This window comes from Mchenga conophoros, linkage group LG4 (assembly GCF_057382185.1).
Source record: "Mchenga conophoros isolate Kocher_MC1m ecotype Shallow Benthic linkage group LG4, M_conophoros_male_GT1.1, whole genome shotgun sequence".
NCBI lineage: Eukaryota > Metazoa > Chordata > Actinopteri > Cichliformes > Cichlidae > Mchenga > Mchenga conophoros.
This window is the reverse complement of record NC_140529.1, coordinates 31,155,849-31,226,262: the sequence shown is the minus strand read 5'-3', so window position 1 is coordinate 31,226,262 and position 70,414 is coordinate 31,155,849. Positions and strand designations below refer to the sequence as shown.

At 40.0% G+C, this 70,414-nt stretch overlaps 5 protein-coding genes and 1 long non-coding RNA gene across 8 annotated transcripts; 3 read left to right on the top strand and 3 right to left on the bottom strand.

Annotated features, from left to right (window-relative positions):
- The first annotated feature begins 13,626 nt into the window (after positions 1-13,626).
- LOC146576475 (uncharacterized) lies at positions 13,627-15,918 on the top strand. The gene is made up of 3 exons (XM_085271768.1): positions 13,627-13,819; positions 14,103-14,211; positions 15,214-15,918. Exons 2-3 carry the CDS (start codon positions 14,108-14,110, stop codon positions 15,641-15,643), a joined length of 534 nt encoding a protein of 177 aa, XP_085127894.1. The 5' UTR covers positions 13,627-13,819; positions 14,103-14,107; the 3' UTR covers positions 15,644-15,918.
- Positions 15,919-16,512: 594 nt separating this feature from the next.
- apnl (actinoporin-like protein) lies at positions 16,513-18,191 on the top strand. Its single transcript, XM_085271767.1, has 3 exons — positions 16,513-16,608; positions 17,079-17,209; positions 17,313-18,191. Exons 2-3 carry the CDS (start codon positions 17,106-17,108, stop codon positions 17,767-17,769), a joined length of 561 nt encoding a protein of 186 aa, XP_085127893.1. The 5' UTR covers positions 16,513-16,608; positions 17,079-17,105; the 3' UTR covers positions 17,770-18,191.
- Positions 18,192-26,066: 7,875 nt separating this feature from the next.
- ramp2 (receptor (G protein-coupled) activity modifying protein 2) lies at positions 26,067-30,653 on the bottom strand. 2 transcript variants are annotated; one of them, XM_085271765.1, is made up of 6 exons: positions 30,511-30,653; positions 29,854-29,916; positions 29,732-29,764; positions 27,914-27,931; positions 27,617-27,746; positions 26,067-27,528 (listed from the first exon to the last, which is right to left on the bottom strand). In XM_085271765.1, the coding sequence occupies exons 1-6, from the start codon at positions 30,569-30,571 to the stop codon at positions 27,279-27,281; spliced, it is 555 nt and encodes a 184-aa protein (XP_085127891.1). In that variant the 5' UTR covers positions 30,572-30,653; the 3' UTR covers positions 26,067-27,278. The 2 variants fall into 2 exon arrangements, with proteins under 2 accessions (XP_085127891.1, XP_085127892.1); XM_085271766.1 differs by lacking the exons at positions 29,732-29,764; positions 29,854-29,916; positions 30,511-30,653 and adding an exon at positions 28,163-29,163.
- Positions 30,654-33,299: 2,646 nt separating this feature from the next.
- On the top strand, positions 33,300-45,401 carry ezh1 (enhancer of zeste 1 polycomb repressive complex 2 subunit). Of its 2 annotated transcripts, none has more exons than XM_085271764.1 (20): positions 33,300-33,517; positions 34,649-34,824; positions 35,097-35,222; positions 35,901-36,023; positions 36,458-36,575; positions 37,061-37,291; positions 37,863-37,965; positions 38,255-38,418; positions 38,604-38,695; positions 38,808-38,961; positions 39,964-40,148; positions 41,480-41,571; positions 41,699-41,727; positions 41,832-41,957; positions 43,051-43,229; positions 43,317-43,412; positions 43,507-43,588; positions 43,679-43,759; positions 43,859-43,943; positions 44,029-45,401. In XM_085271764.1, the coding sequence occupies exons 2-20, from the start codon at positions 34,651-34,653 to the stop codon at positions 44,087-44,089; spliced, it is 2,301 nt and encodes a 766-aa protein (XP_085127890.1). In that variant the 5' UTR covers positions 33,300-33,517; positions 34,649-34,650; the 3' UTR covers positions 44,090-45,401. The 2 variants fall into 2 exon arrangements, with proteins under 2 accessions (XP_085127890.1, XP_085127889.1); XM_085271763.1 differs by having other exon boundaries at positions 33,300-33,750.
- A 65-nt stretch (positions 45,402-45,466) lies between these two features.
- Positions 45,467-65,493, bottom strand: cntnap1 (contactin associated protein 1). Its single transcript, XM_085271762.1, has 24 exons — positions 64,558-65,493; positions 60,211-60,312; positions 59,533-59,726; positions 59,100-59,253; positions 58,619-58,822; positions 58,211-58,395; positions 57,965-58,114; positions 57,529-57,790; positions 56,837-56,986; positions 56,565-56,739; positions 56,093-56,199; positions 55,856-55,978; positions 55,278-55,481; positions 55,012-55,168; positions 54,812-54,939; positions 54,534-54,707; positions 54,211-54,429; positions 53,865-54,104; positions 53,552-53,791; positions 53,263-53,390; positions 52,705-52,798; positions 52,354-52,584; positions 52,217-52,261; positions 45,467-48,896 (listed from the first exon to the last, which is right to left on the bottom strand). Exons 1-24 carry the CDS (start codon positions 64,616-64,618, stop codon positions 48,697-48,699), a joined length of 3,927 nt encoding a protein of 1,308 aa, XP_085127888.1. The 5' UTR covers positions 64,619-65,493; the 3' UTR covers positions 45,467-48,696.
- Positions 65,494-66,303: 810 nt separating this feature from the next.
- LOC146576470 (uncharacterized) lies at positions 66,304-70,205 on the bottom strand. Its single transcript, XR_014892251.1, has 4 exons — positions 69,446-70,205; positions 68,940-69,095; positions 68,395-68,487; positions 66,304-68,105 (listed from the first exon to the last, which is right to left on the bottom strand). It is a non-coding gene; the product is annotated as an uncharacterized LOC146576470 (long non-coding RNA).
- Between the last annotated feature and the right edge of the window lie 209 nt (positions 70,206-70,414).

Genomic DNA, 70,414 nt, shown 5'->3' with positions numbered 1-70,414 from the left:
AGCTGGGAATTGGGAGGAGAATTCAGAGGAGGGGTTGTGGGCAGAGTGTGGGAATACAAGGGGAAAAAAAATAAATCCATATCTGTGCCTGGATGCATCTGTCCAGCCTGTCACTCTGAATTCATCGTCAGTCAAAAGCAAAATGTCACACCTTTCATCTGTTCACCCTGAGCTGCGGACTTTTAATTGCTTGGGTTGAACATAGTGAGATCGAAGTGAGGCAGCAGCGGGGATGAGAGCGAGGTTTACCAGGAGCAGGAGGGCCAGGTGAGGGGCGATGGCAGCCAGCAACAAGACAAGAAAGCAATAAAACTGATAAATGATGCCAAGACACACAGATACTGAGACCCACCACCACCACCCGCTCTTCTCTCACAGCAGCCCTTCTCACAAGCACACCTCTCCAGTACCAGCTGCACCTATAACACCACCTACCCACCCTAACACCCACCATCCCTCCGTCTCCTCTAGAGAACTGGACAGCTCTTATTGAACACTCGTCTGTTTACAGATCAACGCTTCCCATCGGGTTTTGGATCAATAGGATTATATTTCTTATAAAGCAGGATGGAACAGAGGAAGGTGGGGGTGGCAGGAAGGACGGCACAGAGTTGTGGGCATATGAGTGAAAGGGAAAGGCTCAAGCTGTCAGAGATACTGCATGGGCACAGCTTGTAGATGCAGTGGCAGAGCCACAATTTGGGGAAATAGTAGGGTTTAGGGGCGAATGGAGGTGGGTAGGGAGGGGGGTTACTGAAGAAAAGCCAATACCTACAGATGGGATAGAGGATGGGGAGCTTATTGATCTCCTGTCTGTCTTTTCTTCAGAAGATCAGTGGCAAACAGAGGCCCTGGTGTTTATCATTTAGTCAATGCAAGGATGAGGACACTCTGCCTGAGGATATGGAAATGGATGGCAAACTTTACAATATGGCATGCATTTGTGATGCAGATGTTTTTCCAAAATGTCTTTGAAAGATAATATGAGTGCACAGGGTGAAGGTCAAGGTGGTTTACTTCTTTTCAGAAACAGCAACAGCATTTAGTATTCATGTTTGTTAAGTAGAAGGAATGTAGCAGAATGCTCAGTAAGGAAAACACATTTGTTTTCACTTTTGTCTTTTGATGTGCTTTTTGTGGGGGGGGGGGGGGGGGGGGGCTTCTCTGAGTGGTTTGTGATTGAAATGAGTATCTGTTTGTGTTGTTCATGGTGTATGTTTCTGTGTGTATGTCTATCAGTATTGAAATCTATTCATGGGTAAGTACATAAAGCATGCTCTCCAGCTAAAACTAAATCAAGCCAAATGTTTAATTTCCAAGAAGACAATTGATACATGGGTCAAATGTAGAGATTTGAATGCCAAAATGAGATGGAAAGAGGTTTTTTGAACAATGAATGATGAATATGGTGAATATATTTACATATTTTGAGTGATCAAATGCTGGAGTTTCAAACGTTTAAGATTAGTCAAGTGCTATTTTGGTAAATGCATTAAATTTGCACGGAGCTTTCGGATGGAAAGTGAGATACAGAGAAACGAAGCTCTTAATTACTGGCAGCTCCCCAGAACCAGTTTAGTTCTTGCCTGGGTTTTAGTCATTTTGATGTATATTGTCTAAACCTGCTTCTGAGCTGTGTTTTCACTTCCTTGTCCCCAAAAGGTGACACAAATGTATTCCTATTCCACACAGTGCTATTGATTTTTCTTAGGTGGGGGAATTAATCCGCGCTGAGCGCAAATCATCTTTGAAGCTGGCATTTATTCCCACTCTCACCTCCTGTGCAACACCCTGGATGTGTTTTATCGCGTGGTAATTTGCGCGGGTTGATGCACTGGCATGCTCTGTCAACTTAAAGCCCTGATCTTCAGTCTTGCCCTCTTGAAAACACACACCAGCCTACATAAACATGCGTACTTACTCTCATGCATGCACAAACGCTAACACACATACAGATTAATGTCAAGGTCTTTCCTATTTAGAATTCTAAAACATTATACATGCAGATTAAAACCACATTTCCTCATGCAACTACTCTGCTGTGGGATGTTCTGTGGGCCTGTCCCTTTTATTTCCTCCCCTCTCTCAAAGTGGCACCAAATGTAATCCTCCTTAATGGATGTGTAATATTTACACTTATACCATAATCACTTAAACATTCATTTACAGGGCCATATTTGGTTGTTCGTGGCCCTGACAGCCTATTCATCAAAAAGTAAATGTGCAGAACCTCGCGCCCCCTGCAGCAATCAATCAATATGCTCTTCTCCCGGCTACCATCAGTGCAGATACGTCTCAGGCCAAAATTAATCACTGTGAAGTTTGCATAATCCCCCTCCAGTTCCCCTCAAGCCATTACCTCACGTTTGAGAACCTTTACCTTTGAAGACCATTTTGATGACTGAAGGGATTAATCAGAATCTCCCATTCTCAAAACGGATGAAATTGTAAGAGTTTAAGCAGTGAATGACATGATATATAAAAAGGGAGCATTTATATTCAGCGATTGAATCTGTAGCTTAACTGATTGTCTGAAGTTTCATTTGAGAAAGTGCGCATGTTTTACATCACAAAGGTCTCAGCCTTCCTCTTTTGAATTATGGAAATTGGGAAATGACTGAAAAGTATTCTGATTTTTATAAATGTTTCTTCATCAGATTGCCTGCTGGTACAAAATATTTGCACAGAAAAACAAGGACAAATAATTTGATGTTTCTGTTTCCTTGTTTTGAATGTCATGAGAATCTTACAAAAGATTGCTTTTTTACCTTCTTTTTTTAATTTTAGGCAGCCTCTACAACAAAAATGTTTGATCTCAAAATGAACGTTAAACTATCACCGTGTGTTGTCGACACAATAAATGTATGACCTTACAACATTTAATTCTGCTCCTACATGAAACAAAGCACTAAATACAAATCTTTTGTTGACGACTGTTTAAAAATCTGACTGCTTCAAAATAGTGTACAAGATGAATAACCCGCAGAAAAACGATTTCATGGATTCTGACCCAGTTTAATCACACAGCTTTAGCCTGATTAGCCAGATGACAAATAGGTGACAGCAGAAATGATATCAGGTTAACACCAACAACAAAATAATTGTATAGTACCATATGACTTTACTTACAAAATGCCAAAAAAGGAAATCTCCTATAACTCAACCTGTATAGTGCAGGGGTATATATACCAAGGCTGTATCCCTTACCCTGTATGTTAATCTCTCCGATTGATGCTATATAATGTAAGATATAATGCTATATCTTACAAAACATAAAGAAATACGGAGACTTCAGGTTAAACCATCTTTAAATTCCTCTGTATTGTCTGTTTGGCAACTCCAAATGCAAAGACATAGAGATGCTGAGAGAGTCTGTAAATATACATGTGCAAAACAATACAAAAAAGAACAATTACACAGTTATTGATGGTCATATTCTCATATATGCCTAATTTACACAATATTGATGTTTAAATGGATATCAAAAATCCATGGATACCATGACACCTCGAAGTGGATACTAAGCATTTATTAATGAACTTGTCAACAGCAGTAATAGTTATAGAAATTATTATCTTTTATAACCGCTTAAGATGTCTTGATAGCTTCTGGATGAGGGTGGTTACATCCTTCAAATGATAATCCACTCCCTATCAATGATAACAGAGGCACTAAAAGTAAAGTGTATTTTAACTATTACTGATAAATATCCGGATCACACAATATTACAAAATTTAATGGTGACTGAGTATGTTATGTTTGTGTCACGATCCTGGGTCTTATGACCCAGTGTTTTGAGTTTTAGTTCATTTTTGATGTTTTAGTTTATGTAAGCCCTTCAGGTTCCTAAGTTCATTTGTTATCATGCTTAAGTGTTTCTAGTTATTATTTCCCCCTCGTGCTTCCACCATGTTAAGTCTCCCCTGCTTTTCATGTATTTCATGTCTGTGGCTTATGTTGTCAAGTTCAGGTTGTCATGTCTATATCTCACTCTGTTTCCTGTTTTATTGTGAAGAGGTCTGGCGTTTCTGTGTTCATCGTGTTCAGTTTTACTCTCCCACTGTGACGTCATTATGTTCATGTGTGCCAGCTGTTTCCCCAGGTGTTGCCACTTCCCCTAATCACCTCCTGTGTATTTAAGTCCTCTGTTTTCAGTGTGTGATTGTCAGGTCGTCTGTTGTCCACGCCATGTTTCCTATGCCATGCTTCCAAGTTTCTTGTCTAGGTTTTTCTTATTGTTTGTTTAGATTTCCCAGTTTAGTCTGCCCTCGCCAGACTGTGACAGAACGACCTGACCAGTCATGGACCCAGCAGATTCAGCTCTCACCGAGTGTCTGGAGGAGATGGCTCGCATCCAAGCGATCCTCGACTGCGTCCTTACAGCGCCCGAGTTGAAGAGCAAGCTTGTGATGGTCAACGTTGCGGAAGCTATTATGGAGAGGGATCCCCGCCTCCTTCAGCTCCCGGGCTCACCTGCTATAGTGGATGCTTTTACAAGGGTAAAAGAGATGCTGCAGGCCCAGGAACTGTCGAGTCAGGAAATGGCTTCCAGCACCCACCAGTCACAACAACCCCACGATCAGTCGTCTTCATTGCTGCCTCCGGAACCTGAGTGTGTTCGTGTCGGTTCGCTGAGATTCGCCGCAGCGTCACCACCTCTCAGCTCACCAGTTTCCACGCCCTCATCACAGTCTCGCCATACTCTTGCCACGGTCCAGTGCGAGGAAGCACTGGACGCCATAGATTTGGACTACGACGAGCGTCAGTCGATATACTGCACTCTATTGGAGGAGGAGCTCCGGTGGAAGCCATGGCTCATTCCGGAGCACGAGCCCTCTTTCCGGGGTTCTCGACTGGCTCTCGGGGGACCTCGGAGTTACCAGGGACTTCCGCCTATTGCACCGCCGTCTTCCACTTTCAAGAAAAAGCGGCGTGCGCGCCATCGACGCTCCACACCACGAACACAAGTGAGTGACTATATCTTGGCTCCTCATGTTTCTTCTCCGGAGATTATTGGAACGGACACTGCCTTTCCGGGTCATGAGCCCGGCTGTGAAGAGACTGTTTGTACAGGAAATGCTAGCCAACAGGCTCAGCTAAGCTGTTGTGGGACTGCTATCCAGGCCGGTTTGGAGCCGGAGACGGAGGTACAGCTGGTGCAGCCAATTTCAGTGTCAGCCGGAGGGCCCGGGGAGCCCGTCCAGCCTCATGCTTCGTCTGCTGGAGGTTCAGGAGAACCCAGCCAGCTTCATGCTTCGTCTGCTGGAGGTTCAGGAGAACCCAGCCAGCCTCACGCTTCGTCTGCTGGAGGTTCAGGAGAACCCAGCCAGCCTCACGCTTCGTCTGCTGGAGGGCCCGAGGAGCCCGTCCAGCCTCACGCCACGCCAGCTGGAGGGCCCGAGGAGCCCGTCCAGCCTCACGCCACGCCAGCTGGAGGGCCCGAGGAGCCCGTCCGGCCACCTTCTGCTTCATCACTTGCAGCTGCCGTATCGCCACCTGCAGCGCCACCACCTGCGGCTCCCGTGCCGCCGCCTGCAGGACCACCACCTGCCGCGCTACCGCTTGCTGCTTCTGCGCCTCAACCTGAGGACGACGCCTCACCTGGTTCTGCCACACCTCAGTCTGAGAACTCATACAAACTCATTTCACCCACTATAGACTGTGTGTTGCTGCAACTTACACAGCCTCCTGCCACGTCAGCTGGGGGGCCCGAGGAGCCCGTCCAGCCACCAGCTGTGGCTGCCTCATTGTCACCTGGTTCTGCCTCTGCTACGCTTGGTCCGGCCTCTGCCTCTGCTACGCTTGGTCCGGCCTCTGCCTCTGCTACGCCTGGTCCGGCCTCTGCTGCTGCCTCGCCTGTTCCGGCCTCTGCTGCTGCCTCGCCTGGTCCTGCTCCTGCTTCGCCCTCACCTGTTCCGGCCTCTGCTGCTGCCTCGCCTGTTCCGGCCTCTGCTGCTGCCTCGCCTGGTCCTGCTCCTGCTTCGCCGTCACCTGGTCCGGCCTCTGCCTCGCCTGGTCCTGCTCCTGCTTCGCTGTCACCTGGTCCAGCCTCGGCTTCTGCTTCTGGTTCGCCTGGTCCGGCTTCGGCCTGTGTTTCGCCTGGTCCGGCTTCATCAGAGTCTTCGTCCTCGCCTGGTCCGGCTTCATCAGAGTCTTCATCCTCGCCTGGTCCGGCTTCATCAGAGTCTTCATCCTCGCCTGTTCCAGCCTCGGGGTCTTCAGCCTCGTCTGGTCCGGCCCATGCCACTGCTTCTGCCAGCCCTGCCTCGCCTGATTCTGCAGCGCCAGCTGGAGGTTCAGCCAAGCCACCCGACAGGTCTCGTCCACGTCGCCGCCGGCCGCCAGCCAAGCCACCCGACAGGTCTCGTCCACGTCGCCGCCGGCCGCCAGCCAAGCCACCCGACAGGTCTCGTCCTCGTCGCCGCCGGCCGCCAGCCAAGCCACCCCACAGGTCTCGTCCTCGTCGCCGCCGGCTGCCAGCCAAGCCACCCGACAGGTCTCGTCCTCGTCGCCGCCGGCCGCCAGCCAAGCCACCCGACAGGTCTCGTCCTCGTCGCCGCCGGCCACCAGCCGAACCGCCCGAGTGTGGCCAGCCATACCTGCTTCGCCACTGCCACCTTCCACATGGTCGGCCCCCTGATTTGCTCCGTCACCACCATTGGACTTGTGGCCGGCCCCCTGAACCTTTGAACTATGAACTTTTATGCTATCGACCTCCAGGACGGCCCCCTGAACTAATTAACTCTGGACTTTTGTGCCGTCACCCTCCAGGTCGGCCCTCAGAAAGTTTTGAGAACTGTCTCCGGAGCGTTAGTGCCTTTCATGGGCTCTTTGCACCCTTTTTGTTGGACTTTTGCTCTGGTTTTGGTCGGTTTCGGTTTCCTATGCCATGCTTCCAAGTTTCTTGTCTAGGTTTTTCTTATTGTTTGTTTAGATTTCCCAGTTTAGTCTGCCCTCGCCAGACTGTGACAGTTTGCCTCAGACCTGGAACAACACTATGATTTAATGCAGCATTTCCCCAAAATAAACACTGCGGTGATTTGCCCTTTTCATTTGGTCCCATCTGGTGCTGTATGTTTACATAGATTTGTAGAATCAGAGTTTGAGCTCTCAAAAAATCTTTAATGTCCTCTCCGGTTTGTGTCTTCAAAAAGATAACGTTATGCAAATTCATGAGAAATAATTACATATCAGTAGAAGATATAAGAAGTATATGTATATGTATTTGAACAGTATATTAATTTGCTCTCTTACATTGCAGACAGTGATGTGGTTTCATATTAGTGCACTTAAAGTGATACATAAATATAAGAAATGTGAGGAGCAAAAAAAAGTGACAGCCCGTGGGCTGAAAGTGATTCATTAAAGAGGAAAACACTTTTTTATACATGTGGTAGCTTAGGGTGGACACTGTTTTATAAAGTGAGTGGTCCTTAAAGTGGCAATAAGCACTTCATCAAGCAAACAGTTATCATCAGTTATAACAGCAGACATAAAGAGATTAAGACAGAACCAAATTGTTCCCTGAAGAGGGAGAAATGTCACTAATGTTACACATCATTAGAGCTGCAAAGTATAGGCTGTGCTGAATAAGGGGATGGAATGTGAATATGCTCATAACTCATAAGACATTAGTGTTTAACTGAAGCAAAACTGGTCTTATTTTGTTACTTTTCAATTACTACATAAAACATTTAAATCTTCTATATGATGAATGATAACAATAAATCGTGGACAATGCTTTGTTTCTCAATGATCAAAGAGCAAGAATGTAAGCACCCTTGCATGTTGCAGTTTTACACCGATGCTCAAATCTACAGTCACACAAATCTAAAATCGGTCTGGCACACCTGCCAGTCCCAGCAGCAGAGGAGCAATTTACAATGATTTTTGTTTTCACACATCCTAAGTGGCCAATTCTGCATCCCAGAACTCAATAATGTTGATATCACATTTGGAAGTGGAAGAGTGATTCTGGGAAGAGGTCAGGACAAAACCAGACATCAAGCAAGTCGTAGCTTTGAGTCTGAAAATGGACATAAAACACACAGTTTTTGGCATTTACTTTACTTTACTTTACTTATTAGACTCTCCTGACACAGGTGACTGAAGAAGTCTGTCCTTCTGCTAATTTTGAGGGTTTCCTCATTGTTCTAATCAGTCATGAAAATTTCTGGCAATTGCACCTGATCAGAAGACTAATATCACATAATACATTAGGAAGCCTGTGGAAGTTTCACATCTGTACACAGAATATTACATTCACAATGTTTTTTTATTAATGATATATTGATGTTGTCATAGAAACAGTTGTTCAACCACATCCCTGCCCCTGTGCATTCATTTTACTGTATACTAAATTCTCATCTTGTTTTAGACTGGCTAGTCCGCACATACCACCCGGCTGAGTTCCTGTCTCGGTTGGCAGACGTCAGATGTCCATCACCTGGGTGATGTTCATCCCTGAGGATTATGTTACAAAATCCTTGAACCTATGGCAACTGATTTTTTTGTCTATATTGCATCTTGCATATACTGACTGTATTGTTGCTGCTGACTGCTTAACACTTCTGACAAAACTATGATTGAGTCAAAACTTAATTTAACCAAGGACCATTTGCTTGAGCTGAGAAAAAAAAACTAAACAAACAAACAAAAAAAACATCAATGGGGAAGTGCCAAGAACTTCAGTTACTTAATTGGCCATTTAAGGTTGGCTACAAAAGCAAATGAACCCTATGGAATTAGCTACTGTGACATCAATATGCCAATGTATCACTGTGTTAGGATACTGCATGTTTGTTACCATATATGGATGAAGGGTGATGTGCTAATTTATCACCTAATGCTAGCGAGCGTGGTTAGCAACCTGTATTCATAAAGTCATATCATCATCATTTGCTAAGTAACTGACTAATAAAACACTAGATTTTAATTCATCAAAAGTGGAGTACAAATTTCTTGGTCTATATCACACAGGAAGTTGTAACATTAGTCAGCTAATCCATTAAACATCTCCCAAAAGGCGCCAACAGCACACACGGTGAAGAGCATCAGTGTAATGGCTCAGAGTAGCACAGATGACTACTAGCAGACGCTGATGGACTCCAGCTGCCTGTGTCAGGACACCTGTCAATTAATGAGGTCACACTGCTAACGCACCTCCAAGTTGATGAGTTATAAAATAAAAATTAACATCACACTAAACATAATTATGATCAAGAGGGAAACTATCAAGCATCACTTTTTTTGTAAACCATTTTTCCTACCATGCTGTTAATATGTATTTTAATACTGTAAAATTAGGCATTGTAACATGTGCTTCTTCTGGAATTAACTCCCTTTTGAATCCTCAAGTGGCCATTAGAGGATCTGCACTTCTGCTAGTCCATGGAGCCTTAATTTTTTTAGCCTCAGAGGTTGCCTTTTGCTCAATCCACATAGACTTGTAAATTGAAATTACTAATTAAAAAATAATAATTAAAAAAATTAAAAACTTAACAGTTCTAATGCAAAATAAATCATCTATTTCTGGATGCTGGAGGTATGAGTGTAACTGTTTTGGCTGGCCTATGTGGCAAAGAGCTTTGCTTTCTCTGTGCCCGTCCAAGAGTTTTATGTTGTTGCATCATCAGTCAGCAGATATGTGCGTCTAAACAATGTACCTTTACAGCTTATGAGGCAACTTGCTAACAAGCTGATAAGTTAGAACGCCACCCTCTCATGCAGACACAGCAACATCTTCTTCATCTTCTTTTAAATGTCATATCTGGTAAGTCTTGCAGTCAGAATCAGCATCTGAATGGACTGTTGTGCCAAACAAATTCAATTTTCCAAGATGAGCTATATAGTCGCTCTATAGGCTCCTCTTGTTTGTATTTTTATTTTAATTCAATTTTCTTGTCTTTATTTATTTATCTATATCTTTTATTATTTACAAGTCCACGTGTAATATGGCAATAGTAAACAAAAAGGGAGAGAAAATAAGTGAAAAGATGCAGAAAACAAGCAGCACTTGACATGGTAACTTCCGGCTCAAACAAACTTAACAGGACAGTGGCCAAAATCCCAGCACTGAGCTTCAGAATTAAGAGTAAAACCCAATGTGTGATATCGCAGCAGCTACAGCTTTGTTTTCTAGTTATGATCCAAACATGTTGTACACAGATGCAGAGCATTTTGAGAAAAAACATATAAACATGGAAATTACAGCAAAACTTGTACACCATTTTCAGCTTGAATGTACCCCTGCTGTCAAAAGACACGAGTCAGTCTTTGTTTGATTTAGTCATACGGAGGTCTAAAATGATTACATTTACATTGCAGTTGAAATGTTCTTGTCATCTCTGGCACACAGATTGTTGCACTTTTGACCCAAATAGAGGGCTGGGGAACAGGAAATTGTTGCAGCTTGTTGCCTCCTTTGTGCCATGCACTTCACTCAGTTTGCCTCATAAACACTAAATAAGTACAAAATGGAGCAGTTATGCGACAGGAACTGATGCTTTTGAATAGACTTTGTACTTACCTCAGTTTACTTGACGTTTTCCAAATACTGCATTGTACACTGGTACAAAAAGGAAGCAAAAGTGGTATAATTAGTGCCACAATACTCAAATATCATTATTATAAGGTATTTACCTTACAACATAAACCACCCTGAGGCAACTGTTGTGATTTGGTTTGATTTGGCGCTATATAAAAAAAAGTTAAATTGAGCTGAATTAGAACTCTAACAGTTCGCCAACCAAAGTTTTTAACAATTCATGATGTCATCTGATGCTTTTTTGTGTTGTTATTTTTTAATTGTGTATTTTATTTTATTCTAATGCATTTTCTTTATTCCAGTGTTCAACACTTTCGTCAGTGGTTTTCTGTTGGCTTAGCTTGGCACCCATTAAAATCACATAAAAAACTGAAAGTCACTTTTTGTTATGATCCCCGCTTTATTTGAGTCCATAAATATTGTGATATTGTTTGTGTGGCTGACCTATTCCTATTTTACTCTTCCAGCTTCCCACTGCAGTTGTTGCTGATTGTAGAGGTGTAGCTACTGTACTACTAAGCTATATAATTTCAACAAGGTGTTGATTGTGGCGCAACCTTTACCGCTGTACATGATTGTGTTTCATAGCTCAGCTATTTTCAGAGCAGTAAAACTTCACTGGTGACAACATGCTGACATAACATTTCACTTTACATTTTAATCAAGGCTGAATGGTAGAAGAGTAAACAAGCGCAGTGATGGACACATAATGTTCAGGAGGACCTATTAAATGCTGTATTTGTTCAGTGTCTGCTGAGATTTTTGGATAATGATGGCTTCTGCTGCTATCTATCATCCTCCAAAATAAATGATTAATAGCGTCAGTCCACTGACAGTCACTTTTCCAACATAAAACAGAGTGAAGAAGGAACGTAAGGGATGGACAAAAACATGTGTGGCGTGAGGCTGAGAGACTGCAGCCGCTATAATCAAATAAGGCTTCGTCTTCAGCGTGCATTTATCTTTGTCATCATAAGACTTTCAAAGGCTCAGCAACTCACGACTACTAATGTTCTGCCTTTTGTCACATCCCCAATTGCCTTTTATTAACCATTCTCCGAAAGATAACTCGGTGTGTTTAAATTTTACAGACCTACTCTGGATGTGATCTAAAATAGGTCATAATACAGGATAAAAGATCTCTGCCTTTAGCCTCAAAAGTGTAGCTAAAAAGAGACAGTACTTAGGGCTGTATATTTACTTATAAGTATTTACTTATAACTGGGATTTTCCTGCACAATCATTTCTAGGATTTACAGAGAATGATGCAAAAAAAGAGAGGGTAAATATCCAGTGAGCAGCAATTCTCTGGGTGAAAATGCCTTGTCAGAGGAGAAAGGCCAGTCTGTTTTTTAATCTGATAGGAAGATAATGCCACACAAATAACCACTCTTTACAACCAAGGTAAGCCGAAGTCTATCTCTGAATGCACAACACACCTAATTTTGGGCAGCAGCACTTCTGTCAGCTAAGAACGGGAAACTGAGGGTACAGTTTGCAAGAGTTCATCAAATTTGGAGAGTGGATGATTGGAAAAAAGTTATCTAGGCTGATGAGTTTCAATCGCTGCTGCAGCATTTGGATGGCAGGGGCAGGGTTTTGTGCAAACAACAAGAATAAGAATAAACGCATGAAAGCCATTATCCCTTATAACAGCCATTCAGACTGGTGGTAGCAGTGTGGAGGATATTTTAAGTCCCAAGTGAGCATTATTTAAATGCCGCAGCCTATCTGAAACCAGTATTGTTGCTGACCATGTCCATTATTTTATTACTAAATATGCCTAAAATACAACAAAGTGTAACAAATGAAGAGGCCAATAAATGCATACTCCTAATAAGTGCATACTCCTTCCTAAAACAACACTCAAGATCAAATGTTTCATCTAAAACATTGAGACTGGCCTGAGGGTGGCAGCAGAGGAGAGGTCACAGAAGAGTGTTTCCCATGTATCGTGGTCATTTAATAATAAATCTGCCATGTGACAATATATTACTTTAATTTGGATGAATTTGAGTTTATTTGTTATTCTAGTGTCCAGTGTGGAAACTTCAAACATGTTACTGTGATTGGTTATATAAACTCATTAATATTGTATTCTCTTAGATTTTTAGAATTGTAAGGTATATAATATGACCACTGTTTCTTTCTTATTTTCTTTTCACTGCTGTTGTCATGGGACATTGAAGGATATGCTAAATATATTAATGTTTGTCAGCGATTTTCTGCCACGGTCACTGGCTAATCATCAGAAAGCAAACATTAACTTGAAGAGTGTGTGTAGTGCAAATGTATTTTTGCAAATGCATGTTTGGTGCCATCTGGTGACTTCAAGCACAGGAGCTGAAGCATTTAAATCAAGGGCCGGGCATCTGATAAATGGAACACAACAGCTGCCATATTACTCGAGCTGCTTGGTGGAGTAATGAACACACCGCCAAACAAACTTATTCTGGAAGATCCCCGTGCCTTGTGAACTTATGGAAAAATATAACACTGTACTGTATTGTGTTGTGTTGTTACATAATGCAGTGTTTTTGCTAGTTACTGTACTGGAAAGAAGGAATTAACTCCTCCTCTATTCCACAGTCTGGATGGGAATTTAGTGAAACGAGCTAAAAAAGTGTGTAAAAACTGCTAATGATGTTTGGAGGTTCCCAAAGGAATGTATCACGAGTCATCACTTGTGAAAACAAGCAGCCAGTTGAGTAATCCCCAGTGACTGTAGCATCAGCCTAAGCAAGACAGAACATGAAAATATTCCACAAGCTTTGAATAGTTTTACTAAATTCATTTTTGGGGATGGAAATGGACTCATAAAAGATGGGGAAGACTAGAAATTCTAAAATACAATTTTTTTCACTAAATCTAGTAAGTATTGACATAGAAAATAACATGTGAGATAAATTTTAAACTGCAGAGGAGTAATTTTGTATGATTTTGCTAAAATATGCTGCATAATAACAACCTTATTGGAAATTTGATGCTAACCATGTAGTAAAAAATTTGCACAGTAATGTTTTTATTCCCCTGAGTAAAAGTAGAGATTACTGCTAAATCTTGTGATCATGTAATATTAGGTGCTTGCTTCTTTGTGAGATATGATTTCTCACAGTGGATGGGGTACTTTTGTTTCACGATGGACACGCCTGTGCTTGTGTTAGCACAAGCACTGTGGAGGTGTAATCACACAAGGGAGACGCTCTCTGCAAGACCTGAGAAAAAGAAGTTGACGCTGCTGTCTGGCACAACGCACATATTTTTCTCTAAAAGGTACCTAATTATGCTTACTTATAATAGGACTCGAACTTATGTCTGTCTTGGTTATCATCTGTAAAAACAACGTTTCTCTTGTTCTCGTATACTTAAGGTATACTCGTTTTCAAACACGCCTACGTCATGTTAAGTTAATTCTTATGAGAATATTATATTTGAGGAGAGATATAAACCAGCTTTTTGGAGGTAATTAATCTTTTCAGCAATTAAATGTGTTGCTGCTAGCTGGTGAACTGTCAGTGGGTATTGTTCTAAGCTTTCAATCCTGCTTCTCTTGCAGTCAAGATGCCAGAAACAGCTGAGGCTGTGTCAGCCACTCTCACCACCAACAGAAACTGCACTATAGAAATAACCAATGTCAGCGGTAGCTACTGCCTCATTAACCCCAAGTAAGTCTGCAAATGTCTTTGTCAGTTTAACACTTGTAAAACTGATTAATTGAGAAAATAAATGGATAGCATTTAGGGCCAGACCTGAATGGCTGAATGTTTACTTCATAAAACATAAATCAATGAATGACATTGCAGGAAAAACATTGTGATGAACAATGGAAACTTCACAACATTATACATTAAGTTCACTAAAATGCTGCTTCTAAGCTCTTAAAAGCAACAACAAGTGACATGTCCTGCAATTCATAATTAGGTTTGGCTGCCTAGTGTTTGTGAATCACTGTTATTAAAAAAAAGAAAAAAGCATAACTAAGTTACATATATGTAATTATTATTTTCTTTTGCATAACAGCCATGTATAATTTGGAGGTCACCACAATCTCCACCTTGTGTTCTTTCTAATAATTCATAAACCTAAATTTCACAAGGAGGGCTCAATGGCACTGCAAGCAAAATGCAGCGCACCATCTATTATAACATTAATAAAATATTAATTTTATATAGCCACCTACTGTATTTCTCAACAATGTAATATGGATTTCCCCCCCTCCGACCACAAAAAGGAGAAAAAAATTAATAAAACACAGCAACAAAATAAATATAAACAATTCATGTCTATTGGAATCTGTGCCATCCTTCTACATTTATCTAGCTGTGGGAAGACAGGCCATATTTTGGATGGCTGGTTTTCATGTGTGACATTACTTTGCTGAGAACATCCACCTATCCATCATGCAGTGACACACACTGCCTCATTGCACATCGCATGCAGGTACACTCACTGTTGCTTAGAAGTCCACAGTAGTACTCCCAGTCACACTCCATCCATCAGCATAAGATGTTTCACCCTGGAAAGCCCAACACTCAAAAAGTAAATTGACAATCTCCACAAAAGTTACAAAAGTGTGTTTTTTCATCAAAAGTACGAGAAGTGTGACATAAAAGTTGTTAACTGATTAGTAGTGACGGTAAGGATTTATCTCTTGCTCTAATGTGTAGGGTGTACATGAAAAGTGGCTTCTGTCAACACCCGCCCCAGCCCACGATTCGTACCACCAAGACAGAAGTGTGCTCCTTCACCAAGGATGACAACACTGCCACGGGTGCCGTCGGCATTCTAACCTACGATTTGTTCCATATGCAGAGCCGGGTTTGCTCCGAGCGCATGGCGATCATGTTCTCTGTGCCTTTTGACCACAACCTGTATAAGAACCAGCTGGCCATGGGTGTGTTTGAGCAATCCCGTGCTTGTGACAAACAGCTGTATGACCGGATGTATGATGGGAAGGATCTCAGCAACTTCACCCGCTCTGAGGCAAATGGCTGTGGGCTGGAGTACAAGGCAACATATGTTGACCTGAGGGCCACAATGTCTACTGTTGGAAAAGCCATGGTTAAAGTGGAGCTCTATGATAAAATGGGTCATTAGTGTGCAGTCTACTGGTGTTCTGCTTTTCTGTGTTTTCTTGTTTTTCTAGTCGCAGAAAAATAAACTTCATTTGATTTGACGACTCTTGTCATCCTAAAAAAAACCATTTAGGAGAAGAGGAAGACTGATTTTGCTGTCATCTGTATTTTGTGTCTGCTGAAAGATATCAATATCTGACAGCCACCTCATTGATTCTCCATTAGCTTAGCTCTTGGGCTCATGTACACGGAATACTCTATTTTCGTTTATTATGGTAATAAAGCATTCAGACCCAATGCTTGTGCTACTTTGAGTGGGATATGTTTTCATTCATATGCTTTCATTATTACTGATGAACTGTAATCATTTTTTAATCTCTTATCTGGATCCGTCCAATTCTAATGAGCAACAACAGATGGAAGATGTTTTTTTAATTTCTACAAAAACAATATTGTTCTTCCTTCGCTGTTAGACTCTCCATCTTGCTTGATTGTGTGGTATTTGGAATGCAAGAGTTTCAGCAAGATACTAAGCAAAGTATCGCTCCAGAAATGTCTGTCCCAACTTGTTTGATCTGCTTTTTTTACTGTTTCACAATACAAGAGGAATGACAGTCCCAAAACACATTCATGTCTTGTTATTATAGTCTTGAAGGGCTCACCTCAGTGGTTGGGATCCAATGGGAAATTGTTGGAAACTGTTCAATTTAGCCACAGGCTAGGGTGTGGCTGTTTCATCCCACAGGGGAAAAGAGTAATATTTGTTCTCATAGTCTTCTTTTCGTGTGGGTCGTGTGTTTGGAAAGAGGGTGTGCTATCCTGTATTTAAGCAGGGTTGTACTTCAATTGGGAGGGTTTTCTGAGTGATTAATATATCCTTGGGGGGGGGGGGGGGGAAAGAAAAAGAAGAAAAAGACAAAAAAAGGAAAACCAACCAGCAACTTTTACTGTTTTTGGACTTCAAGTACTAACAACGCTTCTCAGCAGGTAAGTCACTTCATTTAGGGAAAATACATTTAGAACAATGACTCTCCTAGCTCTTATAATTTGTAAGATATATAGAACTTTGATGAGGCTTTTGTTTGATTTCTTTAATGTATCTGTTGATAAAATGAGTGATCATGTTCTTTCATTTTCACTCTAACTTTATCACTGTGTAGTACTAATTATAAAGTACTGTCACTGGAGTGGTACACTCTGTTAAAAGACTGCAGCAATTCTATGTTCTCTTGTAAAATCTCATTAGCCTGTGAAATACACTATTTTTACGCAGTGACAGTCGATGTGTGCTTTTGAAGGTCAGCGTAATGATATTAGAGTACATCATCAGAGATGAGGTCGAACCTGAGTTCTATATTGTTATAAGTTTATTCCTATGATTCTCACTGCAGTTAGGAGGAAATAAACATCCATGTTACAGGTATGAGCTGGTTGACATTTAAATTATTTTTTATTAGATCAACAGAGCTCGCAGCCACTGCAACATGACAGAGACAGCTGAAGCTGTAGCTGCTGACGTGAGCAGCAAGAGAAGTGTGACCATCGAAATATCAAATCTCGCTAACAGCTACTGCCTTATTAACCCCAGGTAAGCCCAGCCCGTGTTGTGACTTTTCGGGCTTATATGAAATACATAGAAGACCAAAAAAAAAAAAATGTTGAATGCATTTTTCTATTTGTGTACTAATTAGGGTATACCTTGAGAATGGGGATGCATACAACCCACCGCAACCTACAGTGCGCCCTCTAAAGACAGAGGTTTGCACATTCACCAAGTCCAGCAGCAAAGCAACAGGAGCTGTTGGTGTACTGACCTATGACCTTTTCGAGAGGTCACAGAATGACTTCGCTGAGACTGTGGCTCTCATGTTCTCCGTCCCCTGGGACTACAACCTGTACAAGAACTGGTTTGCAGTGGGCATCTATAAAAGGGGCCGTAACTGTGACAAGGATTTGTACAAAGAAATGTACTACGAGAAGAATCAGCATGAACATGGGTTTGTCAGGGAGGAAGCCACTGGGTCAGGAATCAATTACATGGGTAACCGCCTAGATATCAGGGCCACTATGTGTCCTCTAGGCAAGGCTATCATGAAGGTAGAGGTGTGGGATAAGCTTCTTACACCCATGGGCCAGCAGGCATATTAAAGGGCCCCTTGATACCAGTATTTTTGTCATGTTTCCTGACAGCAGAATTCATTCTCTGCCTTCTGCTTCTTCCTGGTAGACTGTTTCTAATACAGCAGGCATTGTTGCTGACATGTGTCTGTATACCTGGATATTACCCTTCAGTAAATCTGCTTAAGATATGAATTTAGTTTGTTTATAAATTCACCCCCCCACCCTCCCAGCCCCCGATCACACACACACACACACACGCACACACTGTATAATCACAGCTTCTCTCTGTTGCAATAGCATTCAGTTTTAAAATGGAATCTTTAGAAATGGAAATCAAAGGATGACTCACCGGAGGATGAGGGCATATAGCTTAATGAAATACGCTGAAAGCTTGTCTGTATTTACCTTGACACTGTAGTCTGAGGAATAAAATAAACCTTTTTTCTGAAGCTATTTGTGTATGACTGTCTGTTGACTGAGTTTAGAAGATGCAAAGGGTTTAAAAAATGAGATTTCCAAAGCATGCGCCATGTGCTGTGCATTTATAAAGGCTTCATAAGGATCAATCTGAAGTGGGATTGATATAGACAAAAACAAAGGGTCCTGTTTCTTTTTGGGTGTCCCCTCCCCCCATGGCTGAATTCTACTTCGTCAAAGTCTTGGTATCACTTGAAAAACAATTGTATTATTTATGAAATTGTAATAGCTATTAGCTATGTTACGGCTAAATTACAAAATTTTCTGTAAAATCAAAGCATTCAATATCTCTAAAAACATGCAACGCAAGTCTGCGTTACTGGTTAGCCAAAAGATCATTCAGTATGCATGCCAAGTATCCTTGGGATAGATACTGTATGACTGGGTGAATGAGGCATGTTAAGTGCTTTGAATGGTCAAGTAGAGTAGAAAAGTGCTATTTTAGAACCAGTCCATTTACTGTTAATTTGCAGTAATAACTTGTAATGTAAGCTCATTACTTAATCTTTACGAAGCAGTAAACCTGAGATAACTTACATCTGCTTTCTTGTGATTATCATCTTGTCAAGTTGGATGAGATTTGAGTGAAGACCCTATTTTTGTAACTTGTGATACTTACTAAAAGCTTATAACTATTTAATTGGGTAGAAATTACCATCTTGTTGTGTAATGTCGTCATCAGATTTTATTTTCCAGTAATGGCACAGCCAATTCTTTGAAGAGACAGTCATTAACCTTAGGGAAATTTCCCTGTGAGCTTGTCACAAAGAAGGCACAATATCTCCTCTTAATTCACATCTTGTATGAGGTTATTATAGGTTCTGCTTATTCCGTCTACAATCTCAATACTGCCTTCCTGATTCTGTTTTCCCATTAGATTTATGGTGGTTTCGCCGTATTAACAGTTCAAACCACAAAGAAGCTCAGATCAAAGGTTCTGCACTCTGTCACCTTTGCATTTGCATAAAAGCCAAACATAGAAAAGAGGCATAACCTCAGCATGTTTAAGCACAATCCCTGAAGCACTGTTGAGTGACACTGGAGAAACGAAACAGTCCCTATAAACAGATGGGAACACTAACAAGAAACTTTTAGGTGTTTTTTTTAGGTATTAACTTAAGGACAAATGCCTGCACATTCCTTTCAAATTTTCCTCTTCAATCTCTCCTTAGCATTTACTATACCTGTGCACACAAGTACACATTTATTATTTGCATCATACTGTTTACTGCATGTGTTTGTGTAAGTGTGCTCCAGTATTTGCATCTACATTAGTATGTACAGTATGTGTTTGCACCCTTTTGTGGTGAGCATCTCTTAGTCTGGATACGCACCTGCGCCTGCAGATATTTCATATCAAATGCATTCTTTTGTGCATTCTTTTGTGCATTATGCGATTTGTATTTTGAAGTGAAAAAAATCTTTGGAGAACAGTGCAGGATTAGACCCTTAAGCAAGGAAGAAAAGATATGAGAATTTTTTTTTCTAGGTAGATAAATATAAGAGGCTCAGCATTTGAGGACTGAAACAGATGCTAAACACGAGGGAATCTGACTACTTTTCTGATAAAACCTTCTGTTCCAATCCTTCCCGGATGTTAAGAGGCAAGGGAAGTGAATAAAAGCACGAGAGGAGCAAAGTCAACATGTCTTTTTATGAGACATATATCAGCTGATCACATTTAAACGACTGCAAGGTTCTAGTTACAAACACTACAGGAAGTTGAGAAAAAATTTTTTAAAGCACACAGCAACTCAAATAAAATTGGAAAACATGGGAAAATATAAAAACTGTTATTTATTTGCATTTTTAGGAAGCATTTTTACTTTATAATAGCATTTTCTGCATTATTATATCACAAATAATAATTATTGAATTCATTTCTGGCACTACTAATATAGTGGCTACATTTTTCATCAATTTTCCCTTTATTTTTAGAAAAAGAAAAGAAGACACATGAAGCTTTGGAAAGGAGTGGCTTCCTTTCCATAATCCCCACCTGTTATTTCCTGTGTCTATTTAACATATTTTTTGATAATTCATTCTTAATATTAAATTTCAGCTTCCAGTTTATTTTGTTTTACAGTGATTCTAATCGCCAACAGTGTTTAAGAAATATATTTGTCAATCTGGTCGTGCAAAAGAAATTTCCATGATCTAAAGTTTGACCGTGGGCCTATACCTCTGTGTAAAAATCACCCAGGTTATAATCAGCTGCATAAAAGATATTATTGCCCCTTAAAATAAACAGGCTTCTACTTAAAAAGGTTAGTTTTTCAGCATCGTCAACAACAGAATAAGCTCTCAAAGACTGCCATCTAGAGGCCTCCTACATATATTATCTCACACAATTACCTGCTCTAAGCATTTTAGAGACAGCTGGGGGAAAGTATTTGGGTAAAAACCTTTTCTAAACTCTACAGTTTGTATACGACATTCATAATATAATATGTCCCATGAATAGCTATTTCAAATTCTTGGTTTTAAGAGGTAAAGCTGGCTTTGTGTCCTTCAGAAACTGATTACTCCGTGTCTCCTTCTCCTACCACCAGCTACAAACATGTCTTGACATCCAGCAGTGTCTGGTACACTTTGATAGTTTGCTGTGCATCTGACCTGATGTGTGTCAGGCTGGTACCCAACACCTGCAGCCCCAACTCTGGAGCTCAGTTTCAGGCTTCAGTCTCAGTCAGGTTCAGTTTCTGTAAGAGTGGGGAAAAAGGGGGAAGGTTGGCTTACACAGACGTGCTTGTTTGTTTTGTTTTCAAAGATTTATGCGGTTTATATTTCACAAACTCTTAATAATTCCTTTAAGCTGATACATGAAGGTCAAATGTCATGTTATTCCTGGCAGGGAACTGTCATACCATTTTAGTTTGTTATTTTTGAATCTCTCAGCATGTAGAGTGACACAGATGTGTATCATGTAACAATACCGATAGCCTGAAGGAAAACACTTAGGTGTTCTTTATTTTCAGAAGTTTTACATTAACAAAATCATTCTTGATGCTTTGAATCCTCTAAATATTTTTAATCTTGTAAAAAAGGATAGCGATTTGAATTTGAAACGTTCAGCTTTTTTTTTTTATTAACACTAAGCATATTCATTTAAACTTGAATTTATCCTGTCAGTCGACCTACTTTCCTTTTTATACCTTTAAGAAAATAAAATTTCAATGCAATAACCCCTACATAAAATTGCTCCATAAAGTAGCTAGAATTGATATTTTTATGCAAAAAGCATTAAGAAAGGATATTTGTAGTGATGACCTCACAGAAAAAAAATAGTTAAAATAAGTGAAACCAGGCTTCCCTTCACACTGAAGCATTCCCATGATTCCCAGCTCATTATTGGTTATCCTGCTTGAACACTTGGTTTTTTGACTGTTTGTTTTTTTGCTCAGAATTGCTCACAATATCCAGCTGTTTTGAATAAAAAGCACACTTATTGTTTCTGCCCAGGGCAAATTGGCAATTAAAGTAGCAGGTTTAGTGAACAATGTTCAGTATCTGCTGGATACAACAAAGAAGGCGTTTTCTCACAAGTTTGCAGTATCAGCTGAAAAAAAATGTGTGTTTACAGTTCATATATATATATATATAATTTGCTTTTTCAGGGATAAATGTCTCAGGTTCCTCATCAAACTGTTGATCTGCAGGCTGCTGCAGGCCTTGCTCCTTTTCATCATCACTGGAGAACTGATGTTTCTGGCTCTTTTCATTTTCATTTTCAGCTGGCAGTGAAACAAGGTTATCCATGCTTCATATTTCTTTGAGTTTATTCTGACTGATCTAGCAGCCGTTTTCATGTCAAACCTAGCTGAATGTACAGTCATCTGCTGCCAGCATGGTGTCAGCCAGCTGAAGGGTCAGCTCTGACACAGCAGTACCAGCTGCCTGGCTCTCACACAACAAAGTAATTACTCATGTCACACTGAATGACTCGCATCAGTGGGTGCGATCTTTAATTTTCATCAAATCTGGACAAACTCCAGTGTGTATGTGTGGCAATAATCTAGCAAGTGGGGAAAAAAACATGTGTCATGCAGAAAAAGTTTATTAGGCATCAGGACATCTATAAATCAAATTAAATATCACTAATTGATCAAGAACCTGATATAGGCTGACTTAAGATTCTCCCTTTCATCAGTCATACATGAATCCCCAGTCACACTATCAAGGGCACATATGAAAGCCTGCAGCAGTTGATAGATGCCCTAACATGCCCTCATTCCAACCACACTGCCAGATCACTGGGGTATTGCAGTCATGGGTTCCCATAGTGAGATGATCCAGAAGCACCTAACAAAGAGCCAAAACTCAACACCGTCAACCAGGTGCACAGCTGAGGCTCACTGGTCCCTCCTACTGAGAGAGAGGGGGGCAGTGTATCTTTTTTTTGCTCTAAAAAGTTTATTTCAGAAATACATGTTGGTGTGTTCATGGCTTTTCTATGAGAATTAGTTTAACTAGAAACTAATTCCAAAACAAGGTTAGGTTTGATAAAAAGGCTGTTTACATTTTATGCTCTGTAAAATCTAAATGCAATCAGAATGTAATTATTTGAAAATATCTTAAAACAAGAGTTCATTCACAATGGAACACAGAAAACTTGGTTTAAACTGGGAGATTTTACAATTTCATTAAAAAAAATATTAGCTAATTTTTCATTTAAGTACAGGAACATGTTTAGAGAAAGTTGGAACAATGGCAAAAAGTTCTGGGAAAGTAAATGGTACTAAAAAGAATCAGCTGGAGGAACATCTTGCAGCTAATTAGGTGAATTGGAAACATGCGACTAACATGATTGGGTATAAAAAGAGCATTTTAGAGAGGAAGAATTTCTCAGAAGTAAAGATGGGTAGATATGTATAGTAATTTCTGAATGTATAGGGGTGGAATTAGTAGCTTACACATCTGGAAAGACACCTTCAGTGCTGAAAGATATATACAGGTTTTAGATTAACATATGGTCCCATCCCATTTAGGGATTTCAGTGCAATTCAGGTAATTTTATATAGTGCCACATCACATATTTGGTGATTTGGCACTATATAAAAATTTGGTGATTTGGCACTGTATATAGTGCCAAATCACAACACCAGTTGTCTGAAGGCAGTATATGCTGCATTCTGTATCAACTAAAGGCTTTTCAATGAGCCTTTAGAACTCCCTGATAATAATGAATTGCAACAATCCAGCCTAGAAGTAATAAATGCATAAACTAGGTTTTCAGAATCACTCAGGGATAGGATATTTCTATTTTTAGACATTTTGCGCAAAATGCAAGAAGGCAGTCCTTCTACATATTTGTTTAATTTGCATATTTAAGAACATATCCTAGAGCTGAGGTAATGCCATACAGAGCAGGTATCTGGTTGGACACCATGTTTCTATGATTTCTAAGGTCAAGTTTTATTTGAATTTAGAAGCAGAGATTAGTGTCACCCAGGTCTTTTGTCTTTGAAACATTCCTGTAGTTTAACTAGTTGTTGTGTGTTTCCTCTGGCTTCATGGATGGATAAAGCTGGGTATCTTCTGCATAGCAATGAATATGTATGCCGTGTCTTCTAATAGTACTGCCGAGGAAAGTATAATATAAATAGAATTGGTCCCTGCACAGAACCTTGTGGAACTCCGTAATTAATCTTAGTGTGTGAACAACACTCCTCATGCGCATTAACAAATTAGAGTCTATTCGATACATATGATTCAACCCACTACAACTACGATTTCTGCAGTAAACTATTGTGATCGATTGTATCAAACTGCACTGAGGTCTAGCACGACAAGCATAGAGATGACTCCATTATCATAAGAAGAGTATTCATAACCTTACTAATGCTGTCTGAAACTCTTCAAATTAACCGTTTCTCTGCAGATTAGTTAACTGTTTCACAACTACTCTTTAAATAATTTTAGAAACAAAAGGAAAGGTAGAGATGAGCCTATTAGCTAAGTTAGGTCAAGTGTTCCTTTTTAAGTGTAAACTCTTTTTGAAAAGTCAAAATGAGCTAATATGTTTCTTAAAATATTGCAATCAAATCATTGCATTTTTTTTACTTAAATTTTTCAACTCAAAACAGGGTCCCTATGAAAATGCATTTGGATCAGCCGATTTATACTCAGCATATTATCTAATAGTACTGTGGTATATCTAAGAGGTTGGAGAAGAAACTATTGACCTCATACACTTGAAACGATTCCTGTTGAAATGATAGTTCGTGGCGCTACTACAAACCAATCCCAGATCCCTCAGAGAACATGTGTTGTTGATACATATTTAATATGTACATGCCTCTAAAAATAGAAACATTCAGAAGTATGTCACTATTTTTCTTTGTTTTATTGATGTGATGGGAAGCATCTCCCTTACTAAAGTGAGACAACCACAATGTCTTCCAGGAAGTTTTGATTTTGTTATGCTTTTGTTTTGAAGTCCATTAACCACTCTCTTTTTTGAGGTCAGCTTCCTGAAGGCCTGATTCATGGAGTGCACACACGATTACGGCCTAATGATGCTCACCTGAAAGGAGTTCTCCAATTATCCACTGCTAGTGGGTTAAACCATCAGATGAGAGCTGAGGGTGGGATCGGGCTGAATCTTCAATTTGGTTTGATTTAGTTAGTTTGCATATTATTTAGCTGGGGTGTGTTTGTAGTCAGATATATGTGAGCTGTGTTAAAATAACTACAGTATTTGTCTTTTGTAGCTGGACTGTGTCAGGGGAAATCTTTTAAATTTTATTGGTGGTGGTATGACCTGCACCTATTTAAGGAGGGGTTTTCTGAGCAGCTGCATTGGTCATTTTTAGATGTGTCACTGGTGAGCGTGTTAAACCTCTGTATGTGTAAAAGAAATTTATTCAGAGCTCTGAGCAATGACTGTTTTTTCCCATTTGGTCCCCTTCACATTACCTTGCGAGCACTACATATATCTATTTGTTTATATGGTTTGGCTTGTTTGTGGTATTTTTATTACTGTTTTAAGCCATTAAATAGCAGCTTCATTGCCCAATGATATTGATCATTGGGCAGGTGGTGCCTTTAGTGCACTTGTATGTAGTTCCATGCACTTAATTGTGCCCATTTGCCAAAACATGCTGTTCCAGAAACAAAGGATTAAAAACCCAACAATGGGTTAACAGAGCCAAATACTGTCAAGCCTTGCATTGCTGTGATAGTAGAGATGAAGAAAAGATTATTAACAGGCTCCACTGTGTACAGGACTTTTGTGCTTAAGTATTTTCATGAAAAAATCAGTGTTTTTTTCCTTTCTTTGTTTTTTCTTGTGTTGTTTTGATAGTGGTGTCTGTGTTCAAAATTTACTTGTTTATGTCTGTTTGTCAGTTTTTAATAGAACCACCAGAGGGCAAAATTTCTTTCCTGAAACATTTTAAAGCTCATGTACAACTATTGGCCCTTTGTGTATAGAATGTATGTTAATATTTTGTGATTGATAAAACATGACTGATGTTGATTGCAGAGTCTCATCTTGCGCAATGGCACCAGAAAATGTATTTCCTGGCTCTAACTATAAGACGTAACGCAAAGTTGGATGAGATCAGAAGGGGGTGGGGAGGGTGAGAATGACCCGACATCTAGAGAGGAAGAAGGTCACTAAACACATTTTCCCACCCAGTCCTGCCAAACACACACACATAGACGCACACACAAATGCAGGCCCACCCTGTAGTGTTTTGTGTGCCAGATGAGGGCGTGATACATGACTGTTGTCACTGCTTCCTTCACTACCTCAGCACTTGAAGAGCACAGCAACTGCACTGCAATATACTGATCACTAAAGAGACAGTGAAACACTGACTAGAGCAAAAAGCAAGACCATCTGCCTTACACACAAGGGAAAAGGGTGTTTAATCAAATAGCTGCAAAGGTGAAAGGGTAATTTCACAAGAATGGTACTGTATTTACAAGTCATAGTAAGCATACAACTGTAGATTTATTGGTTTAAAATATAAAAAATAAAAATGCATACAGTTCATGGCATGAGAGCAGGCAGGATGTACTTTCACAGTAAGTCCATGAAGTCCTGACAATAGCAGAAATACATAAGAGTATATAAATACACATTTTTGTTCTAAATCTGAAAGCACTTATAGTGGCTTTATTGTCATTCAGGGCTAAAGATAAGACTTTTATCTTTTTGTCATTGTTCAGTGTTTGTCACAATTCTGTGCAGGCAACTTAAAATGTCTTTTGTCTGGAGGGAGATACGATTTTCTTTTAACCAGCTTCTCATCACATGAGTATGAAGATTACTTACAGTTAATAAAAACAGGCCTCGACCCTTTGAACAATTTGTGTGCTGTGACTTGAATAACTAGATCCATGCATATGGTTAACTTCTTCTCCTCCCTACACATACACACTATTGAGTGTTTAGGACCTTTGTCAAAGATCAGATATGAACATCTTTCTCCTTTTCAGAATTAAAAATCATTTAGTTTCTAAATGCTGTCTTCATAAATATATTTTATATTTTTAGGCTCAAAGTTTAACAGCAAAAAAACTAACAAAACATTGTCTATGAATGCAAAAGCAGCTCAGTAATAAACTTTACCTTGTCTTTCGTCAGCCCGAGTGTCTTGCATAAAACAAAGTGTCAATACAAATTTTGTTTCTACTTTTACAAGCTCCGGAGCTTTCGTCAGGCTAATCACAAATATTGGGTTCTCCAGTATAAATGAAATACTGTGAGCAAACAAGAGATGACCAATGCTTCAAGCAACGGCCAACTCTAGTGTCAAGTGGTTTAAAACAAAACATTTTTGTCACAGTAAATGAGATACAGTATAGTACAGAACATAGTTTCTGACAGTGTTTGTCTGTATTAAGAAGTATGTCACCTAAGAGAAACAGCTGTGATGCCACAGAACATTATCTCTGAGATAGTGCCAACTATGTCTATGTGGCTAATTTAAGTTGTGAAGTGCAGAAGATCTAAAGATTCAGTCTCTGCTGAGATGAAAGTGTATGAGCAGTCTGTAAACAAGGTTAGGGGAAAAGAGAGAACATAGCTGAGCAGAGATTTTAGGTTATCAGGAGTTGCCATCCCCATTTTTGGTCTTAAGTACCACCAGGCTAACCATGACAGGGATCAGGCAGATGGGCGTGATGACCAAAGCAAACATGATGGCAGGTGGTGGGTCACTTAGCTCATCTGTGGGACAATCCTTGAAAAAAAGGGAATGAATGTCCAAAAAGGTCTGTTCCACCACACGGTTGGGCCATGGGATGAAGTATAAGTCACATATGTCTTCTGTACACATGCTTAGGTTGCTGTACCAACTGAATAGAAGGAGAACATGAAAAGTAAATTAGAAATTGGCATTTAAACAAAAAACATTCATTTTAAATATAAATGCACCCTACTTACCTGTTTACCTTACTCCAAACGCACCAGTCGGTTTCGTTCAGTGATGCCATTGCAAGCTTAAAACTTTGCACACAGTAAACAGCAAACATGTCGGAGAGGCAGCCCATTCCATCTGACTCATCTTCACAAACTACAGAGCAGAAGAGAAGAATCAACAACAACAAAAAAGGGGGGAAAGGGAAAAAGAAAGTGGCTTTAAAAATGAGTTGTACATAAAACAACTTCTGCAAGACTCCCTTTATCAAATTATATATGAAGATATATGATTATGTATGTTTAGAAGGTTATGCCACTTACCAAACTGTCCAGTGGCATCTGAAAGAGAAGAAAAAACACTTTTTAGCTTAAAAACATGTACATGAAGCAGTAAGTCTCTCCAAATCTGCCATGTAAGCCCTTCCTAATTCAGTTTATTAAAAAACGCATCTGTCCAAGCAAATCGGAGTACCATGGGAATTTTTAGTCTACTTTAGATAATGAATTCTTTCCACATCTCTAGCACAGAGGCAGGCACTTTCATATATAAAAGGGAGACCACACACTCACCGAAGAGAAAGGAGAGGAATAACCCTATGAAACCAAGTGCTCCCTTCATGTCAGAAAAAATGAATAAAGGTGTGTTTTCCCCAGCGTATAACCATGTATAAAAAACCAAAACTTCTTAGACGCACAGCGAGGCATAACAGGAAACCCGACAGGATGGAAGAGAAGCAGTGCAATCTTCGGTTACCAGATGTCCAAACAATGTTACCCGCGGTTACCAGATGTTCTTCGAAGATCTGTCTGATGGCCCTGCGCCTTGGCAGCAGCTCTCCCCCTCTCTAACACACGTTTCTTTAAAAATTTCTTCCGCTTTTAAAGGGGTGGAGGCAACAAAGATTGTCCTCTCCATTCTCCCAAATAAAAGGGAGCACACCCAAGCTGGGGCTGGACTCACATCTGAAAACCCTTTACTCTTTAACTCTTGTTCTGCTTTTTAGTCTCAGTTTCTCACAGTCGAAGGCCTGGCCAGCTCACAGCATGTGATTTATTTGCCTTTTGGGCTGCCTCTGCCAAATAGGAAACATAAGTAAACATTTAGGACTTAGCGTTTCGGGGTGGATGTAATCATGACTCTGCAGGGTGTGCTCTGCAGACAGCCATGATTTCATATTTAGGTTAATTTGACCAAACCTGGAAAGAGTTGTTTGTCAGAGTTGACCAGCTGTTTAAAGGGCCAACTATCGTTACGCGTGCATGCTAGTAGGAAAACATTCTGTAATTAACGCTACAAGTACGGGAAATCTTGCTCATGTGTGTGATACATCTGGAAGATAGTTTCTCACTGTCCCTACTCACCACTTAAAAAAAAAAATTGTGTGCAAGAGAGGTGCTTTCACTGATTGAATTAAAAATGAAATCTATGGTTTAGGGTTTCTCACAACCAGCTTGTTAATTTATGACACTAAATCCATATGTTCGGCCTCTCACAACATCTGTTTGCCAAGCAACCTTTTGATTTAGTAATGACATCAGGAAATGTGTTCTCTTTTTTTTTTCCAGCGGGTGGGGGGCTCAGAGTTGAGAGCACTGGCAGGGGGAGGAGGGGGACAGTCGGGGGATACAGGAAAAAAGGAAAAAAAGGAAGGCACAGGATGAGGAACAGTGAAAGGGGCGCTGCTCCAATGTTCTAGTTGTTTCACAACTCAGAGTTCATGCGTTGATCACAGACGTTGTGTGGGGTGAATGACGAACAAATTTAGGAAGTCGAGCCAGGTGGGGGCTGCTCGTGATGAGGTTTCAGTTAACCTCCAACCCCAAACCATTACGGGCCTCATGTCCACTGACGTTGACCCCTTACTGGTAGAGACCTCCCCAGGAGTTTGTCTTGGATTCTCATGGTAATACACAAGGACAAATCTTGGCAGAAAAAAGGATCCCTGAGTTCTGCTTTTCTGGTTTGTCAGTTCCAGACCAGGCAAATAAGTTTAGAAATGTAATCCAAAGCAATTCCTCAGAGGACACAATTACATAAACCCTATTTGGAACTGTAAAAATACAAAATCTAGGACATATAGACATAGATGTATAGCTGTCAGTCTATAATAAAGTGACAGAGAAAATGTATGCACTTACTAAGAGTCATCATCCTGTCTGTTGAGTTAAACTCTGCAAAGAAAGGGTATCAGTTAGTGAGCAGTCATGCATGAATTTTGTTTCTTCCTTGGTTTGTTGCTTATTTCTGTAAATGTACTTACCTACTGTTACTGTCGGACGCACAGTTACCTTTTCTTCACTTTGACATACCACTGCTGTGCTTGCTGTAATAAGAGGAATAAAATAAAGACCTGAACACTGGAATATAACTGTTGATTTAAAACACCACAATATTTTATACGTGCAAATAATCTTCTATATGTAGTTTGCAGGCCTGACTGGGGCAGTAAAGGAAATAACATGCCATGGTGAATGAACAAATGAGTGCATCCTCCCTTTGTCTAGCCCTTTTCTAGGGAAATCTTAATGTGTTCAACTCAAAAGCTCATCCCATGTGATCACGGTCTTATTGCGCGAAATAAATAAGTAATTGACTGAAATATTTTATTTATTAAAGACTCGTGACAACTGCATTTAAAAAAAAAATGCAACAAGATTCATAAAAATATCCTCCTAAAGTAAAAAAAAAACTGATCCAAGACAAATCAGTTGTCTTGGGCTGATCACAATTACTCTGTGACCCTTAATCCAAACTGTTTCAGTGTAAAACTCAGTCATGGCATTGACTAAACTCCTTACTAAAATCTACTAATTACTAAAAGTTTTCTTTGAATTCTTACTGAGAGGTGAGTTCTTGGAAAAGTTAAAAGATTAAGTCAGAATAATAAAAATTAGGATAGCATAAAGCCTTTACTTACCCCAGATGAAAAAAGGCATAAAAACTCTGAAATACATAACTAAGAATCTGGTGAGTGTCATTTTGCCTAATGTTCTTCTCCTCTTCCCTGATGGGTAAGAATTACATATCTCAACCTTTTGCAGGAAGGCTGTGTAAAGCAACAGGAAGCCCTCATTTCCTAGTAGGGGCGGACTCACCAAATGGGGCAAAGAGCCTCTGATAAAGTTAGGACTATTGCGGCCCATTGGTGCAGGACTATCAATCTCTCTCTCTCTTCATCTATTTCCTTAGTTTGTCCCACCCTCTGTTTTCAGGGGCCACACTTTGTCCTGTTTTTCTCTTCCCCACTTTCTGCCTCTTTATTTATCATTGCAAGCAGAATTTTATTGCAAACATGGTTTCCAGCTGCAGGAGTTTCTGATCAAATGCAAGCTATGTTAGACTGACAGGATACATGCTGCTGACAAGTCGCTTTTCATGTCTTGCATAAATAAAGATTTAGAGAAGTAAATGTTTTAAGTCAATTATTTTTAGGAGAAACACACAGGGTTGCAAATCACAAAGAAGAGATACTTTTTTAGCTTATTGTTCAGAAATATCAGACAAAGTTTTAATGAATCTACAGTTAATCTACATTTTTTTAGGTTATAGATTCATATTTCATTACTGTGGAGCAACTGACTAACCGTGGGTAAAGAATATCTATCTATCTCAATAAACCTCTGTGGTAAAGAGAGGTGGCTGGAATATCCAGTATGAAATTGATGCGCGTCACTGAGGGATGAGTACTCTTTTTCAGCTGCTAGGCTTGGAAGAAATCCAAGTAGCAGAGGCCAAAATTGCTTCCACATTTCATTTCAGTTAAAAGAGGCCACTGTTTTACATGTAATGGACTGAACTTTAAAAATCCAGCATATAGAAGCTTAAATATTGAACTTGGAGTGTGAACGAAGTGGAGCACGAAGCATATTTGAAATGTAAGTAAGTAAACATTTACTTTGACACGTGTTCTACAAAAATGAATGCTTCTACAGTCACTCGCTATTTCAAATGGCTTTCGAAGTCTCTGTTTTATTAGCTACTTTGTAAATCTTTTCATCTCCAAGGCTTTGTCACAGATCATAAAGCCTGCAGCATATCTGAAGAAATGTATCCCAAATAGAGATGCCAAGATCAACACGCGCAGTTTACAGAATTAAAAACTTCCTGCTGATAACAGTGTCCTAAGCTCATCTTCCTCTGTGTGTTTGCTTGTTTGACAGTTTAGTATCAACATGGCAGTGGCTACTTCAAATATCACTGTGGATATGGCAAACAAACTGTATCTGAGATACTTTATGCTCACTGAATGCATAAATCATAAGCAGGCATGCGTGCCACAAACAGCACAGCCAGGGAACAGAGGGGATCAACGACAACAGCAATCAGACAGAAACACAACGGGTCTGTTAAGGCGATATAAAGTTTCATTTCTCTTAATCCTACTTTGATGTGTACATATGAGTTCATGTGGCGTCCTTCCAATAAAAAAACAGCTAAACAGCACCATCTTGTGTCTTGCAGGTGAATAATTACTGTGTCTGCTTTTGGGGATTTTTTTGTAATATCTTACAAGTAATAAACTATAAAATGAAATAAATGGGAGCTATAAATAAAATACCCTGAGGGTAAATATTTTTAAATATATTTGTATACTTTGTATTTTACTTTTTTCTTTGTGTTATATCCTGAGGGGATGTGTTAAAATTCCTCCCGTGGAGAGCACACACAACATCGACCATATTTATCAAAGCAGTACTTTCAAGGACTTTTATTTATAGCAAACCACTACTCGATTGCCTGCACTTTCAGCTTCTTATTTGGCATTAAGTACACACACTAATTGTTTTATATTTGATTGAACGTAAATATTTGGATCTATTTAAAGTGATTGTAGCAGATTAACTGATTATCTCTGATTTTAATTTTATACACAAATCAGAATCACTGCCTCCATAGTAATGTGACTATTGGTAATTTATCGTAATTACTTATAGTGTTAGGAGTTAGCTTGTGTACATTAAATCAAATCAAGCCAGAAAATCGCATGAGATCAACTGTTACCACGTGAACCCTACGTCCGGTTTATGTGTGATGTGTTAAATTAAACATTTCCCTTCGAAAGGGGTGTGACGTTTGGCTACTTACACATATGCAAAGATTTAAACCAATCTGCTTCATACAGAGGTTAATATACTTCTCTGTAAATTCAAGTCATTATGCTTTCTCATATCGCTGCTCGTCAAATCAAAGTCCATCGAAAACATCATTCGATTGTGTTTTCAGCTTGCTTGCAGCAGCTTGCTGTATAGTGGGTTTTACGTGGGTTAAGTGACAGCATCAGTGGCGTGAATCCCTTCATCCAACCCTCTATCTTTGTGTGTCGGGCTCTCCCTGGAGGAGAAGAGCTGAACAGCAGCTGAATTGGTTTCCATTTGACCCCAGTACATTGGAATGTCCGGAAACTGTGTTCCAGTGTCCAAGTATTTATTATTTTTAATTCGTAGGCTAGACAGTTACTTCAGCTCTGTGGGCAGGCTGAATTAATGCATCCGTTTTCAGGTTCTGTGAGAAGTTTATTTTGCGTTTATTTTTTTTTATTTTATATATATATATATATAATTAAATACCCGATACTCCTATAAAACTACGTGTATTCATAATGTGTATTTAGGCCATTTTATTCTTTTGCTCCTATAGAGTGGAGCTATATTTAAGATTATGTGATTGCACTTGCTCTACTATCAAAACCCACAGAGTGATCTGCCTTCACGCATTTAGATGGCGATCTAGCACTCCGGACAGTTGCATCAGTTCCTGTGTATGCGTGTAAATGGCTGTGCTGCGGCTGCTGCACGCTACTTTTTATTCCCAGGACGCAGAATAGTAATAAATCCTCCTCTGCTTGGAAAGGCTGTGATCATAATATAGACGTCACCCTCCTGCTCGAGTGGATCAACCAAGCCAAGTGCGCAGTTATTTGTAAGGTACAACAACAACAACCTCCAGCACCATGCCCATGGATAGAGATTTCTCGGAGATCCCCTCGCTGCGCGGAGATGATAACTGCGTCAGAGCCATAGCAAACACAGCTTTGAATTGCTCCGGATCTCTCTACTAAAAAAAAAAAAACGAGAGAGAGAGAGAGAAAACAGAAAGGGACTTGGTCGCGTTGCGGGCTGTTGTCGCAACAAATAGGACACGAGACGTGGATTTAAAGGTATTTAATAACTGCGACACTGGATGTGGAGATCTTGACGTGCACACCCGAGCGCTAGTGTAACGTGCCGTCATTGTGCTGTTCGGTCGCACGTCTTTAGAGTGTTCTACATTTAAATGGGTACTGTGTAGCTCTCTTGGCACGGGGCTGCACTTACAGGACGTCGCGGACTTCATAGCTTCATGTGTCTGAAACGTGTGCACGTCTCGTAGCCCCCAAAAATCAAGTGCAGCAGTTTCCCCGAGCTCAGTTTTACCTTCGTATTTATTTTTAATTCCGTTTGAGTTCAGACGGGGAAGTTGATGTTCAGCGTGGCGATTATGAAACACAGAAAAACTGTACTACGCACTTTTCTATTCTGCTTTTCTGAAGTGGCACGCCCACTCCTGTGCAATGTGGATTGCACAGGAGTGCTATTAAATTCATGTGCTGTATTCATAGATGCGCACACTGTCGCGCTGTATGCGCATAATTCAGTCAATTTCCCCCAAGTTTTGCAAAAAGAGCAGAAGCAGTCTACCAGAAAAAGGCCCGTAAAGCACTCGAGGAGGCTTTTTTTTTTTTTTTTGCATTAGACGTCTGTTTTGTTTTGCTAACAGATGGGGGCACTCTTTCAGAGAGACCATCGGCGAGGGTGAATGGGGAAATGGGGGTTGTGAGAAACAGAGGGCGATAGTAAGCCCATTAGTACTATAATAAGGTAACTGAAATGGACTGCAGCCATATTACATCAAAACTACTGCCTATAATAGATTTAATGTAATTAGTGAAAGTAGTTACTGTGGCAGAAAACATGAAAACAAGCCTAAGTTTACAAACGTAACTTATCTGAATATGAAAGTGGAATGTTTTGAAGTTGGGCCTGTTTGTCATATGCTTTCCTTTTATTTTTAAACAGTCATGGAGGAAAGTGCTGCAGCAGCCCCTGGCACCGGTGTTGCCCCATCACTTCCAAGACCTCAGTCTTCCTCCTTTATCCCTTCTCGCAGTATGCTGGAGTGGAGACGGAGGGTCAAGTCTGAGTATATGCGCCTTCGCCAGGTCAAACGCCTTAAAAAAGCAGAAGAGGTCAAAGTGAGTCACATTGACGTCACACAAGTTCAATTCAGATGTTCAGGGGTTTTTTTCAGGGTCTGTGAATGAAGATAAGGTCGTAGCTAAATTTGGCACAAGACATCTTTTCTCTTGTGCAATCAGGGTTTTGTGCAATGGTCTCTAACAAATAAAGAGCAAAGCTTAATTTGCATGTGTGACACTGGTGTGTCTTTTGTATGCAGTTCTCAATGCGTATGTTATGTTAATAGTGTGTATGTCTTGGTCCTTTTTTCTCTTTTTTTTTTTTCTAGACCCTTTTCATGTCTAACAGGCAAAAGATTGAGCAACAGACAAATATCCTAAACACAGAATGGTCCAAGCTCCGGATTCAGTCCATCCCTCTGTCAACCGCTAATGGGGGTCTGGCCACGAAAAAGGTGGGTGGGTGGTCTGTCAGAGAGAGATGGAGAAATTATGGGGCGCTGATCTAGCTTTAGTGAAGCAGGCATCCCTTATGCTGTAATGCAGTGTCCAGGGTTTGAAACCGCTCATTCCCTTCTGTCACCTTTCTTGTCTTTTCTCCACTGTCCTATCACAATAAAGGCTAAAAGCCCCCCAAAATATGCAAAAAAGAGAGCGATGGAGACTATTAAGACAATGGCTGGACACATGATTTGTACTATTATCTGAACCTTGCGGTACATCTTCTTATTCCTGTCCAAGATGCTCTGGCTAAGCTAGAAGTTCAATATATTTTTATAATGTGAATGTGTTGTGAGGAAATCCCTTCTTGAACATCATGTTGAGATCTCCTCATGCCTCCCAATCTTCTATACCGATTCCCAACTGGATGGGAAAGAGACGTGTGGTAGAAGTGGATCGCATGACAGTCTAACAGTCTGCGGCCTTGTGGGAGCTTATAATACATACAGCCTGATGGTGTAACCACATCTTTCTCCTCCCGCATGCTGTCACGGTCGGCTGTATTGTGTTAACTGGTTTTATTCCCCCTGCTCAGAGTTAAGCAGCAAGTGTGTAGTTATAAAACGGCCGAGTGCTGCAGCATATTGTTCTGGGATCTGGTGATTCTCAAGCCACCTCTGGTTATCTTACAGGTGTGTACAGTGGAGTTTGGCTTCCCAGGATTCAAAACTCAAGCCATTGCCATGAGACCACTGTCAACAGTAGCTGGAATCCCCTTTATGTACTCCTGGTCCCCTCTGCAGCACAACTTTATGGTATAAATAAAACACAATTGTCATTGATACAGTTACAGTGTCATATCACCCTTAGAGCACCCTGAATATAATGTGTTACTAATTCATCTGATTCTAGTTATGAGTTAAATGGAAACTGATAATGTTCTGCTCTTTTCTTATTAAATTCTCTTTTCATGGAACTTTTAGGGCAGCTGAATAAACTCAGGAACATATGTTATCGAGCTATAACATAGGAGTTTGTTCCACAGAAGTTACATTTTGAAAAACATATCCAAAAAACGGGGGTATGCTCACAGAACACTCTTACAACAGAACTTTTCATTTATTTTTTTCAGTCAGGCCGTGAATAAATTTCTGCTAACAAGTGTGATTGTCTATTGCTTTTACAGTTTTGGTCCCTCTGAAGCATCTGCAGTTAGAGACTTGTTTTAACCAAAGTTTGTATGTTCTAGGTGGAGGATGAAACGTTCCTCCACAACATCCCTTACATGGGCGATGAAGTGCTGGAGCAAGACGAGGCTTTCCTGGAAGAACTGATTGACAACTATGACGGTGTTCATGGTGACAGAGGTTTGTGTTGAATATTATATGTCCCTGCAAACAAGAGACATATTAAAGGAAATGCAGCATCAAGTGTCTTAGTAAGGTAATGGGTCACCTCGTACCGACAGAACAGCTTCAGTGTATATTGTCAGTGATTTTCTTTGAAAATCTTTGAAACTCTGCTGGTGGAATTGGATGTAATTCTTCAATTCTTTCCTCTGATTGTTTTTGATTGGGGTGGGGAGTACTGTCTGATATGTTGGTCCAAAAATCTCCAGTAGGTGTTAAGTTGAAATTTGGCGATTTTAAGATTTGCATCCTTTTCGTACTTCACTAATCAAACAGTTCAGTGGATAGGATAAAAGGGATAGCATAGAACAACTGAATTTTGATTTTCAATGATCCTGCACTTTTTAAAACCAAATAGACTTTTTGCCTTCTTAATAAAAAAGTCAAGAATCACACATTTAATTGGTGATAACTGTCGGTATGACATCTCGATTGTGTTCCAGAGGGAGGGTTCATCAGTGATGAGATATTTAAAGAGTTAGTGGACGCCCTGAGCCAGTATTCTGACCACGAGGAGGACGAAGAAGAGGAGGCCTCAGCAGGAACTGTTGGGGACATGGCAGGGAAGAAAGAAGAAGAGAGGGTGATGAGGAGGAGCTCAGTGGAGGGCTCGGAAGAGAACAAAGCTGGATCTTTGGCATTTGTCAGGAGGAAGAGGAGAAGCACTACTGAGGGTGAGTCTTCAGCTTGGCGCATTTGTGTTTTCAGATGATGAGAACAAGAAAAGTACAGGCTCATGCTGTTCGTGTCATTGCACTGTACACCTGCCACAAGGTCGCCCTGCCACAGCAGCTCTTGAGCTGACGTTGTTTGCCTTAAAGCTGCCTCTGTGTCCCTACTGTGTGTGAGTGAACCCATTTGTCCTTTACACTGATATGGCCCAGCTCTAATTACAGAACTGAATGACCTCATGCACCGAGCTTTATGGAAAACTAGGCTATATACACACTTAGTGACAGTTCATTTGAAGCACACCTGGGCACACTGTCATTTAGAGACTGATTCACAAATACATGTGTAGAAGATGGGAACGTGAATCAAAGATAATGGTAAAAGAGATGTACAGTGTTCTTATTACATCATTTTTTTCTCTTTTATCATGTTTTTTTTTTACCAAGTGACCTTGAGAATTGAAGGAACTTTACCATTGCAACAGAACATATTGCATAACCTTTGTTTGTGAGTGTGTATCAAAACCTGATGTCTGGACAAACCTGGGTGATTCACATCACATGTCTCCCACAGTGAAGGACATGTCCAGCAGCAAGAAGATCCCCAATGATAAGATATTTACAGCGATCGCCTCAATGTTCCCCTACAAAGGCACCACAGAGGAGCTGAAGGAAAAGTAAGAAAAGTGTAGTCTATCCGGGGATCTGTACGCACAATGCCGGGCAGTCTGTTGCTTAGTGTTCACCATGGAGACGAAAGCTGTCAGAGAGGAAAGTAATAATAGTCGCTCCCTGTCAGGCTCTCCAACTCAAAGGGGTAGTTACATCAGCATCTGAAAGAGCTGTGCTCAGAAAGAAAAAATCTTCATCTTTGTCCAGCACTGTTTCACTAAGTTAAATGAGCGTCAATAGTGAACCACAAAGAAGTGACACATCCCGCTGAAACTTTTCATATGTCCTCCACAGGTACAAGGACCTCTTGGAGCCGCCAAGTCCAGTGAAGCTACCCCCTCTCTGCACCCCCAACCTAGACGGACCTTTTGCAAAGTCTGTGCAGAGAGAGCAGTCGTTACACTCCTTCCACACACTCTTCTGCAGACGCTGCTTCAAATACGACTGTTTCCTCCACCGTAATAGCTTCTTATATATTCTTTCAAAGTTTGAAATGTATATATTAAGATTATAGTGTTCCTTCTGAGTTTTGAGGGTAATATATTTATTATTTCTGAGTCTTTTGTTTTTTTTCCATGAAGCTGCTACTAATAACCACATAATGAAAAACAGGGGTCAAAATTTTTTCTTTCTGTTGATGAAGCTTTTCATGCTACACCCAATGTTTACAAGAGGAAGAATAAGGAGATCCGCATGGAGACTGAGCCATGCGGTGTAGACTGCTTTCTGTTACAGGTATGCCCACAGTTGTTTAACTGATGCATTCATGCATTCTCTACACATTAGAACTCCCTATGTTTTCCTCCTGATCATATTTTAAATGTTCTACGTCTTTTCTCTTGTGAAGAAAGGGGCTAAAGAGTTTGTGGATCAGAATATGTTGCGGTCACAGAAGTCTCGGAGGCGACGGAGGCAGCCCCGTCCAACCAGTTCCAGCTGCCCTGGACCATCTGGCTCTGCTGAAGAACCCAACAGTGACCATGAAACCACCTCCTCCTCAGGTGGGGCACCTTCTCAAAATGTCACTTACTCTTGAATGAATGAATGAATTTAAAAAAATCAGTTCATGTGTTCTTCTTTCTGGTAGCAAAAGGCTTTCTTCATTATGAGTTCATGCAGTATAGATAGTGTATATATTTTAATTCGTTTCTGAGATCCACCCCCCAGAAGGCTGTCCACCCTGTCTAACCCTCTTAAGGAAAGTGAAATTTGGCTAGAGATGACAGCTTTCAAGCCACATCCTCTCTCCTTTCCTTCCCTCTTCAATCTCCTCCTAGTATCAGCTCTTTCTTGCCAAGAAAAATAAACTAGCCATTAGTTTTGCATGCTTCAGCCTCAACATAAACACATTGTTCCCTCTCCACCTCACTACTTTTACTGCACTATATTCTTTCACATTTCTACTGATTTCTTCATGCAGAGAGCAAGAGGAAGGAAATAAGCGCACACACCCCTGGCTGTTTTTCTTTCTCTTATTCATTCTCAGGTTGTTGCTGATTTCTATCAGTTCCTTACCAGAAGCCTGTGTTAGTTTTGGAAACTCCTGGTACTCAGGCAGTGACTCAGCAGAGTCTCCCACATGTGTTGGGATAATGTGGAAAAAGCAGATTGTTGAGCAGATTAATAAAGACACTCAGCGCTGGAGCATGTGGCCACAGTAATGCTCCATGCAGTCTGTTGCCTGGCAACATGCGCTGTCTTGAATTGTGGAGGCACGAGCATCATTGTTGGATATCCAAAACCCCAATCAAAACTCACAGTCCCTTTTGTGTCCATTTATATACAAAGACGGCTTCTAGAAACAGCAGCTTTTATGTTTGTGCAAGGTTAGAGCACCTTTTATTGCATGATTGCGGATAAAAGCTGTCACAAACTTTGCCAAGACCAAGTAATTTAAAAAGTGCTTGCTTGTTCAGATACGTGTTGAGTAAAAAAAAAATGTGACAAAATGCTTTCCAGCTAAATCCCCAAAATATGTTTGTGTATGTCTGTGTGTAAAAAAGAGGGGAATTCACGGTGCCAGACTCCCACCAAGCTGCGTCCAGGAGATGATGACGGGGAGCAGCAGGCGTGCTGTGTCGTCCAGTGGAGTGGAGCAGAGGAGTCACTTTTCCGGGTGCTACACGGCACATACTTCAACAACTTCTGCTCTATTGCTCGCCTCATCGGTACAAAGAACTGCAAGGAGGTAAAACATACAGGCACATACAGGTGTTCACTTGTTTTGGTTTGAAAGTTAGTGTTAAAACTACTAAATATTAGTCACCACTAATAATTGCACTTTATTTCAGCTTTATCTTCGTTCTGTGTCCAGATAGGATAGCTACATTAACCGCAGTGTACCGGTAATTAGATTTCAAACTATGTAGTTGAGAGTTTATAACATGTTTTGCCTGTAGCAGCAAATGTAGCCTGGAGACATGAAGCCTCAAGCAGAAGTGAGGAGCAGTGCACAGAGATTTCTTGCTAACTCTATGCCTTTGATTTCCTTTTCAAACTTGCCTTTAGAGCAGCTTGACTCAACTGACATTATTTTATACATTTTGCACAGCCCCATCATAACTCACAACAGACATTAAAATGTAGCTTGCTTTATAATGACAGTACAGATGCTTTCATAAGAAAATGCAAGGAAGTATAAGTAAAACAGTTCTTAACCTCTTTGTAGACTACAAAACAAAAAAGAAAAAGAGAATCTCAGTTGTGCCTCAGTTGTGCCTGATTACCTCTCACATCTGTTGTTTACTAACTATACTAACTATGAAGTGTGTTTTTTGTAGTCTATGAACTCAACTAAAACTCTCTAAAACTGATTCATAGTTGTTTTTGAAATAAAGTACAAACCATACTTGCGCTGCTGATTTCTGTTGCGTCAGTCCAAGTATAATAACGTGCATCCGGTGCTTGTGGTTTTATGGTGTGGATAATTGGACTTACTACAGAGAGAATTGCATATGGCACCATAAAGAGGAATGCCAACCAGATGTGACGTCTCTCATTTTCCCTCATGATGCAGTTGTTCAGACATTCCCAGCTTCCCTTGGGCTGTGCATGAGAGTGCTCTGTTGGGAACATTTTGCTATTTTAAAAAATTAGATTTCAAAAGTTTTTATAGTTGTGCATTTATTTAAAAAGCGTCACCCTTGATATCCAACCCTTGTATCCCCTCTTGTTCCATGGCCAAACAAATCTGTACTGGGCTGCTAATATTCTGACTGCCCCACCCACCCACTGCTTCTCTGAGGGGAAATGCTGAAACCAGCTGCATTATGTATGTGTACATCCCAGGAAAGAGGCCAAAACTGGGTTTTAGCAACCAGAAGTGGTTGAGCATGTTTTCACACAGATGCATGTGAATGTCTGGTCTCTGCAGTCGGGTTTTAGATAAGCAGCTTGTTTTGAAACTTGGGTGCCTTTGTTACTTTGCACAAAATAATTACAGAATGTCTTCATAGTTGTTTGCTTGCACGCTGAACTTGCAAGATGATATGTCGTCCACGTCATTGTCATTTCCCAAAGGTCTATGAGTTTGCAGTGAAAGAGGTTCTGATCCATCGTGTTCCTTTGGAAGATGGAGGCATCTCCCCTCAAAAGAAGAAAAGGAAGCATAGGCAAGAACTCAACTGTTATTATCTTTTCTCTGACTTATTGTTTCATCTTCCGGAATAGGTGTGAAAGAAATTTGAGCTTTTAGCAAAGAGGAATAAAGCTCTCTAATATATTTAATGCATATTACAGGTTGTGGGCAAAGATTCAACTTAAGAAAGGTATGTATAACTAAAAAAAGACATGGTTTTTACTTCATTATGCCTTCTGACATACAACACAGCTTACTGTTCCAGTCTGAGGGCTTTGTCCTCTGTTGTTCCAGATAACTCATCCAATCAAGTGTACAACTATCAGCCATGTGACCACCCCGACCACCCATGTGACAGCTCCTGCCCGTGTGTAATGACCCAAAATTTTTGTGAGAAGTTCTGCCAATGTGAGCATGAGTGTAAGTGTTAACTTTTTAATTCATTTCATCACAATTTGTGGCTTAATTCTACCAAAAACACAATAGCCTGCTTGACCATGCGATGCTCAAAGAAGATTGTTTGTTATAATCACATTTTCCACTGAGAAGCCGTTTGCCAGGCCACAGTAGAGCAGGGCAGCAGAATGTAAAACGATTTTGCAGTAGTCTGGCAGCGGTCAGAGGAGAAATTGTCCTCTGGCAGGGATAGGTGGGTGTCTGCTTCACAGAGAGCTGCATTCACAATGAGCTATTTGCTGCAGCAGCAATGCCCCAGAACTGTGTTTTCTTAAATGGCCACATGGTGGAGAAATGCTTTTTCTGTATGATGCCCTCTGGAGAGTTGATAATAAAGAGAGAGGATAAGATTAAGCAAACATTTTTTTCTGTGGTCTCGGAAGAGGAGTTTTTTCTGCTTGATTTGTTCATCTGTGCTGGTTTAGTCACCTTTTCTCCTCCCATCTCCTGATTACCTCGCCTTTTCCCGTAGCGGCAAAGAGCCGGGGCCAAACAGGAAGCAGGCCCTAGTTCCACATGTGCGTGCATTAAAAACTTGGAGTGAAATCAAAGGGATGTGACAGGCTCTGTGCTTGATATATAACATCGTCTCCTGCGTCAGTATGAGTCAAATAGCTCGAGCTAAACGGCGCTTGATGATACAGAAGTATAAAATCCACTCGTGGTGGGAATGGGAAGCGATAGGCTGCCTTGAGCAGCCTTAGTATGGACAGGTTTTTTCCAAGCATAGGCTATTGGAAAGACATTTCCGTTATTCTTGCTTGAGCCTTCCATTCATCTGCCCTGAGGGTGTTATGTTACACGCCTCAAAATTGTATTTCAGCATGTCTGCCAGCAGAGGTCTCTGATTAATGAACCTCTCAGCATTACTCAACCTCTGAGCTCCTCTTCTGCAACTGTATTTCGAAATTCAGGGTTGTTTTTTTTTATTGAGTTTTTTAATCATAATGATATTTCTTCACATAATGTAGTATATTTCTGGTTTACTGCTAACTTCTTTATAAAACATGTCAGCAATTCCCCTTTCAAAGCAGCTCTGTGTCTAAATGTTGTCTAGGCCAAAACCGCTTCCCAGGCTGCAGGTGTAAGACTCAGTGCAACACTAAACAATGTCCCTGCTACCTGGCTGTAAGAGAATGTGACCCAGATCTTTGCATGACGTGCGGTGCCGCAGACCACTGGGACAGTAAAGTAGTCTCCTGCAAGAACTGTAGCATCCAGAGAGGCCTGAAAAAGGTACACTGGAAGATGTGGCTGTTTAAAATTTTTAAAGAGTGAAATTTAGTGGTATTAAATAACTCAAATATCATATGGTGTTTTTAGCACCTGCTTTTGGCTCCCTCTGATGTTGCTGGGTGGGGCACGTTCATCAAAGAGCCTGTTCAGAAGAATGAATTCATCTCTGAATACTGCGGAGAGGCAAGTCTGTGCAGTTTAGTCGATTTTATTTTCAAATACATCATCCATGCTGCGTGCTTACAGTGTTATTTTTCCTATATGTGTGCATAAGCAGCTGATCTCTCAGGATGAAGCAGACCGACGTGGAAGGATTTACGACAAATACATGTCTAGCTTCCTTTTCAACTTGAACAACGGCACGTATTCCCCACAGCGTAAAATTCTAAGCCAGGCGTACCACTGCAGTGTATTAAAAAACCCATAACATACTCTGTTTCTCTCTTTAGACTTTGTTGTGGATGCCACACGAAAGGGGAACAAAATCCGCTTTGCAAATCATTCAGTTAATCCCAACTGCTATGCTAAAGGTCAGTGAAGGGGGGGTGGGGGTCACTTTGCTTTACTATATGAATTCAGCAGCTTTATAAGAGTTATTTTGTCTGATGTTATATTCCCTGCCCTTGCAGTGGTGATGGTAAATGGAGACCACCGCATTGGAATATTTGCCAAACGAGCTATCCTTCAAGGAGAGGAGCTCTTCTTTGATTACAGGTAGAGTTGAAGGCCCCTTTGTAATCTCCAGCTTCAAGAGATAATGTATACAAACTCACACTCTTCATACTGTTTCCTCCCACAGATACAGCCAAGCCGATGCCCTCAAATATGTGGGAATAGAGAGGGAGGTAGACTTGTCTTAGCTTCATCGGCTGCCTACCTTCAGAACTGGTCCTTAACTCCTCAGCCACCTACTAATGCTTCTTTCCCCGTCTGCAGCATCACATTTAGCTGACAAATTTCTATCAGCAGTCACCGTCTCTGCCCTCCCTGCTGCACTTCCAAAAATAGAAAGCCCCTCCCCGCTGTTTGCAGGTGCTCATGCGCCACAAACACTGTACCACCTCCTTCAGTGACAGCCATTAGCTCTCCTCCTCATCTGCTCAGACCCATCCGCCTACCTGTAAAACTGTATCAACCAAGCTTAAACTATTTAAAGTGGAAATACTATTAATCCCTATCACTTACTGTACTGAGAGCATCTCAAATTTTTTATTCCATCTCGTCAAAGCAAACAAAGCCGAAATAACCCATAGCACAGTGTGTAACTCTCAGCAGTTTTGTTACTGTACTTATTGACTGGCTTTTCTTTGAGAATTCAGTATGTAATGCAATTTTTTACAGTGTATGTAATGATGGTAAATGAAATGCATGTGACAAACCATCCATTAAACATGTTAGATGCAACATTAGCTTTGGACAGATACTGTTGTTAACGTGCAGTCATGCAGTATTGTAGTATGAGGTTAAGCTGTCGCTGTTTTACAGAGAAACTTGATCAGGTTGCGCAACTCGATGCGCTCCCCCTGTGAATTTTCTCTGCAGCTAGCAACTTCATCCATCTTTATGGTAAAATAAGTTATTGTGCATTTATATCACTGTTCTGCAAAAATAGGCAACCAGACGAGAAACCGACTGACTGAATGTAACCTGTAGATGATGGTGAAGAGATCTCATTCTGCTTTTCATTTTAAACATTATCCTATTATTGGTACTCAGACTGGCATGCATACGTCAAGCATTTATCTTTGTGTTTACAACAGCCCGATACTCTCGCATTTTGCCAGGAAAGTAAGTCACAGAGTAGATGTTTCCTTTGCAAATAAATAAGTGCCAAATGATTCCAGGAAGAAAAGTGCTGAAACAACATGGCTGTGTTGCGTAACAAAGCTGTGTTAAAGGTAACCAATGAAGGTTATGACCATTGAAAAAGCAAATTTGTTAGTGTTTGACCAAATATTAAGGCCCCCCACATGTGAATGTAAATGATCCTTTTTCATTTGTTTTTCTTTATTTTTTTATGTCCACACTTGCCGTTTGGTCTGTTCTTCATTTATAAAACATTAAAAGCCCACTTTGAAATGAGATCTTTCTCAATAGAGATGAACAAAATGGAGTTTAATGCTGTGTACAGTGTATGCCTATAAAAATAAAAGTTTAACTTTATACATTAAAGATGCCACCCTAGTCCTTATCTGTGCTAAATGCTCCCTACATTGAAAGCTCGAACAACACATTGATTTCCTTCAAGCTTCATTTATTGAGATGACAGTTTGGCTTTGCCTTGATTTACACAGTTATGGTCATTTACAGTGAAACTATTACAAAACAACCTCGAGCAGAGAGAACAGAAAAATAATCTACACTTCAAGGTGATCAAAACATAACTGTAATCTTCATTTCTAGAATTTGTTCCAGAAGGATTTAGTTTGATGTTGCAGAGAAATCTAACCTGCCTACTCTTCACATGATTTCAGACATGATATCACTGTTCACAGGGTGTCTGCAGATTTTTAAGGCCTTTATAGACACTAAAATCTCTAAGTGCTAACAGAACACAATACACACAAATCACAATTCCTTTATGAGCCTAATTTAAGCCCCTTTAAATCTGCTTTTTTTTAATCCTGTAAATTCTGGCATTAATCTGAGCTTCAACTCATTAAACAATGCTCGGAAAGTTTGACATTTTAAATCGTCAGCACATACCCTGTCTTAGATAACATCCAGCTGGCTGACTCCCTCTACTGGACGTTTAACCTACCCATTTCTTTTCCTCCATTATGAGGCTGCAGGATGGTCCCTTCAGGATAAGGTCATGTGATGCCTGTGCAGATAGGAGCCATACTGAACACTGTCTCACTGTACTACTGTTGGTGCACTACAATAAGTGAGCTGAATAGTTGGCATGAGTGCACGTTTGTCATTATTTTAAGATCAGGTTGTATCTTGGTGGGATCAAATGTAAATACACAAACATTAAAACATCAGACCACACAAACACACGCTCCAGGGACCACATATGAATTAATTAGTGAGGTGCAATAATGTGACACTGCTAATGCTGAATACTTACAGTCCATTTACCAATGAATACAGTGAGATATATACATTTATATGATAAAGAAGTCGACTCTTTGCTAAAAGGCAACAAAGCACATTTGACCCAAGTTTGTTAATGTGGCGATTGTCCAAATAACAAAAACATAAATCATTCTTCGATCGTCACAAACCATCAGTTTCACTCTGTTTGCTCACTTTTCACTCTCATTCGTGTTAATAAATTACATTCTGAAAAATAGAGCCTGTATTTGCCAGTTTTGGCCAAATCTATACATGTTCATACATTATTAGCAAGTCGTGCCTTTACAGTAATTGCAGTTTTTACATCTACTGTACATTCTTTCACTGTACAATTTCGCACAGTCCTGTCCATCTGTAACGGAAGAAAAACCAACAATGTTGAGTTTTGGAGGTGTATTAGTGCTACAGAGAACAAGTACTGTACTTTCTTTATCCTGAGCATTCTAAAAAGCTACAATGAATAGTTTTACTTTCAGTACTAAGCAGTCTACAATAAAAACAGAATAGGTCTTCAGTGTAGTGTCTGCTCATACATTACACAGTCTGAGGATATACATTCAAACCGTTCCATTTGACTGTAGCTTTTCTTGTACAAACTGAAGGAATTTTAAAAACAAGTCACTTGACACATTATTCATATAGTTACGTATACACTCATTGCATCCTACTTGCTATTGTGCATTGGCAAAATAAACTGAGGCATTAACATTATTGGTGGCTGGAAGAAGCTAATATTATTGCATGTTACTGCAAAGTGCGCTCATGCTCTACATATGCATAGCTGATATGTTGCAAATGTGTTACTTTTTTCATTGTTTCCCACATACACGATAGTGCTTTAGTGTACACAAGGAGCTGCAGTGAGTGATGATAGCCCTAAGCTTTGGTTGCACCACAGATCAAATGATATTTCATCTTGCCAGAGATGAAAATTTCATGTGACTGTAGAATTTTCCACTTTTTCACTGAAAGCAGCTAAACAAGCAGCAGTAGCAGTGATGACTTTGTGGTCAGCTACTGCACTACAATATCATGAAAAATATTTTAGCATTATGAGCTAAAAGAAAAAGATCAGCATTTACATTTTTGTGGTCCTCTGTACATATGTTATTGTGTGTGTGTGTGTGTGTGTGTGTGTGTGTGTGTGTGTGTGTGTGTGTGTGTGTGTGTGTGCATGTGTGTTTCTATGTATGCTTCCCATATGGCCATAGCAGCTTTTCCCTGAAATTTGTTTTCACTGAAAAAGAAAGGATTGTGGAAGGACTTACTGTATACTCTTTTTGTTCTGACACTCTTGAGACGTTAGAGACTCAAATGTCTGTAGCACCAACCTATTGGCAGATTGATCATAATATGCAACCAGAAGTAAGACAGAAGAAATAAGATCTAGTTCACTCTGTCCCCGGCAAGCTTCATCACTTGAACTTTTTTTGTTTTCATTCTGCAGTACACCAACAGCCTGTTAGCTCCTACAACCAGAGGTACTGTATCTTCAGATCATCACATTCTCATGTCCAAAGCCCCCATGGTTGAGAATGTGTTTTGAATCTGAGCATACTGTAATCGGCAAAGCTGCTTTCTACTGACACTGTATATGTAATGCAATGTTATAGGCTTCAATACAACAAACACAAGCATATGTACCTTGTAGAATCTATACGTATCATCTCAAAGCTCATCATCACAAAGCTCCATGCTTATCAGTGTATTCCTTTTTGGTTGATGCTTCTTTTTTTTATCCATGAACACCAGTTTTGTGTGTTGATTTTCCTTGCACTGTTTTAGTTCCGCACTTCAGATGCTCTTACTGTTTAAAATCGAAATGGATTATGCACTATGGTGTCGATAGTGGTTCCAGAAGAGATTGTCAGCAAAAGGTATATTTTGGATGGCATAAATCTATACAGTAGGTTATTGGTAGTTTTCATCTGTCTTAAAAATGGCTCAGAAAAGAAATCACTCAATTAAAGCCTAAACACTTAAATCTGATGTTCTAATTAAACATCCTTTCCCACAGTGTCTAAACTAATCCCAATCTGAATAAGCTATTATGGGTACTTTAGATCAAGCTTGCTCAGATGAGGCACTTCAGTATTTCATCCTGCAATACAGTGTGAGACTTGTTGGCTACTCATGCAACACGGGGCTTGATTTGAACTTTGAACCCAGCAAAACTAGACTTACCAAAATACATACTATGTAGAGCACCAGGCATCATATCCAAATCAACTGGGCAAAGGAACAGAAACCAAAATGTAAATAAAAAAAATCAGGAAACAAAAAGAATAGAAAACTTAATATAGGTATCTGTGGTTTTGTAGATGCTAATTCCCACACTCCATCCCCCACTCAAAACCCCAACCACTGTCCAAGAGGTTCTCTGATGCTAGTCGCTCCTGAACTCCTCTTCAATTTCTGGGAGGTTCTTTTTTTCTCTCCTCAGAGTCTCGGTGAGGGGTCTGGAGCTACTGGGGGACTCCAGGTTTTTAGGTTCATTGGTATGGTAACTGCCCTTCTGCTGATAGGCATACACATAGATGCTGTACAGGCCTCCAAAGAGCAGCAACAGCGCCAGGATCACAATAACTGAAGGACAAGAATAGGAGTCAGACATTATCCACAAGACCTGGAAGAAAAAGCTGCTCCAAGAAATACTGATGACAAGCAAGTGTTGCTTGACACAAAGATAGGTACAACTTTCTTATCTTAACAAGACAAACTGTTGGAATAAATTAATTTAGGTCTCATGTCGCCTATGATGACATAACACGCTTTCTTTCTGCTGTGCCAGAAGTCTGTGATCTAATTCTGTAACATCTTAAGTGTGATGTTTACATTCTGCGCATGTGTGGTTTTTTGGTCTCTCTGAACAAGAAATCACTGCTCACACTAGTGATTTAATTAGTTAGTGTGATTTACTGTGAAAGGTCATCAAAACATACAGAAAGACAAAAAATATAGGGGGTTATCTGATTGTTGGGTTTTCTCTGTTCTGTTTGTATCATTTGGGGGTTTTTACTTTACAATATAAACTGCCTCGAGGCAACTGTTGTTGTGAAATACTGAATGCGCTCTCACTGGAATTAGACCTGCCTTTCGAGACATTCTTTGCTGGGTTTGATCTCTTCTTCCTCTTTTTTCGCCTGTTCCTTTTAGGGGACGCAATGGATTTACCTCCATCTTACCCGATCACCAGCATATTCTCCCACTATAACTCTCTGCATTTCTTCCTTTTCTACATTCAAAAATCTTTTTCTGTGGTCTTCTTTTTTTCTTCCTACCTGACAGCTCCATATTTAACATACTTTGTTCAGCATACACACTCTTCTGCACATGTCCAAATGATCTCAGCCTTGCCTTTCTCACTTTTATCTCCAAATTGACCTGTGCTTCCTGTCTTTTTGTTATTGCTGCACTATACATGATAGCAGATTGCACTATCATCTTACAAACCTTCCTTTTCACTCTTGTCACAAATCTCACCTGACTTGCCTCTACCCACTCCATCTGGCCTGCACGCTCTTCTTCGCCTCTCTTGCCTTCCTCTCATTCTCATTCTTCCTCTGTCTTGCCTCTGCTGACTTTCATTTCTCTGCAGTGCATACCTCCATCTCTATAGACTCTTTTAGGCCTGCTCCCTACTCTCAAATACAAATCACAGCATCGTCTACAAACATTCATGGAGGCTCCTACTTGACCTCATCTGTCAGCCTGTCCATCACTATTGTAAACAACAAGGGGCTCAGCGCTGATCCCTGAGCTAATCCCACCCCCAACTTGAACCCATCTGTCACTCCTACCGCACACCTCACCACTGTCCCACTGTCCTCATGCATGTCCTGCAACACCCTCACATACTTCTCTGTCACTCCTGACTTCATCCCCACACACTTCTGTCATCTGAATAACCGCCTTCCACTCTTCTTCCTCTCCATACATGTCCTCACTTCCTCCTCAGTAATCCTCTGTTGGATTTGATACATTTAAAATATGATCTGAAATAGTGCACTCTCTGAAGCAAGGTCTTAGTAAGCCAGAGGAAATTTTCAGATAGCTAGAGGAATTTTCTGAAGATTGGAGTGACCTGATAAGCACTTTGTCCTTAGTTCCCAAGCAGCTGCATTTAGAATTTGCTAAATGAATATGGACTTTGAAGATGGACTTTCTGTAATCCAGCTGTAGCAAAGGCATAAATGAGTTTTTGCATCAGATTGAAATGACATCAACTATAACTTCAAGATGAAAGACCATATTACAAACATGGTTTTTCATCTTAAAAGAGAGTGCTTGTAAGTATTCAGAGACCAGCTGTACATGAGCTTTTAGACCAACCACATTTAATATTTGACAATTCAGTGAGTGCAATCGTGGCATTAAATTGCCTGTAGGTGTGTGGAGGTTTTTTGTCGCTCAGACTGTTTGCTGTGTAATGAAATGGCAAAACATCAACAGTGTTTGCCAGCCTTTCTGCCAATAAAATGTTCTCAGCGCCTTAGGTTCATAAACACAGCAAATGGTTACAGAGAATGGTCTGTGAAGTATAAAAAAAGATAACTTCTGATGTTCTACAGTATTTCTATGTCTCTTGGAAAGATATAGAAGGGTAGAAATGGAAGGAAAATCAACATAAAGTGTCCTAAAATGGTGTTGAATCCTTTCACTAAAACTTCATTGTACGTTTACCTCAATCTAAAATGAGGAAGACCGTCCTTCCACAAGATGTATGTCGTTCTGATTGCAGTGACTATTCCCTCAAAGAGTAAAAGGGGAATCTAAATCAGGCTGACTAAATATCCCCCAGAGCATAACAGAGCCACTGGATCATTCACTGTAGAGCTCGAGCATTCGGGTCTTATTATCTCTGTGAACGCTTTTTCTGCCAGTAGAGATTAGCATTTTATTTCATTGGTAATATTAAAACAGGAGGTGTAATTTCTGAGTCATAACCATTTTATCTATGACAATATATCAGACAGAGAAGATGTCTGATATCTGGGAGGGACCTTTGTCAGCATAGCTGAATGTTGCATTAATCTTTAATGACATACTGATGTCCAGTATTAGCATAATATCTCAGAAGCAAAATGATTTATTAAGCTAAAGCATCTATCAATGATGAACAGTAAGCTGGGGCCATGCAGACTAAATATAGCTGATCCGGTAAAGGTCTCAGACAGGGATGGAGCAGGGAGTCTCTGTGCTGCAGTTTAATCCTGAGACTCCAGCCTCTCCTGCTCATCAGGGGGACTTGCTCTAATTTTTTTTTCATCTGTGATACTATGCTGCAGGCTGCTCATCTGCTCTCAGTGCATGTCCTCGACGTCCATGTTCTCATTATAATATTCATGTTGATTATATAACAAATACCTTCTATAAATGCATATTGAAAGCAAGTCAGCTGGCATTGTTATTGTTATGACAGCTTATATCTCTGTGTTGCAAGTACGGTCCAACACTCATGGCTATTAATTATATATATATATATATATATATATATATATATCAAATAACTCATACATTGCACTAATTTTCTTTATTTAATCAGTATACCTGAATGCACTCAAATATAGACAACACTATCATTTGGTATGAACTGAAATGCTTGAAAAATACTTATTTACTTTACACATGTTTTGTTTTTCCACATATAATGAAATTCTGCCTTCAGAAAGAATCAACCACTGAAATGCTCCTGTCAGACTCTGACAACTCTGCTCTAATTTTGGATTAGAGGATTTTAGGAAAAACTAAGAGAGAATTTGAAACAGCATTTGTGTCATCTGGGGCACGAGGAAAAGAGTAAAACAGAAATGAAGGAGATGAGTGGTGCTTTAGATTAAATGAAATAAACTACTAAATGTCACATTACACGTTTTGTACAACTTCAAGATAAAAATGATTCTTACCTGTTATCCAAAATAGACCTAGGTCATCATGGATATAAATATACTCTGTAAGAGAGAGATGCACAGTTCAGGAAATGAACAGAAACCAATAATGCCTTTATTTCATGAGAGTTACACTTTGAAAAATAAACTTCTACCTATTCCAGTAAACCAGGGGTCGGCCTCCCATGGTACATAACCGAGGACAGGAGGGAAGGCACCACAAATAGACTCAGAGACATAGCCGTGCGTCTGTACTGGAGGATCTGTTTCGTTTGGACGGAACAGGGCCTTCAGAGGTGCATAGACATTATATCTGACCCCAGATATGCAGCCTATGAAGCCTGGAGCATTGTGCCTCTGGATTTCGTAGTCAATGTCACCAACCTCTGAAGGAAACGATACAGAAATTAAACATGAGATGAGGATCTGATTAAACAAAAAATAATTTAAAAAAAAATCCTTGCAGCAAGATGTTATTAATAACAGATCGTTAATAAGCCTTATACCCATCACTCTGCCCAGGAACATGGACTTTGGAGAGTCAAACCTGGCATCTTCCACCAAGGTTATCTTTTCCACAATAGGCTCCATGTAGTCCACCTATGGATAGAGAAACATTTGTTTTTACACCTCAAAGGGACATTGCAGAATAAAAAGACACCACTGCATTCCTATAGTACGACCAGCATCAATGATTATAAACAGTTAACCAGCTACAGATAAAGCACTTCCAAATAAAAAGCACTATTTTTAAGACATTCTCTGACGTGACATATGAAAGTAATAAATGTGAGGCTACCAACCTGGCTTTTATCAAAGGTAAAGATTCCAGCCTTTTTACCTGACCCCAAATCTAATCCCCAAATGTAAAACTATTACTTGAACATTTGTGTAGATCACTGTTCTTATAATTTGTAGGAAAATTCTGCTTCTCTTGGGGAAGTTCAGTTAGTTGGGTATCCTTAAGTAATGTTCAGAATTACGAGACATAATAAATGATTTCACAGAAAGTAATCTAAACCACAGATCACATTGTACACAGTGGGAGCAATGACAGCTTGAACCTGGGTTTTGATGGTTCTGTTGTGTCTGGTTATGTTCACATAGTGAGGGAATCCATCTGCCAGGTTTCTGTGAGTCAGCTGGTACTTGTGTGTTATGACTCCCAGCTTATACCTCAGATCTACACTACCTGAGGGGAGAGGCAAGAGAGTAAATCAATAGCATACAGTACTGTTTTGCTGAATAACTCTAACAAGTGAATAAAATCCCTACGCTCTCCTAAAAATGAGGTTATGTGCAAAGTTACGGCTTTCCCATTCTCAACAAATATTGTTTCTTAGTTTTCCATACCATCAGTCTTGAGGACGACAGCGATGTAGTCCTGGACGAAGGAGCTTATGTAGAGCAACACGGCTGGTGTGTGAACAGTGCTAAAACTGAATTCTATGTCATCTGCTGTATCGTTGTAGCCGAGACTGAAATTGTCGTAGTGCGGGTCAATCCAGTTGGCCCACGCTGCTTCATCTGATACTGGCTTCTTTCGTATGTTGTACCTCATCCATGATCCAATCTCAAAATAAGCTCCAATATCTTAGAAAAATAATTATTAGATTTCAGTCTGCATTTCATTACATTTACTTTTGTTGTGCTGAACATAACTTACCTTTATGGCAGTAGAAACCATCAAAGGCTGTATTGTTACAGTCACAAGTATAGGAAGCATATCCCTCGATACACTGCCCGCTGTTTCGACATGGTATGGTAGCATTAAGACACTGTCCAGTACAGTTCCTCCTTATGCCCTGTTCTTCGTTTACTTTCCCCTCTAAATCGAGAGGCACGCCATTCATCCGCAACCCTCGAAGGCAGCCCAAGAAAGGTCTCAAGGTACGATTGGCTGAACCTGTGACAAAGAACACTTGTATCAGTGGCTAGAGGACACATTAAATTGATTTAATTTGTGTCATTTTTATATTTTGAAATTTCCAAGTACACCTCAGGAAACCTACCTACAATGAGAGGATGTGTGAACTTCATGGTGATAAAAGTCTGAGGTGGGAAGCGTTTGACTGCCCATGGCTGATAATCTACCTTAATCCGAGCCAACTTCACGTTAAGCTCGGCCTGAACGAAATGCCACTCGTTGTCATTAAGTGGCACAGGAGAGTGTAGGGTCGCATTAAGGATGCCATCGCCAACCATAAATACAAAAGCAAGATCCTGGGTGGCTGGTGGAAAAGAAAAGATACAATTAGCAAAATACTTTTTACAAAATGTACAGTTCTAATAGGATAAACTTGAGAATTGCCTTCTAACAGATGAACCCACTCACTATTGAGCTCTATTCTTATAAAGTTTCTAAGATGATCATCAGAGTTCTCCAGGAAGACACAATGGTCACGGTAGGTTTTGAAGTGGAAAGAGATGTCAACAGTTGTTTCAGGCCTGAAGGTGGGGAATGTTATGTAAGTGGGCTTTGTGAAGGCTATGGTGTTCCAGATGTTTCCTGTGGAAAACATTGAAATAAATTTGGAGAAAAACAACTCAGAGCCCCTTGATACACTAGAAATGAGCATATGTGTTTGCGAAAGCCATAATATTTAATCTCACTGTCGCCATGGCAGCGGAGTGGCCCAACTGTGAAATGTGCTTCTGAGCCGGTCCTATTGGTGTCCCCGACCACCACCCTCCTCACAGGCAGATGGTCTCTAAAGTCCAAGTAGCCTTTGTCCGAGTACCTGAAAAGCCACAAAGAAAACTATTAATGTCAAAGTCACAAGGTAAACACGTTCAGCGTGTTCTTCTCTCACCATTGTCTATAGTCAGCGTCGCAGTTGCACTGAAACTTGGGGTCGACGCAGGTTTGATTGACAGCACAGCCGCATTTTTGGACTTCTCTGAATGTCCCACCCCAATAATAATGGCTCTGATTGTTGCGACCAATCCAGTAAGTGAAAGGCCTTCCATCTATTTTGAAAGAGAAATTGAATCTGTGTTTGAAACATGAATTCATTTTCAATATTTTCTTGCTTGTTGATCATCTGCACCCTATTAAAATCTGTCTCATCCTACTTACTGGGTGTATTGAGGATACGGGACTTATAGCACGAGTAGTCTATCCACTGTTCACAGTACATGGAGGTGTTTGCAAGAGCAGTGACTTCATCCCAGGTGGCATTCCAGTAGTTGACATCTCCTATATATGGCTTGTCGATTGAACTCCCAATCACCTTAGTACCTTCCACTCGATCACTCAATATCACTGTCCAAGCTTTATATGCTGCAAAAAGGTTTGATAGATGTAAGTCAAATCAGAAAAGGATCAAAGAGAATAATGGGGGGAAAGTAAGGAACATGATGAAACACTAAAGAGAAATTTACTATATAATAATATCTTCCTCTATAATAATATGGAGGAAGCAGAGGATGAAAAGTTTTACAAGACAGATGCAAAGACAGCAACAGCTGGATCTCTCTTGATATATAAATCCTTTTTTAAATTTCCCTTGAAACTTCAGTGCACATTTCTCATTACCCTCACATAATAGCATGACTTTTTTTTCTCTCCCTCTTTTCGCAATCTACAGATAAAACATCAAACACTGAACACAGTGCTGCTGCAGCCATGCATTATTAGCAACAATGACTACTTACATTTCATTTTGCAGTACACTTCAAATGGTTTCAATGGCCCACTGAGATCGGGATCGATGGTGTAGTTTCCAGACCAATACTTGCCACTGAGTCTGTAGGCCTCACATGATTCTTTATAAACCGCTGTTTGGGGAAATAATGGAGCAATTTATTATAATAAGGAGTATAAATAACACAAGCAAGGTGTTATTTATTTAAGAAAGTGTTGGCGTTTTACAATTATCAGCTAGCACTTACACATGTGACACACTTCTCCTTTATAGCCTGTATTCTCACACAGGCAGATGAAGTCATCCCAAGACTGGATGCATCTACCTTCGTGCTCGCATGGATTTGGAGTACATCTGCAGACAAAAGAGATTATTATACTAAGTTTTTGGTTATTGAAAAAGTGAGCGACTTACATAAATAACCAGTGGTTTTTTTTCACCATCCTATTCTCCTTTTGTGATATTTTTGTCCCGCCAAGTTCCTTTAGACAGAGTTTATGAGGTCAAGTTACTTTTAAAAACCAGACACACCAAACAGTTATGTCTGACAGCAATGTGGGGCCAAGTAGTCCACAAACATTACATATGGGTTATTAATAAATATGATAAATGATTCAGCATGACATACACTAATAGCTCATTATTGCAGTGCCGTATTAGTATCTTTTTAATTAAACGGAATCAGTCAGGTTTCCTGAATGACTGATAGTGTGTTTCACCTGTCAGTGATCCCACAGGTGCCCAACAGCAGCTCGGCATATCTTCCCCACTGTCGCATCAGAATAATGTCAATATCGAGCTGTTCGTTGTCTATGAAGATATGCTGCATGCAGCCATGGAAGCGATTCAGCTTGGTTTCACATTTCCTGACTGTGTTATTAGTTTTCGGACAACCTAAACGGAGGAAAGCAAATTTTGTAAGATTTGATGAGCACAGATTTGATCTATTTGATCTTTTTGTTGTTAGCAGTTATCTGAGAAATCGACTCACCTCCAAAAAAGTAGCGGTCGCCTGTCCGAATAGTGAAAGGGTTGGTGATCTTTAGTGGTGAGCCCTCCTCCTCATCAATAGTGAGAGTTAGCAGGTTGTCTCTGGCTGCCAAATCAACTGAATGCCAATAACCATCGTTTAGTCTGTATCCTGTGGAACAAGACGAAGCCCTTTGTGATGCTGTCATATTATGTTATCAGTACAGATATGTACAGTTGTTTTTGTACATATTATCAGTACAAAAATCACATGCATAATGCTAACCATTCTTTCAGTTGTCAGGTAAAGGTTGCCATGAATTGGCCATATAGAGTTTAGGGGCATGTCTCTACTATGGAGCTTTCCTGACCCTCCATGCATTTACATCCATAAGATCTTAGACAATGATACTGTTTTGTGATTTGCCTGTGTATACCACCACTGTGGATTTCAAACAATCAAGATGTGATGCATTAATAATCTTATTTTAACAAAGTCCCAAAAAGTTGATTCTATTCATCTGGACATAAAGTTTTCAGTGGAAGAAACATTTCGTCACTCATCCAAGTGACTGCTTCAGTCTCAGCTGACTGCAGGTTCCCCCACCCTTATAAAGAGTAAATTTGCATATTGACTGAAACTAGCACCACTGGCGAGCAATGGGCTGTGAGGTCTGTTTCTTGATCATTAATATGTGTCTGAGAAAAGCCTACCAGCAGCAAACTGAATTTTCTTCTTGCCAGGCTGGAATATAGTGACATTGATCTGTCCCTCGCTCAGACCCAGCTCAAGAGCACCCAGATCATCAGCAAAACGTGTGAACATCAGGAGCCCTGTGTAGTCCCATGAGCGGAACTTGAACTTGACAAACATGCGGGGCCTCCTGAAGAACCCTGGCACCTGCAGGTAGTTATTGGGCCCAGCGAAGGTCATTGGTTTCAGCAAAATGTCACGGCAGGTAAAATGCATCTTTTTCTAGATGGAGAGAGCACATTGACCTCATTAGCCACACTGAAATGAATGACAGTGTTTGTGATTAAACTGTGAACATAAAACAGACAAATTTGGGTGAAGCTTCAAATTTTAAAGGCGATTACCCAAAATGATGATGTTGCTATATAATGGATTAGAGTTATCGTAGAGCCCTACCCTTCTTGGTATATGGATGTCGGGATCTTCTCTCTTGGCCTTGTCGATGACATTGATGCCATTGATGAAGACGTTTTCCATACAGCCCGCGAAATTTGGTGTGGAAGGGAGGTGAGGCATGTTTCGCTCTATTACTCCTCCTACATAGATCTAAGCATCGGGTATTAAGACAGTCAGATACCCAGCGCATTGTCCTACATTCACTAATATTTCTGCAGTTAAAGGGGAATATATTCCAGACAGTACCTGTTTATCTAGATCCAGATGAGTAAATTCTCCATTACATATTGCTGTCACTGTCTGACTGTCCACTGTGAGGTTCACCTGTCGACCATAACGTTTGATTGTGACATAGTGCCAGTGGAGATTATCAAGAAGGCTGCCAGCGGTCAGTGTAGTCCGTCCATTAACTTTGTGTACATTACTGCTTCCTGCAAACACAGCATGGAAGGAACTGAATAAAAATGTTCAAACCATGTTAAGATATTTGGCATAACTGAAAGACCTAACTCAACAACCTAACCAGCAATACCAAGATCCCTACCGTGACACTTCGGCTTTGTTTCAGGTTATCTCTGAGATGGATGTTACTCTTACAAAGATTTTAGTTCCTGGTTACAATAAATGCAAAACAATTTTTAATGCTGGTTGTACCAAGACTGATGTGCAGGTAAAGCCGGCCTTTCTTCAGCTCCAGGGTAAAGAGGTCTCCCTGAATCCCTTCACTGTGCAAAAGAAGGCCATCCTGCTCCAGAGTCTTGAAGTTTATGGCAATGTGGTCCTGCAGCGTACGGGACTTTTTTTCAGGATACTTGTAGACAACTGAGTCATCTCCATTGTACTGTAGCACATAGGAATCTGCAACAAAATTTCAACCTGATTCAGTTTAAAAGAGTAATGTGGCAAGTATGCAACATGGCTCCTGTCCTTGAGCTCCTTGAAATTGTTTGGCACTTTAGCTTGCGTAATGCATTCAAACAACTGAAGAGTACTGAGAGTAGTCGCTTATGAAAGAATATGGAACTAGTATAGCACATTTGGCATGTTTTAAAAATATAGTTAAGAGCTATGGTTAACTGCTGGATGTCAGTTAGAATCAGGAAATCCATGTTGAGCATCCTTCAGTCATTTTTACCATAAGGGCAGCCAAACAGCTCCAGTCTCACACCAATCTTCCCCCCATTCTCTGTGTTCCATGCCAGAGGCAGCAGACGAATATGTTTAGCGGTAAAGGCGTAATGGAAGACATTCCTCTTCACCTGATAATAATTCCAGTTACCAGGCAGCGTCTGCAAACAGATGAGACAGGAGAAGAGTGGAGAGTTATTGAGCCACTGCTATGGTGTTAAAGCCTTATTAAGAGGCGATGATGAATTGATGATGAGATTAGCTTTGTCAGTGATAATATTCTGTGCTGTCTTTGTTTTTCAGCCTGTGGCAATGAATATAATGGAACACCCACTGAATCCCAAATCTGCCATAGAGATTACATTTGACTAGTTAATCCTCGACTCATCCCTTTTATGGCTTTCATCCCACCACGGCCATTAGGGCCCAGTGACACCTACAGAGTTGCCTCCTTTCATGATGTACGGCGTCCAGGAGTCTGGTCGATCTCCGTAGAGCAGAGTGTATTTGGTGACCCAGTCATATGAGTTGAAGGTCCCCTGAGTGGCAACTGCCACCAGTCGGTACTTCCTGCCCAAGTCTATCTGCAACCATGGCTGTCTGTCCCTTGGGGAAGGGGACCAGCCACTGCTGCCTGAGGGCATGAAAACGAAAGATTTGATCAAATTTGTCAAGAATCAAATAACTGGAAATACAACTGTGACCTTACAGAGCTAACCTTAAATCTTACTGGAATGATTACACAGTATGCAGTGTATGCTACTACTTATCAAACTGTGTTTGAAATACCTGCATCATAGCTGGTAAACACTCTATTTTACCTGCTAGTTGCTAACTTTGTTAAAAAAAATAGCTTCCTTTGCTAAAAGAAGGTTCAATCAAATTAAAAAATAATAAACCATGATTTTATGTTTTAGTCGCAGGATTTTTTAAATAAATTATATCATATTCTCTTCATTTCCATTGAAAGTATTGTCACCTTAAGATAGAGTCCCTTACTTTATGGCTTATAGATAGTGGATCTGAATGGAAGTACTACGGTGAATTTGTGCTGTGAATCAGGTCTCAAATATAACTAGCATAAAGTTAAGGACTGGCTCTACATTACAAGAACTTACCATATAGTTTGGCAAAATTGGCAGAGTACAGAAAGTTATATCTGGAAGAGGCCAGGAAGGAGGACGCATACAGCCCAGAGATGAGTGGATCGGCACATTCTCCTGCAGTGAAAACAGGGACAACACCAACGTCAGAAGGTGTTTTAAAAAGTTGCTTTTTATAACGATGCATCATTCGAAATGAATAACAACAGCAGGCACTCCTGCACAGCTAGATAAGAAAACTCCACTTGGAGATTAATTAGCGGTTACTGCATTCTCTGGGAGACACATTTACTCGGATTAATTCAATTAAATTCAAAGCAAAGCACTAATACCTTTAGTATTGTTTTGTTTGTTTTTTTGCAGATTAAAATAAACACATGTTAACTATAATAATAATAATAATAATAATAATAATAATAATACGTTTATAATATAATGTCAATTTTCATTGTTATGCTGATGACACCCAGCTCTACATTTCCTCCAAACCTAATTCATCCCTTCTGTCTTATGGAGATGAGATCATGATTCTCCTCTAATTTTCTCAAACTTAACAGAAATTAAACAGATCCCTATCTATGCGATCTGCTCCATATTACCACTAACTTCCCGCTCTCTCAAATCTTCATCTGCAATTCATCTTGTTGGTCCTTCTGCTTGTCTTATCACTACGGGGAACAGAGCTTTCGGTCGCTCTGCTCCTCGGCTCTGGAACTCGTTTCCTCCTCTCATAAGAAATATAGATTCCCTTCCCTTATTTAAGTCACAGCTCAATACACAGCTTACTTTTTTGTATTTTAATGTATTTTAATCTACTGTTTTATTGATATCTTTCTTTTCTTTGTAAGGTGACCTTGGGTTTCAGAAATGCACCATCAAATAAAATGTATTATTATTATTATTATACAGACATATATATATATATATAATATTTAAAGAGAGAGAGCGCTGTCATGCTGCTTTGCTATTGTACATGTGGTTATAAGGCTAATGGGGCCATCACGCATCTGCTCAGACTTGCTCCCTGCTTGAGGGCTGTTAAAAGTGACCATAATTCTACTTAATCTTGCTTCTGTCGTGGCTGGGGATAAATGGCTGATGCCCTCACCTCCAGCTGTAAAGGAAACAGTTTCTCATTTTACGTGCCAAAATATGCTCCTTGAGACTCTTAAGACATTTAAAATAGATAAACCAAAATCCTGGAGGGATAATATTTGTTCAATGAAAGACAAAGCAGGTGCATCAATAAATAAATAAAATGTTTTAATCTTGCTTATGTATAACTATTATTGAAATGGAAGAAGCTCCTATCTGACCTTCCACCAGTGTCAGTATAATCCTCTCTTAAATGTTTGGAGTTGTTTACTACTAAACAGGAGTTTTAATCATTGTTTTACATTCGTGGAGGTCATACAGAAGAAGGCATGGTAACCAGCAGCTAAGGACAAGGCATGTTAGCAGAGTTAGTATACTGACTGCAAATGGAGCTAGATGAGGACAAGTGGAGCACAGTCTGAAATTTTAAACAACTTTAATGAGTTCCGTCCACATCTCTCCAAGGGCATGCTGCACATTCAGAGGGAGGAAATGTGCTGAACTTTCTGATTCAGCTTCTTCTCTAATGGCTTTCTCTCTCTTTGTGATACAGAAATGCCTGCTATTCTGCAGATAATCAATAACAAATCTCTGCTGCATTACTTTACTGCTGTGCTCTAAAGCCATTTCAAGTGAACCACACCCTCAAATGTCCAGTCCCACAAAAAATACATATACTTTGAAGTTTTGAGATGCAATCACATAAAAAAAAGCTCCTTTTCTATTCGTAGCTTGAGTAATTACTTCTTTAACTTCTTCAGTTACTAGTAAATGAAATGGTGTTTGGCTTTAACAGCTTCATCTTAGACTGCATCAAGGTAACCTAGGTCACACAGCTCCTCCTTTTTATGAAAAGCATGTCACGCACTCCGCACCCAGACCTATTCACTGTCTCACTTCCTTTCCCTCCTTTTGATACCACTCTCTTTATCTCCACCCCAACTCTAAAAACCCTCCAATCTTCCGTGCTTTCACTGTATCCCATTACTCTTGCTCATCATCATCATCATCATCGCATAATGTTCTCTGCCTTCTCTGCCTGTCTCTTCCCTATTGGGCGTTGTCATGCTGCAGCAGTTAGAGCATACCTGAAGCCTGTGTACCCTGCTACTTGTGATTTTGCACCCTTCCTGTCTGTGCACCACACGGGGTAGTCTATTTCTCCGTTTATCATTAAGAGGCTGTGGAGAACAGCGTAGCTGTGTAGAGCTCTAGCACCACTCATGCTGAAATATCATTCTGCCGCTAGTGTGGGTAGGCCTGTCTGGGCTGACACATCGTTTTTGCCGGTTACATACAGTATGCAGAGGCACCTCCTTTGACTGACGCTGCTCTGTGATGCATGGCTGCTGACGATTCACACAGCAACCCTGTCTGAGTGAAGGCATCCACTGAATGCGGGCATCTCCAAACATACCAAAACATACTGCAACAAAGCAGCACATAAGAATGGCAAGAAAGGTTTTGCTAAATTATTCATATTTGGGCAGACATCACAGTGGGTGGTGCCTGACTACCAAGGACCAAAACTACAAACACTACAGAATATCAGAGTTCTGCTGAGACTTAAAGTTAAATCTAAATGACTATTGCAGCTTCTTTAGATATAAATTCCCCTCTCATGAACCAAACAGTTAGTTCCTTGTTATTCAGACTATAAGCTTTAGATTTATTCACATGTATTCCACCTTCTTATTCCTCACACACACACACACACATACACACACACTCTCACTTCAGAGAGCGAGTTTCAGCCTCACCCCAGGATGATTTAGTGGGGTGAGGCTCTGAGATCTAAGACTCCATTTTATTCTGGCACAGCTCCACTGTGCATGTCTCCACAGCAGACCACAGGGCTGCATTAAACTATCATCAGAACTTTTGTAGATAAAACACAGAGACATCAACTTATTGATTGGAAATCAGCAAACGAATGCACTTGACAAACATATTCAGCTTAACTGGTTTCTCTGTTCATCTTCTGCAGTTAGCGTGGCATCACAGAGAAACTTTCTCTTTTTCTCAAAATAAAAAAAAAATAGTTCCTGTATAGCAAAGTTATAATTTCTCATAAGGGGATATCTCAAAGGCATATATCAATACTACAATGTGGAACCATTTATGTTCTCAATAACCTAACAACACATAGATAGATAGATAGATAGATAGATAGATAGATAGATAGATAGATAGATAGATAGATAGATAGATAGATAGATAGATAGATAGATAGATAGATAGATAGATAGATAGATAGACTAGAGGTAAGTCAGTATCTGAATTTCTGAATTTCACATTCCAAAGTGACAGGAAGTCATACCTTAGTCCATCCTCCATCTTTCTTACCTAAACTAATGAGTCAGTATCTGGGAGTGTGCGTTAAAGAAGCAGTGAAGACTCTCTGAGGTCATCTTGACAGTGACATCACACATAACGCTTATCGGTATGCATTCAAGCTCTGGTGAATGGGTCTAGGTGGGTGTTTAGCCTTACCCAATTTTAGCCCCAAACATACCCCCACAAACGTATTCCTTATTCTGTCACCTGCAAGACAACTGAAGCACTTCAGCAGTCTTATAGCAGATGTTGATTTCCCATTAAGCTAAAAGCGAGATGCAGCGCTTTCTGGGCAGCTCATGGACACCTAGGTTTCCCAAAAAAAAAAGTACTGCAGTGGGCTGGTCCCGGTCAGGACGCTGAGCCCTGCTCTCTCAAACGTTGCTATTAAAAATCGCTCAACCGATTCTCGCCAACAAGAAGATACACTGTGTGTGTATATTATTATATTTGAATCAACATAAACAGCACTGCGCTTTTAAAATAAAATAGAGTTGAGCCCGCACGCTGCAGAAACTTGCGTGCAGGCTGGGAGAAAGCACTGCAATGCAGACAGTCCAGTGCAAAGGGGGATCGCCGTGCGCACCTTATGCAGGACCGACGTGGTTTGCTTCAACACTTTTCGTGCTTTGAAATGTTCAGTAGCCAAAAGAAAGCCGTGAAAATGAAATCGTGTCCGTTTAACACAATGCCCGGTTTCGTCGCAGCGTGCGTTGCCCTTCAAACATCCCAACATCTCAGGCTACATTTTGCCCTCCAGTGGTATTTTTCACTCATCAGGTTATCGCGTGTTAGAATGCAACTTTTTCGTCAGCGTATGATCCGACACTAAACAGTCTGCAGATAATGCATGTATATACACCCTGAAATATTTTAATCATATTCTAGCAAGCGACAGTAGATGAATAATTGCTGTTTCACAAGACTTACGTGATGAGCAATGTTGAAACCCCCAAAACAAGAGGCATATGCTCAGTGTTTTGCAAGTCATCCTTCACTTAGGACACGTTTATCCACATATGCTATGTTAATTAGATCGTAGATTGTTCTGCAGCATCCTCTCACCCCCCCTTTAGCCCAACTTTAACTCGCGCTGCTCCAACTCCTCTTCCCGGGATCTCGGGCAGCCTCTACCGGGGCGGGGACGCGCATCGGTTGCTGGTGCTGATGCTGCGCTTCGCCGAGAGCGCGCACTTTTCTTTTATATCCTTTTAATGGTTTTATTTACATGACCGTAATGGAATGCATTAGCTCCTGTATGGTGGCAATCAACATGCTTTTCAGTTTTCTGCATAAGCGGTGCGCTTGCAGGCAGTTCAGACAGGATTCAGATGGGTCCCGTACGCAGGAGCCTGGATTTTCAAATGCAGAAGAAATTTGATAGGCGGAGAAAAAGAAACAAAAAAACTTTTAAAATCCGCAGCTGTCAGGTGTTCTCCACAGCAACTAAGAATACAGTGATTTCAGTCCCCAAATCAATATCGTGAAGCTGGTCAAAGTGATCAGTTTTCAATCAGTTTTCGATTAAATATCAATGTTCTGAATATTCATTCCTCTTTTCTTTTCCTTTATATTTCATATCATCCTTTGGCACTGTTTTCATGGCTTCCACTTGTCCGGTTGTGCCCCGTGTTTTCAAGGGTTTGGTTAAGAACGCTTTCTCTCCGGGAACGCAGACGTGAACTTCTTCCAAAAATAAGATGACGCTCAGTAATATCCTTTACCAGCAGCAGAACCGCAGAGTTGGCTATGACAATCACATCTGACCAGTAGGCTGCACTGTTCTGCTTGATGCTCGTGTGACCCTTGTCCAGGTATTTCGTGCAAGTGCAACCCTCACAACAGAACAGGTCATAGCCTAAGGATGCCAGTTGTGGCTGAACTCAGATTCATCCCTGGAGACTCACATGCACAATGGAGTGGGGGCGGGGTGAGAATGATGCGGAGGAGAGGGATTTATGGCGATGGGTGGCACACTGACCACAAAGGGGGGGGGGGGATTAAGAATTGGGTTTATGGGACGGCAGTGCGTCAGTGATGATGTGAGATTGAATGCCTTTATCGTGGGATTTACGTGTTTTCAATCAAATCAGATGGTCTGTTTGTAAGCTGCAACTATTTTCACTCCCGAAATACCGTAAAAGTACAGAATTATATCTGCAGAGAGAAGACAATGGCAAGCAGGAGAAATTGACACGGGAGAGTAAAATAGGACATCAAATCAGCACCAGAAAGTGGCTGCAAATAGTCTCCAGGCTTTGCATATGGATTTGTCTAACTGACAAGAGACAGAAAGCAAAGTTTCTACACTCAAAAAAATGAAACGTTGGCTTTAATTAAAATTATTTTGTCAACAGGTTCCACGAAATTGAATTATGTTAGTTTAAAGCAAAAATCTTTAGTTCATCTAATTTAAAAAAACTACTTAAGATTAACAAGACATATTTAAGACTAACTAAATCAAGTTATGTTGTATGAACAAAGATGATATATTTTCAGGTTAGATAGTTTAGATTAGTTACTTCAACACATTTCTTATTTGTGGCAGTAAAATGTTAAATTTAAGTTAGATTAATTCAAATATTATATTTTCAGCCACCTTGTGCTTTATTAATTAGTTTTACATAAATCTATTTTGTCAACAGGTTCCACACAAATGAATTAAGTACATCCAACTTATTTTTTAAAATTTCTTTTATTGCCAACACATTCAGTGAGCATTTGTGTAAACCCAGTCCAAAATAAAACACAACAGCTCATTAGGGTTAGTAATTAACAGTATGTAGACAGATGCAACATCAAGACTTTAAATTAAATGTCTGTATCTACCAGAAATAGAAGAGAGAAAAAAAAACGCATTGAAGATCACATAACACATTGATAAGATGACACTTGAGTTATGCACATGTGATGCTAGTAAGGTCTGTGAGTGTTTTTTTCTTTTAGTGTCTAAAATGGATAGCAAAGTTGCTATTTGCAATGATTGCTTAGGGTCAGTCCAGTAACACAATGCCAATGAAGTGCTTTCCTTTAACAATGCAAAGTGAAGTGTCCACCTCAACAGCCACAATTTAAAAAAAAATTTATGTAACAACAACAACAACAACAACAATAATAATAATCATAATAATCATAATAATAATAATAAATAGTCCACTGATATTAGCAATCAAAGAAAATTACATCACCATCCCAAATAAAACTTTAACAAAACATGCCAACATTATGGTCTAACAATAAAACAGCTTGTCAGCGTTCAGTTTTTTTGCAACAGCACAGCAGTAACCATTTAACACTTGCCACTGTCAACATTTATTTTACTAGTGTTTGGGCAAAAAACTTCAGATGTAAACATTTTAACATGGAAACAATTGTTCGTCTTTAAAAGTCCACAAAATATACATTCATCCTGCATTCCCAACTTGGATGATCTGATATCCTCGTGTTGGTGTTGTTCCCAGACCATCATGAAAATGTTGTCACATTGTTGTGACGTTATTCTTTTGCGCGCCAAGCCATTCGTGCATTTATGAAATTTCAATGTTGCAAGGACAATATCAATTCTGCTTACTGTTTATTAAAGGGTTACGGTTAGGGTTAGGGTCAGTTGATCGGCGGACAGAGGCGGTTTCACGCAGCTTAAGTACAGTTTTTTGTTTTACGCCGGTTTTTCCCGAAGTCGCAAAAGTATGACGTCACAACATTCTGATTGGTCACTTGCAATGTTGATCCTGGAACAACATTTAGTATGATGATCTGGGAACAACACCAACACGAGGATATCAGATCAACCTCCTAACTTACCCTTATTTTTAGTATGTATTGCAATTACCTTTACAATGCACACAATGTAACACAAACTGAATATGAACATATTTCCACCTCATAACAATATGCCTTGAACGCTAATATACACACCACCCTTCAACATTTCTGGTGCAGTATCATCTCTCAATTAAATCCTTTAAATCTCAATACTTTTGATTGTCTCTTACTAGCCCCCCACAACAGTAAAATCTCTCAAATTGTAGTAGTTTACAAACTTTTCAAAATGTTCTAAATTTCTCTTAAATGTAATTTTCCCGTTATCTGTCATTTACAAATTGCCATTTTATTCCCATTCAGCCTCCGAAAAACTTCTGTCCATCTGACAGAACATTCATCATCCAAATTAAAGGTTGGCTTATTCATTCAGTGTATTCTTGAGCAACTGTACCTTGGTCAAGAGTATGCTGACATACAGATGAAGGAAGAGCTTCTGAAGTACTTCAAAGAAAGCTTTCAGTCTTGAGGTTAACTGAGATTCAGTGCATATATCCCACCCATTAAGAGTGCACATGCAGAGGCCAGGTCTTCCAGGTCATGCAGGACACACTAGATGGTTATACCCACATCGGCTGGAGGAGTGCTGGCATCAGCTCTTTCGATGGTAAAGATAGCAAGGGTAATTTGTTCCAGCTCCCTCTGAACAGCTGTAGCTTAGACACAAAAACATAGAAAAATGGCATCCAGTTTTAAAAAAAGAAAGAAAAAGGGCCAAAGCTACCCTTTAATGACGTAAACACAATATTAGGAACATGCACCCCAGTGTGCCACTATTTCAGACTACAGATTCAACGATAAATATAAATAGTTTGGGTATACAAGAAGATTTCCCAAAACATTTAAACAGGTTCCATGCAAATTACAACAACAACAACATGCAACAACATTAGTTATTCAAAATTTGGTTTAATACAGATAAAAAACTAAACTAAAATTACCAACCAATTATTCTTTGAAGAGGATGCTTGGGTCTTCATTCAGGTAAAAAGGTAGTGCCCTGAGGACACACTCCCTCCCCTTTTCAATACTTTCCTTCTGTAGAGAGTGGCAGAGATACAGGAAGAGAAAACAGATATACTTTAGGATGACAGAAACTCACATTATACGCAAAATGAATGACATATCCACTGCACAGATAGACATGTACACAAGACCAACTAATCATCACATGGACATGAATAGTTAACCTGTTGGGCAGGGTTTCCACCACATTATATATGTCCATAATGGAGGTAAAGACAAACTAATACATCATCTTTTTTGCATTCAAAACATAACATAAAAACATTCACTTCTGGTTTAACCTAAATCAAGGGATCAGATTTTACATATGTTTAGGTAATTTAAATTTTCCAACGTTTTGAGTACCAAACTTTGTCTTGCTTAATATAAATGTAAGTGCACTGTGCAGCTACCATACACTAGCTGTTTAAATTTGAAAATGATCTTATTAGCCATAATATTTTGCTACCAACAGAATAACGCACCTGTGTGGCTGGGGCCAAAGTTTGTCTAATTTTCTTCCCTGCAACGCCTCCTTTTTTCTTGAAGACTTTTATGAGCTGGTCAGTGTATTGGTCAAGTTGTGTAAAAAGCCTTGGAACATGTGCAGCAGTAGTAATCCTCACATATTCTGCTTCCACCTGAAAATATGTCAACAAACACAACATACTGTACTGTAAATATACATACTATATGTACACATATACAAACTAAAACTAATGTAGTAAGACCTCATTAAAGCTATAATTTTAACACAAACATTTACACAAAATGCTAATGGAGCCATTACAGCTTTTATTGTTATTTATCAAGTTCCAAAAAATATTGATCACAGCTGATCTGAAAAGAATTTCATGCCTCAGGCCCTTGAACTGCAACCTTTACCATGGTTCAGATGTGGAGAAGAAATAACAGGGGCATGGGATGGGTCACAAAAGAAAACTTAACTTATAAAACAGTTTTGTTTTTAAAAGTATAACAGTTCACATACCACATACAAGCTCAGCAATACCACATACACCACATCAGTATAGGAGGGAGCAGGTAAAGGCAGGATCTGAGATTTATAAAGTAAAACAAGAAATTCATTACTTAATTTCAAGAAGCAAATTATTGTTTGAATTACAACTAAATAAAATACTACTCAGAAGAAAAGCAAGAGATTGACACTGCCATGTGCTAACTTTCTATAGAAGCAATTATCACCAGGTCTGTCGACCTCCATTGTCTGTCCACTCATATGTCTTGAATAATTTTATTAAAAAAATTAAGTGTGTACTTTCACAAACTGTAATTTATAACTACATTGATATGTATAACTCCGCTAGGAAACATGCTGTATTTACAGACCATTTTTACATAATACAGATTACTGATAGAGCAGAACAATGGTGTCACAGTGGCTTTCGCCCTTGACTTTTTGGATTTTAAATGTCACTTTATGCTATCCTTGCTATCCTATTCGATATTTCCGACTCTCGGATTACAGAAAAGGAATCCCAAGAAAGCAAATGGAAAAATAACCCCTTGAAAGAATAACCCCATGAACCCCTGTAGCTAATCCCTTAATAAAACAAAAAACAATAAAAATGTTTCTTACACAGTCCACAAAATAAGCATGTCCAGGACCCAGTAAAACTAATGTAAAACAAGCGCACGCAAACGATATAACATGTCTTGTAAGACAAACGCAAAATATAACCATGCTGGACATATAGATACTACACAACATAGTCAAAGAAAAAAAGTGGTCTTACCTCTCAAAGAAACAGTAGCTTGGCGCCAAAACAGCCTTTTTCAGTTAAATTTGAAGTCTTGCGCATGAGCAGGCACAAGCCGTGAAACCTTCTTGTTCTGCGCGGTTTCATTACAACTGTTTTTGCATTACTGCCACCTTGTGGATATACAAGGTATATCGATCCTAATTGACTTAACTTAAATGTTATGCGATCAAGTAACA

Bases quoted from the DNA above. Each gene is read 5' to 3' on its own strand.
- ramp2 (XM_085271765.1), bottom strand. From the start codon at position 30,571: ATGACACTCACCAGATTCTTAGTTATGTATTTCAGAGTTTTTATGCCT. The intron at 29,917-30,510 runs GTAAGTAAAGGC...CTCTTATTACAG, and splicing joins TATGCCTTTTTTCATCTGGG to CAAGCACAGCAGTGGTATGT. The intron at 27,529-27,616 runs GTAAGTAGGGTG...CCTTCTATTCAG, and splicing joins GTTTGGAGTAAGGTAAACAG to TTGGTACAGCAACCTAAGCA.
- LOC146576475 (XM_085271768.1), top strand. From the start codon at position 14,108: ATGCCAGAAACAGCTGAGGCTGTGTCAGCCACTCTCACCACCAACAGA. The intron at 14,212-15,213 runs GTAAGTCTGCAA...TCTAATGTGTAG, and splicing joins TACTGCCTCATTAACCCCAA to GGTGTACATGAAAAGTGGCT.
- cntnap1 (XM_085271762.1), bottom strand. From the start codon at position 64,618: ATGACTTGCAAAACACTGAGCATATGCCTCTTGTTTTGGGGGTTTCAA. The intron at 59,727-60,210 runs GTAAGTTCTTGT...TCATGCCCTCAG, and splicing joins CAATTTTGCCAAACTATATG to GCAGCAGTGGCTGGTCCCCT. The intron at 55,482-55,855 runs GTAAGTAGTCAT...ACCTTTTTGCAG, and splicing joins AGTGTACTGCAAAATGAAAT to CATATAAAGCTTGGACAGTG.
- apnl (XM_085271767.1), top strand. From the start codon at position 17,106: ATGACAGAGACAGCTGAAGCTGTAGCTGCTGACGTGAGCAGCAAGAGA. The intron at 17,210-17,312 runs GTAAGCCCAGCC...TGTACTAATTAG, and splicing joins TACTGCCTTATTAACCCCAG to GGTATACCTTGAGAATGGGG.
- ezh1 (XM_085271764.1), top strand. From the start codon at position 34,651: ATGGAGGAAAGTGCTGCAGCAGCCCCTGGCACCGGTGTTGCCCCATCA. The intron at 38,419-38,603 runs GTAATAGCTTCT...CTGTTGATGAAG, and splicing joins ATACGACTGTTTCCTCCACC to CTTTTCATGCTACACCCAAT. The intron at 38,962-39,963 runs GTGGGGCACCTT...TGTGTAAAAAAG, and splicing joins TGAAACCACCTCCTCCTCAG to AGGGGAATTCACGGTGCCAG.